Below are 72,089 nucleotides of genomic sequence, written 5' to 3' on the forward strand. Positions count from 1 at the left end.
CAATGCACCTAAAGGAACTGGAAAAAGAAGAACAAACCAAGCCCAAAATCAGCAGAAGAAGGGAAATAATAAAAATCAGAGCAGAAATAAATGAAATAGAGACCAAAAAAACAATAGAAAAAATTAATAAAACCAAGAGCTGGTTCTTTGAAAAGATCAACAAAATTGACAAACCTTTAGCTAGACTCACCAAGAAAAAAAGAGAGAAGGCACAAATAAGTAAAATCAGAAATGAAAGAGGAGAAATTACAGCAGACACCTCAGAAATACAAAAGATTATAAGAGAATACTATGAAAAGCTATATGCCAACCAATTCGACAATCTGGAAGAAATGGATAAATTCTTAGACTCATACAACCTTCCAAAACTGGATCAAGAAGTAGAGAATTTGAATAGACCAATCACCAGTAAGGAGATCGAAACAGTAATCACAAACCTCCCCAAAAATAAAAGTCCAGGACCAGACGGCTTCCCTGGTGAATCCTACCAAACATTCAAAGAAGACTTAATACCTATCCTTCTCAAACTCTTCCAAAAAATTGAGGAGGGGGGGAAGCTCCCTAACTCATTCTATGAAGCCGACATTACCCTGATACCAAAACCAGACAAGGACAACATAAAAAAAGAAAATTACAGGCCAATATCACTGATGAACATCGATGCAAAAATCCTCAACAAAATACTAGCAAATCACATACAACAATACATTAAAAAGATTATACACCATGATCAAGTGGGATTTATTCCAGGGATGCAGGGATGGTTTAACATTCGCAAATCAATCAACGTGATACACCACATTAATAAAATGAAGAATAAAAATCACATGATCATTTCAATAGATGCAGAGAAAGCATTTGACAAGATACAGCATCCATTTATGATAAAAACTCTGAATAAAATGGGTATAGAAGGAAAGTACCTCAACATAATAAAGACTATATATGAGAAACCCACAGCTAATATCATCCTCAGTGGTGAAAAACTGAAAGCTATCCCTCTAAGAACAGGAACCAGACAAGGATGCCCACTGTCACCACTCCTATTTAACCTAGTACTGGAAGACCTAGCCAGAGCAATCAGGCAAGAGAAAGAAATAAAAGGGATCCAAATCGGAAAGGAAGAAGTGAAACTGTCACTATTTGCAGATGACATGATTTTATATATAGAAAACCCTAAAGAATCCACCAGAAAACTTTTAGAAGTAATAAACGAATATGGTAAAGTTGCAGGATACAAAATCAACATACAAAAATCAGTTGCATTTCTATACACTAACAACAAAGTAGCAGAAAGAGAAATTAAGAATACCATCCCATTTACAATTGCAACAAAAAGAATAAAATACCTAGGAATAAACTTAACCAAAGAGGTGAAAGAGCTGTACACCGAAAACTACAAAACATTGCTGAAAGAAATTGAAGAAGACACAAAGAAATGGAAAGATACTCCGTGCTCTTGGATTGGAAGAATTAACATAGTTAAGATGTCCATACTTCCTAAAGCAATCTATAGATTCAATGCAATCCCTATCAAAGTTACAACAACATTTTTCACAGAAATAGAACAAAGAATCCTAAAATATATTTGGAACAACAAAAGACCCCGAATAAGTACAGGAATCCTGAGAAAAGAGAACAAAACTGGAGGTATCACACTCCCTGATTTCAAAATATACTACAAAGCTATAGTAACCAAAACAGCATGGTACTGGCACAAAAACAGACACACAGATCAATGGAATAGAATCAAAAGCCCAGAAATAAACCCACACATCTATGGACAGCTAATCTTTGACAAAGGAGCCAAGAACATACAATGGAGAAAAGAAAGTCTCTTCAACAAATGGTGTTGGGAAAACTGGACAGCCACATGCAAAAAAATGAAAGTAGACCCTTACCTTACACCATACACAAAAATTAACTCCAAATGGATTAAAGACTTGAATGTAAGACCTGAAACTATGAAACTTCTAGAAGAAAACATAGGCAGTACGCTCTTCGACATCGCTCTTAGCAACATATTTTCAAGCACCATGTCTGACAGGGCAAGAGAAACAATAGAAAAAATAAACAAATGGGACTTCATCAAACTAAAAAGCTTCGGCACAGCAAAGGAAACCATCAACAAAACGAAAAGACAACCTAACAATTGGGAGAAGATATTTGCAAACCATACATCTGATAAGGGCTTAATCTCCAAAATATACAAAGAACTGATGCATCTCAACAACAAAAAAAACTACCAATCCAATTAAAAAATGGGCAAAAGACCTGAACAGACATTTCTCCAAAGAAGATATACAGATGGCCAACAGGCACATGAAAAGATGTTCAAAATCATTAACTATCAGGGAAATGCAAATCAAAACTACAATGAGATATCACCTCACGCCCATCAAAATGGCTATAATTAACAAGACAGGAAACAACATGTGTTGGAGAGGATGTGGAGAGAAGGGAATTCTCATACACTGCTGGTGGGAGTGCAAACTGGTGCAGCCACTATGGAAAACAGTATGGAGATTCCTCAAAAAGTCAAGGATAGAACTACCATATGATCCAGCTATTCCACTGCTGGGTATTTATCCAAAGAACTTGAAAACATCAGTGCATAAAGATACATGCACCCCTGTGTTCATTGCAGCGTTATTCACAATAGCCAAGACTTGGAAGCAACTTAAGTGCCCATCAAGGGACGAATGGATAAAGAAGATGTGGTATATATACACAGTGGAATACTACTCAGCCATAAGAAATGATGAAATCCAGCCATTTGTGACAACATGGAGGGACATTGAGGGTATGATGCAAAGCGAAATAAGTCAGAGGAAGAAGGTCAAATACCGTATGATTTCCTTCATTAAGTAGTAGATAACAACAACAATAAACAAACACATAGAGACAGAGATTGGATTGGTGGTTACCAGAGGGAAAGGAGGGAGGGAGGAGGGCGAAAGGGATAATTCAGCACATGTATGTGGTGATGGGTTGTAATTAGTATATAGGTGGTGAACATGATGTAATCTATGCAGAAATAGAAGTATAATGATGTACACCTGAAATTTATACAATGTTATAAACCAATGTTACTGCAATAAACAAAAAATTAAAAAAAAATAAGATATCTAAAAAATCTCCAATTTTAGAAATTAAACATCATACTTCTGAATAACTCGTGTCAAAGAAGAAATCATAAGGAAAGTTAGAAAAAATATTTTTACCTGAATGATCATAAAAATCCAATTATTAAATTATTATTCTTAAATAATAATAATAATTAAATTATTATTCTCTCTAACACAGTGCTTAGAGAGAAATTGACAGCTTTAAATGCTTATAGTTGAAAACAGGAAAAGGATAAAATCAATTATCTAAGATTTGACCCTAAGAACCTTGAAAAAGAAGAGTAAATTGAACCCAAAGTAAATAAAAGGAAGCAAATAATTAAACTAAAAGAAACTAATGAAATAGAAAATAGTCAGACAATAGAAAATATAACAGTAAATTTTTCTGTACTCTGTGCACAAAACTTAATTTCAGATGAATTCTATATTTAAATATTTATCCAGAACCATAAAGGCTTTAGAAGAAAAAATTAGGAGAGTATATATGGGAATAAAAATCAGAAAGTAGTTGCTTCCAGGGCAGAGTGTGGTGGAGGCAGGGGTGGGATTTGACTGGAAAGGGGCAGGAAAGAACTTTCTGGGGTGAAGTAAATGTTTTATATCTTGTTTTGGATGGTGGTTACATGGGTGCCATAATTGCCAAGGTCCATTGAACTAAACACTTAAGATCTGGACATTTTAGTCCTTGTAAATTACATTTCAATTTTTTTGTGTGTGTGTGTGAGGAAGATCAGCCCTGAGCTAACATCCATGCTAATCCTCCTCTTTTTGCTGAGGAAGACCGGCTCTGAGCTAACATCTATTGCCAGTCCTCCTCCTTTTTTTCCCCAAAGCCCCAGTAGATAGTTGTATGTCATAGCTGCACATCCTTCTAGTTGCTGTATGTGGGACACGGCCTCAGCATGGCTGGAGAAGCGGTGCATCAGTGCGCGCCTAGGATCTGAACCCGGGCCACCAGTAGTGGAGCGCGTGCAGTTAACTGCTAAGCCATGGGGCCGGACCCCCTACACTTCACTTTTTAAAAGTGGAGGAAAGACAGTATCTTGAGGAGCTTATGGTGGTGGTGTTTAGGCACCTCTGGGGCATAGGCTTCAGAAGCATCCACAGCTTCTTCAGCTCAGGAGTCTGCTGAGAGTGGTTTTGCAACTAAAATGTGGGGTGAGCACAAAGGCCCATAACAAGGCTCTTGTGGCCACAACTACAGATCCCTACTCTTGTTACTCAGGCCCTAGAGCTAGGTGGTTATCATTAGATAGCCTCCCTGCAAGGAACCCAGAGTTCTCCAGAGCGAAATTGAAATTGAGGTTCTAGGTATATTGGGTGGGTAAGAAAGTCACTCCCCATAAAACTTAATGACTGGAGCTGCCACCATTGTAAATTTCTAAACTTTACAAGACGGCAGCAACATTTCAAACAACTCTGAGAGGAGACAATGGGCTAAAGTGGATTTTCTCCCCAGATGTATTTACTGCACAAGGCAAAAATTCACATTGCGGTGGGAGATTTCTCCTGGTCTAGTTTAAGTTCACAGACTGTGGATCCCAGACAGCTGGCACCAACTGCCTGGTGTCCTATTGAGGCTCAAACCAAGAGTCTTTAATCACATTGTGACCTTGAAGCTGGCTCTTTTGTCCTGTGCCTTGGAGGAATGAGAGATATAAGCTAAAGGTTACCACTCTTCTGGGAAGAGGAATGTTGGAGGAGGAGCAAGGGTGAAGGTGAGGAGGCTGAGTCAGAAGGACAGCAGCACATAAAGCTCCAGTTCTGCCTTTGGGAGATAAGGAGACCAGAACCCAGGCTCTTTCATCTGGCTTTTAACACTAGCAGGTTAGAGCTTCTACTCTGGGGCTGTGACATGCGATTTTTGCAAAACTGCAGTGAAGGGAACAAAATGGGTTTTTGTGAGCCTGTAACTACTTGACCTCTCTTTTTACTCCCTCCAGGGTCACTCTCTAACCCAACCTGCTCCCCTGTGTTTTCCGGTTCCTGGTGAGCATTTCTTGTTACTCAGCTTTGGCCATGGCTGGATGGAGCTGCCTTGTGACGGGAGCAGGAGGGTTTCTGGGTCAGAGGATCATCCGCTTGTTGGTGGAGGAGAAGGAGGTACAGGAGATCAGAGCACTGGATAAAGTCTTCAGACCAGAATTTCGGGAGGAATTTTCTAGTAAGTGAACTCAAGTCATAGGTGTGTGGCTCCATTCTAAACCCTGCTTAGGTGTGTGTGTGGGTGGGGGAGTTCTTGTCTAGCAAACTAAAGAATGTTGAAGCCAAATCAAAGTTAATCCCAAGTCCAAAGTCATCTGAAAGGAAATCACAGATCGTGGGTATAAAAGACACTGGGGGGGCGGCCCCGTGGCTTAGCGGTTAAGTGCATGCGCTCCACTGCTGGCGGCCCGGGTTCGGATCCCGGGTGTGCACCGACGCGCCGCTTCTCCGGCCATGCTGAGGCTGCGTCCCGTATACAGTGGCTAGAGGGATGTGCAACTATGACCATGCAACTATCTACTGGGGCTTTGGGGGAAAAAAATAAACAAAAATTAAAAAAAAAAAAAAAGACACTGGGTGGGTGTCTGGAGAATGGATTCTGGCCCTGATCCAGAACTAGAGAGGGTGGCCATAGGCCAGCCACTTCAGCCTCTAGGCCTCTTTTGTTCTCATCTAGAAAATCACATACAGGTCAACAACTCCCTTGTCAACAACTCTTTGATGTTCCGAAGATTTTTTTTTTTTGGTGAAGAAGATCAGCCCTGAGCTAACATCCGATGCCAATCCTCCTCTTTTTTTTGCTGAGGAAGATTGGCCCTGGGCTAACATCCGTGCCCATCTTCCTCTACTTTATATGGGACGCCACAACAGCATGGCTTGACAAGCAGTGCGTCGGTGCGCGCCGGGGATCTGAACCTGCGAACCCCGGGCCGCCAAAGCGGAGCGCATGCACTTCACCGCTGCGCCACCGGGCCAGCCCGTTCTGAAGATTTTTGACTTGGCAGTTGCTGTGCAACATTTGCAAAGGACAGCAAGCGCCATTAACCTGGAGACCCCGCCAGCAGGTCCCTGCCGCTCTTGATTGCCCTGGTCTTTTTAATGGCTTCATTTATCCTCTCCAGTGAAGGTGAAATAAAAGGAATTGAAGGTGAAACTGAGCGAATATGTGTATGTGTGTGTGTGTGAGAGAGAGAGAGAGAATTAGAGGGAGAGAGACAGAGAGAATAGGACAGAGAGAGGGGAGAGTGGAGAGAGCACATGAGTGCACAGGGTGAGAGCCAGAGACAGAGAGGCAGCAAGAGCGCAGACTTGCCTCACGTGGAGTCCTCGTACATCTCTTTTTACCATTTGTCTCTGTTCCTCATCAAGGAAGGTGACTGCAGAATTTGCTGTAGTAGCTCAGTGCTCTTTTCCCAGGTTTCTGCCCCTGGTGCAAATGCAAAAGCTGGATTTATGGTGTATTTTCCAATTTGTTTCACTCCCAGATCCTCAAAATAACCCTGCAAGGAAGGTAGGAAAGGTGTCTCACCCATCAGGACACTGAGGAAATCGGGGTCCCCATAGGTAAAGTGACTTGCCAAGGCGCTCTGATTAATGGGTAGCAGAGCTCAGACTAGAGCCCCATCACAGAGGCCCCAATCCCATGGCCCTAGGGCTGACTCTTGGCAAAGTGAAACTTCATTCTCTCCCATTTCTCCCCTGTGTGACCCCAAACCAATTCCCTGTCCCCCTCCCCAGCCCTGGTGGACGAGGGTCTACATGCAAGCCCTGGCTGCCCAGAAGACCCTTCCTCCCCATACAGAGGCCCCTCACCCACTCTCCTGGACTGTGCCCATCACTCTGCTCTTGCTTCCTCTTTTCTGACCTCTTCAAACACCCTATTTCCTCTAACCCCTGCTTCTATAGTGTCTCTGATAAACAAATTCACAAATGATCAGCATCAACTGTTTGCAATCCTTACCTCCCAGCGATATACACAATCTGATTGCTGATGCCCCGAAAGGGCAGTGCTCAACCTACAGGAACAGTTCCCCAATGTGACAAGTCAGGTGGTGTCGTGCATGGGCAGGGCTCTCTATAAGGATCATATAGAGAATCCCAGCAGCGTTCTTTCTGTGCCTAGCACTGTGCTAAGTGTTTATGTGTGTCGACTCATTTGCTCCTCATAACAACCCTACGGGATAGGTGATATTATCCTCCTTTGTTTAAAGATGAAAATAGTCTCAAAGAGGCTGTCTTAGTCCGTTCAGGCTGCTATAACAAAATACCACAGGCTAGGTAGCTGAAAAACATCGGAAATTAATTTTTCACAGTTCTGCGGTTGGAAATCCAGTCAAGGCAGGGTCATGGTCTGGTGAGAGCATTCTTCCTGGTTCATCGCCTGTGCCTTCACACTGTGTCCTCCCATGGTGGAAGGCGCGAGGGATCTACCACAGTAGAAGTTAATTAACTTGCTCAAGGTCCCAGGGCTAGAAAATGGCAAAGCTGGATTTGAACCCAGGCAGTCTAGCTCCAGCATCTGTGCTCTTAACTACTCGTTTGTCTAGAAGCTTCTCTCTGAACCTCCCTCCAACGCACGCCACATAAGCAACTGCATATTCAGCCTAGGGAAGACTCTTGCCAAGTCCACAGAGCCACTGTGGTGGCTCCACTCCCCAGCCATCCACAGTGCCCTCTGCTGGTCTCTCTTGCATCCCTGCAGACAAATGGAGTAAGTCCTCTGCTCTCTTGGCTTTGGACCTCTATCCGCTGGACATATCCATTCCTTTGAGCCAGTCTGTCTGAACTTAGCTGCAAAGGAGAGGCTGGGGTGGGGTTGGGGGGGTGGAGCAGAGGCAGGGACACAATCACAAAATTTTACTCTCAGGCTGATTCCCACCCGCTTCTCCCCTGCCTTTCTCTCACTTCAGAGCCTGCTTGCAGCTGCCTGACAGTGGGAAGGGGCTGGGGGCAGAGCAAACTGGCAGAGGCTTAGGGAGAGCAGATGGTTCTTCCAAGATGTAACCCAGGAAGAAAATTCTCTAGCCCTGAATTTTTCACTCCGAATTTCTCTCTCACTGTTCTCTGGCCTCCACTGCCAATTTCAGTTAAGTTGACTTATCCTTCCTCTGCCTCAGGAAAGAATAGTGCCAGTCCTGTGCCTTGGTGACAGGGGAGTGTGAGCAAGTTTCAAAGGCCGAGGGCAGGCCTGAGCCTTCGGTATAAGTGTGACTGAGACCTGCCTCTTAACCACTCTGAGCCTCAGTTTCCTCACCTGTAAAGTGGAAAGCAGAATACCCATCTCGTGAGAGAGCTGTGACAGGAAATCAGAAATCCGTGAAAGCAGAATACCCATCTCGTGAGAGAGCTGTGACAGGAAATCAGAAATCCGTGAAGTTTGTGTGCAAAGTAGAAAGCACAAAATAAGTGTAGGGTATTTGTCCGAAGTGCATGTAGCTCAGCATTTATTCCATGGGCTCATTTGAGGTGATGAGCTTACTGGCAGTGCCACCTCCTGTGGACTTCAAAGGAGCCAAAGACCCTGACACTGCGTCCGTTGTCCTAGGCTAGATGGCTGGAATGTTAGTCCTGTTAGTCCGTGGGTGGCTGACTCATTATCAGCACTGATAGCTGCTTTTGATGATATCTATTCAGAGCTTTTTCAGTTAAATCCATCATTTGGGCCCGTTCTAAATTCCTTGTTAATGGCTCCACTATCCTCCTGCTCACCCAAGTGGGAAAAACTCGGGCTGACTGTGACTCTTCCACAGCCGCTCAGCCCGTCTCCAGTAAGAACCAGGACCTGTCAAAGTAAGGTCTGAAACGTCAACCCTTGTGTATCTCTCCCCTTCTCTGCTCCCACTGCGGGAACCCTGTTCCGGTCAACCTTGTCTGAACTTTGGGGTACGGACATTCTGATTAATCTCCTGATGGTCTTGCTTTCTCCTATATCCCCCACACAAATCCATCTTATATACTATGGCCAGGGTTAGCTTCCTATCCCACAACTATGTTGACATTTCTTCTCTTATTCCAAACCCATACATGACTCCTCGTTCCCTACAGAATTAAATTCAAATTCTTTCCTCTTATATCCGCTCACCACAATCACCCTACTCTCCTTAATGAATTTTATGAACTTCCCATGAGTCTCTTTAGCAGTTTTGTGTTCCAGGCACACTTGACTCCTAACTGCTCAAATTCTTTTTTTGGAACGAGATGGGGTGGAAACAGATGTTTGCTCTTCCCCAATAAACGCTACACATTCCGATTTCTGTAGCTTTGTTTACTTGTTCCTTTCATGGAATGTGCCCTCCTGCCTAACCTCCCCCCAGGCTGCCTATCCTTAAAGACCTGGGTAAAACGCCACCTTTATCAGGAAACTTTCAGATCCAGAAAGCCTTCCAATGACCTGACTCATGTTTACACAGAGCTCCAGAGCAAGATCAAGCTGACCATGCTGGAAGGAGACATTCTGGATGAGCAGTGCCTGAAGAGAGCCTGCGAGGGCACCTCAGCTGTCATTCACACTGCCGGTATCATTGACATCATGAATGTCATTCACCCGGAGACCATCATGAATGTCAATGTGAAAGGTATAGTATATTGGGGAGGAGATGGAATGAAGTGGGCAAGTGAGAATGGGAACAGGATCAGGAAGGGAGAGAAGCCCGCATCACTGAACACCTGCTGAGCGCTGCACCAAGAGCTTTTGCTTAGCACCGCAAACTAAGAGACTCACGGCTGTCATCCTCAGCTTTTTAAATGAGGAGACTAGGGCTAAGAAAGGCTAAGTAACTTATTCAAGGCCCCATGGGTAGAAGGGAGAGCTAGAATCTAAACCCACACCTGTGGGACTCCAAAGGGCAAGAAAACTCTCTCTACTGCTGCTCCAATCAAGCCTTGACTCAACTCCAACCTCAAATTCCTGATATCCAACCACGTCCTGCCTCTCCTCGGTTGGAGCCAGACCTTACAGGCACCTCTTAGCCATCATTTTAGCCCTTCTGTGTGGCTCTAAGGTGGTGGTCACAAAGTAAGGCCAGGAATGAAGAGCTCTGTGATATGTGGTGCCCCCCAGTCAGTCACGAGCAATGGGTCACAGCTCTGGGATGGCTTCCTCCAGGCAGGACTCCCTACAAGGATCACCAAGGGTAATGAGAACACCTAGAGACTTCCTGCTCATCTGAAAGAAGGATTTCTCTCAAGGGAACTAGGAAAGCTGGTTCATAGTGGTCTGGCAGTACAGAATTACCCAGCACTTTCCTTCTCGTAATATTTTCTTAACAATAATAGTTTCCCATTATCCATAACAACATCTCTTCAGCTCAACACTGGGTCTACTAGTAAAGAGCAGCTCCTAGCTGGGTGCCCAGAGTGGCCCCTCCTTAGATCCTCATCCCATAAATGCCTGGTGGCTCTTTCTGAATTGAGGCTTTGCAATCTACTTTAAATTTAGACACATTTGCTCAAGGGATTAGCTTAAATCCTTTTTAGCTTGCCATGTAATCTCATCACTCTGATCCCTGGAGGCCAGTCTCCCTAGTACCACAGCACCCAACCCCCAAGCCCATCTGTCTTCCATGCCCTGCTCTACAAAGTTAGTCTACTCAGAGACTCCTTTTCTAAAGCAGCTCCTCGCTTTTGGGTTTCCAGCCTAAAATAGCACAATCTCAACAAAAGCCCTTTCTAGTGTCTACTTAGCCACACCCCTAACCAACCCCACACTGCCACGAGCGTGCTAAGATTAACCAGTTTTTAGTTTTTAGTCCCTTTCTCACAATTCTTACTCTCCACAGCTCCCAACAGAAGTGGATTTGAAAACCCTGAGAAGTGTTAGAAGCATCAGTTGACTAAAACCAATATGACTCCCAGCTTTATAAAATACTTCACAAGGATGGTCATTTGCCCCCTCCACAGGCAAATTAACTCCAAATTTTCTCTGCTTCTAGATTTAATTTTAAAAAAACAAAACAAAACAAAAAATGAGGCTGTCTCTCCCGAAAATAAAATTTCACAAAGACCTTAAAAGGAATAAAAAAAATAAAAAATAATAATGATGCTTTGCCCAGGAAACTCCTTCTTTCTTGTAGGCAAAGCACTTTGCATTACCTCCATGAGCTACAAATTTCTAGCCAGCTGAAGTTCTACAAGATCTTCCAATTATAGGTATTACCACCAGAGGGCGCACTCCTCTTTCCAGTTCTCCACTAGGCTCAACATGCAAGGCCAGGGCAGGACTCCAGAATGCTAAGTAAAAGGAAAGTTTATCACCTCTGCTTTTCACATCTGGGTAAACGGAGTCAAAGCGGGAATTAGGAGTGGTTTTTGTAGAGAACACACAATCAGGAGCAGAGCCTGGATCTCCAGCTTCTCCCCAGAACCCACTAATCATTTGCTCAGTAACTCTCAAACAAGGTCCTTGTTACAAAGTGGTTATTGGTCCTCAAAAAAGAGAAAAATACAAACAATTCAACGTATATTTAAGAGTGTATATTACCCATATACAACTGTGTGTGTGAGAGATGTGAGTACTTCAACCACCCTCTTTTACCTAAAGACTACGACTGTCCTTATTTTGAGAGTATGGCTTTCTAATTTTTTTATTTAAAATAATCTGTCTTTAATGAGGTGGTAGGAATGATAAATGATAATTTTTGTGTGTGTGTGTGAGGAAGATCAGCCCTGTGCTAACATCTGCCAATCCTCCTCTTTTTTTGCTGAGGAAGACTGGCCCTGGGCTAACATCCGTGCCCATTTTCCTCTACTTTATATGGGACACCGCCACAGCATGGCTTGCCAAGCGATGTGTTGGTGCGTGCCCGGGATCCGAACCAGCGAATCCCAGGCCACCGCAGTGGAGTGCACACACTTAACTGCTTGCACCACCGGGCCGGCCCCCCAATGATAATTTTTTAATGTCTTCACTTGGCAAGATATAAAGTGGCAATTCTATGTCCTTTTTCCAAAACTAAAAGTACACACGTGGGTCCATGATATCCAAAAACCTAGAAATTATTGCTTTTGAGAACCCAAATGCCAGTCTCTTCCCATTTTTGTGTTTTTCCTATGGCTATAGCATGGTGAGATCTCAGCCAGAGTCATAGAAGAACACACTCCTGATCTGCAATAACCACCACACTTGCTGGGGTTTGGTTGGCCCTTTGGGTTATTTCCTGATACTGACAGTGTGCTATCCTGGGCAGGTACCAAGCTCCTTTTGGAGGCCTGTGCCCAGGCTAGTGTGCCGATCTTCATCCATACCAGCTCTTTAATGGTGGCTGGGCCCAACTCCTACAGGGAGATCATCCAGAATGGCCACGAAGAGGAGCATCTTGAAACAACATGGTCCTCTCCATACCCATACAGCAAAAAGCTTGCTGAGAAGGCGGTGCTGGCAGCCAATGGGTGGACTCTTAAAAATGGTGGCACCTTATACACCTGCGCCTTAAGGCCCATGTTTATCTATGGGGAAGGAAGCCCATTCCTTTATTACCATATGAATAAGGCCCTGAAGAACAATGGCATCCTGGAACACAATAGCAGGTTCTCCACAGCCAACCCAGTCTATGTTGGCAATGTGGCCTGGGCCCACATTATGGCCTTGAGGGCCCTGCGGGACCCCAAGAAGGCCCCAAGCATCCAAGGACAATTCTACTACATCTCAGATGACACACCTCACCAAAGCTATGATGACCTCAATTACACTTTGAGCAAAAAATGGGGCTTCTGCCTTGATTCCAGAATGAGCCTTCCCCTGTTTCTGCAGTACTGGCTTGCCTTCCTGCTGGAAATAGTGAGCTTCCTGCTCAGTCCAATTTACAACTATCACCCTCCCTTCGACCGCCAGCTACTGACACTGTTAAATAGTGAGTTTACCTTCTCCTATAAGAAAGCTCAGCGAGATATGGGGTATGAGCCACTCTTCAGCTGGGAGGAAGCCAAGCAGAGAACCATGGAGTGGGTTGCCTCCGTGATAGAACCACATATGGAGACCTTGAAAACAAAGACTCACTGATCTGCGGGTGACATGGATGTAGATGTGGGTATTGCTGGGAGATGTCTGCCAAGCTCTCCCCTTCTGGCTTCATGCAGAAAGTACCACGAGCATGAGCCCAGGTCCTACTGCCTCCTTTTCACAAGACGGCCATTTTATTGTCTTCCTCCTGCCACCAGAAACCTTCCCAGTCACTGGCCCAACCAGAACCTTCTGCCCTACCCACCTTCCAGAGGACAGAGAAGGTGATTTGCTGTAGCTGCTGATACCAAAGTCTTAGTTGCTGATTCTGAGCTCTTCGGGCCTCTTTTAACTTAGAGTTTTGCCTATTAGTTCCATTTCCTTTATTAAATGCAAAAGCATTTCTCATCTTTTAAAAATTCCTATTCCTTCACACAGCTCAATGAAAAGAATAATAAATGTTTTAATGCCTAATCTGGGGGAAGCTGTGGTTTATGTGAATACATACCTTCCTTCTTTCCCCTCCATTTCCAGGTATCACCATCTCCTATTTAGAAAAGCAGCATGGAACTGGGGTGGGCAGAACTGTCCAGAACGGGGAAACTGAGATTGACTAAGCACCTACTATGTTTCAGGCATGTACTAGATAACCGACATAGATCACTTCATTTAACCCACACCAGAAACCTATGAGGTAGGGACTACTATTCCCCTTTATCAATAAGGAAACTTATTCATGGTCACCCTAACTGGTAAATGACCAGGCAATTTAACCCAGATAGACTGACTTGAAAGCCTTTCTCTTTCCACTGAATTATGCAGCCTGAACTGCCTAAAATTTACAGGAAAAGAAGGTGGGGGCAGGTGGCTGGGTTTGTCAGTGGTGCAGCAGAGCACTGGTGCTGATCCTTGGGAAAGCCCAGCTCCCTTGGGTCACCTGCTTCTTGCCCAGTCCTGTGCAGGAGACTCCCTAGAACCCAGGAGACCCCCTGAGTGGCATCTGGGAGGGTTTGCGCGCACTTGCCAGATGGCCAGGGCAGGGGAGGGAGAAGCAGAGATGCGGCCAGCCTCCACCGCCAATGCCAGTGTCTGTGAAGTCCTCTAGGACACACCTGGATACGTGTGTGTCGGCCACTCTGGCAATTCAGAAGCCTGTATTCCAACTTTTCAAATCACACGATGAAGCCACACCATTGGTTCCTGGGAAAGTAAAGGGAACAGGGGTGAATTCCCCTGAAAATTTATCTCATACTCAGTCCAAAAAGTAGAGTCCACTCCCCCACATTTCCAGACTTAACTCCTTCTCCTCCCTTCCTCCTCTTCCCCATCTCTCCCTTACACTGCATGCTTTCTTCCTTCATCCCCCTCCTCCTGAGCCTCTCCTTTTGCTCCACATTCCCCTCAATCACTGGCCTGCTTATCCTTCTCAGTTCCCCTAAGGAGAGGAGGCCCATCAAGAGACGCTTGGGGATTTAAATGATGACACAGTCATTAACTGAACGGAGGACCAACAATCAAAAGAAACACTGTCAGGGCCCACAAGGACCGTGTGACCTGAAGCAGGTGAGGCTGTGGGGTCTGAGGGTGGGGAGGCCAGAGCTGCCTCCCTCTAGACCCGGTGTCCCCTGTCTTTATGAACCACAGCCGCGACAAAGAGCCACACCCCAACATCAAGATAGCCTCTTTCCTACCCAGGGAACGGATTATGAATTCTGTTGAATTTGATTGCCACAAAGCAGATCATTTAAACATTCACTCTTAAGGAGAAAGGGAAAAAACATTCTGGACCAGATGAACAGGCTTCCATCACCTTCAAACTCCCACGGGTCAGAGGATCAGTACCCAGGCATCAGAGTGGAGTGGCCCTAGGGGTGGGGTAAGGAGAGAAAGGAAACACTCCTTTCCTTCCTTCCTCCACTGCACAGAACACAAGAGGCAGCACCTGCCCAGCTCTTGTCAGGTGCGCACACCTTCATATGTTTATGCCAAGAGCGAAGGATGGAAAAGAGGGTGGTGGAGTCTGGGAGGAGGGCCCTCAGCCGCCTTGTTTGCCTAGTGAAATCCCACACCTATAAACCCACTAGGGCACTTCTCACAGGGAAGGGAAGGGGTATTGTCGCCAAAGGGCAAGGGGGGAACGGTGAGCAGAGAAAGAGGAGAGGGATCTGACCAGCTGGCGGTCTCAACTGAATAAGCATAAAGGCCTCGGAATGTTTCGGCCAACAAAGCCGGCCATCCTTACGCTAGGCACAGAACTGACCGCGCGGGGAGGTCCGAACTGCGCACACAAGCCCAGGGTGCACCGCAAGGGAAGCACCGCACGGGGGCGGCAGAGGCTGGGAGGGAAGAAGGAAGCCGCCCGGCCCGCACCTGCCCTCCGCCGCCCCCGTGACTGCGCAGAGCGCGCGCTCAATGAGCGAATGACAGCACAGGTAAGTGCCCAGCCCCCGGGTTAAGTGCTACGGCTACGGATACAAAAGTCCAGAGAATGGAGCTGAGCTGAAGTGATTGGGAAAAGCCTCATGGAGCCGGTGGGACCTCAGCCAGGCCTTGAAGGATGGATGGGACTTGTGTAGGAGAGTGAGGTGGTCCAGGCAGGGGGGAGTCTGAGCAGTGGTGCTGAGAAGAGGGTGAAGTGTGGAGGTGGGACGGGGGGAGGGGGAGGGGGAGTGAGGAGGCTGGCCTGCCGGGTGAGAAAGATTTCCCCAGGGGAGATTGGGGAGCTTAGGGCACCCGACTTTGCTGTGGACTTGACGAGGCAGGCCTCAGAGGGCCCACACGGAGCTGGCAAGCGGATGAAGGGCCTGGTGAGGGGCCGGCAGAAAAGCCGCAGAGGGCCTGAAGCGGAGCGAGGGCGTGAGGTGGATAGGAAGGCCCGCCAGCTCAGCTGTTGTAGAAACCCGGAGATCCTGTCTTTCCCAACTATAAAATTCCCAATTGCTTCATTACCAAACAGACCAACAACAAGAACAAACGCTGACCTCACAATTTGCCCTCTCATAAGTAAGCCCAAATATCCAAGAAAGAGCCAAAGGCTGGGAAGAGGGGCAGGGCAGCTCCAGAATTGGGACTAGCCTCCTCATCCACGAGGGCCTGACTCTAGGCAGCCCCGACCACCCTGAAATATAGGAAGCTATTCAAGTCTGTGTCACACTTCATGTGAATATCCATGATTTTTTCCGTAGAAATTTCAGTGTGTTTAATCACGAGATGCTGGCCCAGATCCTACAGGGGGTGTTATGTAATATATGATATACTTACTTATTACCTTATTAAAATCCAAAAGAAATCTGAATTCCAAAACACATCTAGCCTCAAGAGTTTTAGATAAAAGAGTGTGGACCTCTAGCAACAAAATTATTTGCCAGGTATTGCTCTAAACACTTTATATAATAATCTTCAAACAGCACTCAAAAGTAGATACTCTTATTATCTTCATTTGACATATGAGGAAGTGGAGGCACAGAGAGGTAAATAACTTGCTCAAGGTTATCCAGCTAGTTAGTGGTTCAGTTCCAATAATAAAAAAGCTTTTTGACTTCAAAGAGTTTACATGAGGATGGCAAACTCACATGCCTGCAGGAGCCACAGACTCATATACAAATGAAGCAGCCTGGGGCTAAGAGACCTTAGGGAGTGGTGGGGAGTGTGGTGTGCTGGAGAGCACATATTCTGCCTCCCGGAGGTAGCAGCTATGGAACCCCTGCTGATTCATGTTGAAATGTATTCCAAGTTACCAAATCTTCTGAATCTTCTAGAAAAGCAAAACCTTCCTGATTTTTATGTGAAACCTCTTAATTTCTAAACATTGGCAACTAATTCTAAATTTTAAAAACAGTGTGAAGACCAGCTCCGGGAATGGGATGTGTGGGTTAGTGCTCAAATTGTATATGTAATATTTTATTTCTTAAAAAGTGGGTGGTGAGGGGGCTGGCCTGGTGGTGTAGCAGTTAAGTTCATGTGCTCTGCTTTGGCAGCCCAGGGTTCACCGGTTCAGATCCTGGGCACAGACCTAGGCACTGCTCATCAAGCCATGCTGTGGCAGTGTCCCACATAGAGGATCTAGAAGGACAAACAACTATGACATGCAACTATCTACTGCAGCTTTGGGGAGAAAAAAAGGAAAAAAAAGGAAGATCGGTAACAGATGTTAGCTCAGGACCAATCTTCCTCAAAAAAAAAAAAGTGGGCGGTGAATTGTTATTCTGTTCATTCTTAGTGATAGGTCCCAAGTATACATTATGTTATATTCTGTACTTTTCTGTATATTTGATATAGATCATATGTGTGCGTGAGGAAGATTACCCTGAGCTAACATCCAATGCCAATCCTCCTCTTTTTGCTGAAGAAGGATTGCATCCATGCCCATCTCCCTGCCACCGAAGCATGACTTGACAAGCGGTGCGTCAGTCCGCGCCCGGGATCCGAACCTGTCAACCCCGGGCCGCTGAAGCGGAGCACGTGAACTTAACCGCTATGCCAGCGGGCGGGCCTCTAGATCATAATTTTTTAAATAAATTAATTTTGATGGAAAAAAAAGAAAGCGCAAACTAACAAAACACGTCTGCAGGGTGGAACCAGGCCTAAGTCTTCCAGGTTTCAATCTCTACTCCTGGTCTAGTGGGGGAGAAAAAATATGAGACGTGGTAGGTACTGTACACAGTAAAATGTGCTAAGTGCCATAAAAATGTGAGTGCTTCTGGAGGATCCAGTCTGGGTAGGGCACTCAACGGAGCCCTTCCATGTGGGCTGGATATTGAGAGATGGGGAGGATTTCAACAGGCAGAAATGTCGGGGGACGTCTTCTAGGCAGAGGAAACAGAGTTTGCAAAGACAGAGGAAAGAAAAGTCATTTTCAGGCAACTATGAGACCAGTGTGGACAGACCAGAGAGCACAGGTGCAGGAGAGAATGGAAGACACACCTGAAAAGACATCATGGGAAAAGACCAGGGTCACCTTAGGTCACCTCTAGGAGATGCTCTGCCTCCTTCCTTCTTTCCCCTCAGAGCAGGAATTCCATTCCCCTTCTAAACACCATTTGACATTTAACTACTTCACATGTAATATGCCTCATCTTCTCTGGAAAATTAGACTCTTTCAGGGAAAAGAGGCTGTCTCCATGTCCCCCCTAGCAACAAATATTAACAGTTAGGCTAAAGAACTTGGAGATTATTCAATATGCAATTGGAAACCGTTGAAGGTCCTTCTTCAGCTGTCCCTGGAAGATGACTTGGACAGCAGTGTGTAGGATGGATTGGAAGAGATTAAGAGGATACTTCAAGAATCTAGGCAAGAAATAAAGGCCTGATTTATGAGCATTAACAAAATGGGATGCAGGGGGCAGCTGAGGCCAGCCTGAGGCAGAATGGACACTACTTTAGGAGATGCTTGAGTGGGGTCACAGCACCCCTATGCACCTACTTTCTCAAGCCAGAAACATGGATGTCATCCCACACACACACTCTCCCTCCAGCCTATCATTCAGTCCTACCAATTTCACCTCCAGATACCTCCTGAATGTGTCTTCTCCCTTCCTGGACACAGCCTTGTTCATCTTCCTCTTCATCATCTCCATCTTCATCATCTGTTGCCTTGCTTCCGTGCCTTGGAGAGTTGCCCATGAAATACATTCTCAGTGGTGTTTCCAGAGTTGTCCATCCAAAATAAAATCTGACTATGTCACTCCCTCCCTTAAAACCATTCAGTGGAGCCTCAGGACTCTTAAGATAACCTGGAGTGCCTTAGGACAACATACAAAGGCCTCTCAAGATCTAGCCCCTGCCTACCTCTCCAGACTGAATTCTCACCAATCCCTGCCCAATCCCCAGATGCTCCAACAATAGGCCAAGACATGGAGCTTCCTGCATGTATCATGCTTTTACATGCTCCTGTGCCAACGCATGGTGTTCCTTCTTCTGAGAGCTCACCCATCTCTCCTGCCAGCACATCCCTCTCAACTCCTTACTCACCACCCAAAGCTTTACGTTTTACCATCTCTGTGCCTTGTGCAGGGTATCTAACTGCAGGGTAATTATTTATATATTCTACCTCCCTTGCTACACTGTCATGTCCTTGAGGGCAGGAACTCACTATTTCATCTCTGTGTCCCCAGTTCCTGACACAAAGTGGAGACACAGATGGACGGATAGATAGACGGATGGATGGATGGATGGATAGCCAGACAGACAAAAATCAAACAAAATGAACTGAATTGCTGAGATGGGGAGGAGAGGGAGTCAGAGAGGCAGAAAGAATGACAAAGGGAGAAAGAATTCAAAGATAACTTCAACCTACCAATGAACCTGAAGAAGTTGGATCATCATTATAAGAATCAGGAAAAAGAAGGAATACTGGGGGTATAGGGTAGAAAAATGAATTCCTTTGCACTATATGAAGAGTGAGTGAGTGAAAGGACTATGAGAGAGAAAAGACTTTTATGAAGGCAAAACCTAGCTGCTAAAATTTTAAGGGGACTGGAAATTAGATATAAAACCTGAAACAATGTAATGCCCAGAGAGTTTTTATACTATACAAATAAGGAAATTCTATTTTTAAAAATGGGATTCAGATGAAAATCTCCCACTCCCTTAAGCAACTCAAAGTGAAGACAACTCAGTCCCTCTGGCCACAGTCAGTGCTTCTTAAAGCACCAGCAACTCAGGGAAGTTTGCAGCAGTTCTCCTTATCACGGCCCCAGATCCCACACAAGGGTCATGAGCAGGGAATGGAGTCAGTGTTTTGAGGCATGAAAGAGGCTCATTATGACAAATGGAGGGGGAAGGGAGGACTCACAAAAAGTGGATTGGCCACTCTGTCCCCAAAGGCAGGGGGCCCTGGGGTCAGTTACAAACTCTGGAACAGTCACTAGTCTGTTCTAGAAACCTGAAGCTTCCTGCACTAATTAAGAGCGCAGTCTTTCCTCAAGAAACAGAAGAACCTGCACCAGCAAACTCAGCCCTGCTTCCAAAATAGGTGCTGGCAACAAGGGTTTGGCACGAGGTGAGCTGCTGGCCCTGCCATCATCTTAGCATGGACCCTGGCCATTAAGGTAAGAAAGTCCTGCTCATGGGGCGGATCTCAATTCCTCCCTGCACCAGCTGGAATCTGTAAAGTCACTGGTATCATGATGAGCAAGGCGGCTTCACGGACATGTGACCCGTGCGGTCCCACTGGGCCCCAGGCTTGGCTTAATGCTCTGTCTCTGGGCCCCATGTTTCATTTTGCACTAAGCCTTGCAAATTATGCAGCCAGTCCTGATTATGAGAATTTCTTCCAGCAGTAGGCAAAACAAGCTCCCTTAATCATAGGGAGACAAGGGAGTTCCCTGTCTCCTCCGGGGGAGATCAAAGTGTTTGTGGAGTTCAAATTTTAGAGTTAAAAAAGGCCCTAGAGACTCCAGCTGTTAACTGTGGGCTCCTTCCCTTCCCCCATTTCATAAACGAGAAAACTGAGGCCCGAGAAGTGACGCGACTTTCCCAAGGTCACCCAACCCATCAGTAGCGGAGCTGGGCTAGAACCCAGATTTCGCCACTCGACAACACACTGGAATCCCCGTGGTGAAGAAAAGAGGAAAGTTTGCAGGAGGGGCCCCGGGGCCCTGAGACACAGATTTTGAGGAGAAACACAGCGCATACGGGGGGGATAATTGCATTATAGCTCTGGCCACATCTCTTGCCATCACCTGAATCCATTCCAGCCACATCAAGCTTCCACCATGGCCGCTCCTGCCTGCAACACTCCTGTTCCCTTGGCATCCTTCCCTCTGCCAACTCCTCATGCTTCAGGCTGCACCCCCGGCAGGAAGTCTCCAGTCTTCCAGGGAGGGGTGAAGTGTCCCTCCACTGTCACGGTCCAGGGTGGTTGCTTATTAACTTGTCTGTCTCCCCAGCTAGACTGTCAACTCTGGGAGAGCACTACGGGGACCCCATACTGACAACCTGTGCGCAGCTGTCTGGCCCAGAGTGAACACTCCATCAATACTTATGGAATGAAGGAAGGAAGAAAGACAATGTTCTTAAAGGAAGGGACTCTGGGCCAGAATAAATAGGATTTTAGGGAGTGGAGGGAAGGTTGTCCAACGAAGTTGGACTCCACAGCCACCTGTAATGGTGACCTAACATTTGCTCCCCTGAGCTTGGCCTGAGAGTGCAGTGCTGAGAAGTGGGTAGGGGAAGGCACAGCCTCCTGGAGGCTGAGAAGGCACAGAGCCAGGAGGCTGCTCTACCAGCATATTTGTGAATGAAAAAAAAGGGATAAGAGAGAACATTCGGAAAGAGGGCACACGGCAGGCTTACCCAGCACACCAGCTGCTAGAGCATTCTGTGGCTATACAGCCATACAGCCCCGACCCTCCCACTCAGCTGTGGAATGCGGGTCCTGCATGAATAGAGACAGGCAGGCGCTTCACGGAACAGGAACAAAATGGGGGGTGGTGGTGCTGAGAAAGAGGAATGGGGAGGGCAAAAGGAAAGAATATTCTCTCATTTTAGAAGAAGAACATTTCCACAAATAAGAGTGAAAACTCTGGGTTCTCTTTGAATTTTTCCCTCAAAGTTAGGCAAATCCCTTTATTTCCTGGATCTATTTTCTCACCTGCAAAATGAAGGTTGTGGCCCATCTCTAAGATTCAGTGATTGTGGCAGCTGTAAACTGGTGCATATCCTCTGGCACCTCCATACTTTTGCAGCTAGCCTTCATGTAATACAGTCCTCCCCTTGAGGATTTGTTTGTGCGAAGCCAAAGCTGAGAACGTGGTTTCCTAGCCCTTCCCCAGCTCTCTTGGCACCTGGCACCTCATCTGTAAAGGGCCATAATACCCCTCTAGTCGTGGAGCACCAAGGCCAGAGACCAAGCAGGAGCCCACCAGATATCAGTCCCCTTCCTCTTCTGAAATCTCATGAGAGCTGAGCTGCAGAACCTAATGTAGACTTAGACAAGTTCTTGTGTCATTCTTGCATTAAGCTGTGGGTGTTTCCCAAGTAGGCTTTAAGCTCTTTGACAATCACTAGACATTAGAGTGGAGAGAGTGAATAGAGATAGTGCCTCCTGAAGAGGAAACAGAGACCCAGAAAAGTCCGAGCCTTGCGTAAGATGGCAGCCAGTGAATGCCAAAGCTCTGTCCTGCATTCTCCCCAGCACAGCACACCCTCAGAGAGACGGCAGGACTGGCTCCTCCCTTCTTCCTCTGTGCCCAGGAAAGGGAAGGCCGTGGCCTCCCATCCCCTCATCCCCCTGCCCCAGGAGCTGGAAATCTGAGGATGCAGTCCACATGCAAGCAACTGCCTCTCTCCTTCTAGGCTCCTAGGACCTATGATACAACATAACTACCCTGAGACCGCCTTCCTTCCTAACACTTGCACAGCCCCTAAACCTTCCAGGAATCACATTTGTTATTTTGTTTGATCTTCTCCCCACACCTCACACTTGCCTCTCTCCACTGGACAGATGAGGCCAAGATCAAGTCTACCCGTAGTGCCCAGCCTAGGCTGCTGCAGCGTTGGACAGTGGCTCCCTCAGTCCAGCAGCCTCTGGCTGTGAAGTCATGTCCATGGCCCCTACCATGTCCATTAAGTTCAACCCAGAGAGCAGCAGAGCTACTTCAGCCAAAGTCTTGAGATGGTCCTTGTCTACCTAAGTTCCGGTTTTACTCAGACACTTCCTAACAGTAGACCTGACAAAAGAATGTCTAGCCAGATCCCTTAGCGGCCCCTGGCTTCATTAGCCTCTCCAAGGTCACATACTGCCCCTTTCCCCTACCCACCAAAGCCAAATAAAGTGGACACTGCCTGATTTGCAGCAGTGATGACCCTGACTTAAAGTCATACACGTCCTCAGCAGAGAATCTGCTTCACCCTGAACCTTCACTGAAGGTACCATCTTGTCCAAGCATAACATTTGAAGCCCTGGTATTAAGAAGTTTCTCCTTTTTCCCTCCCTACCCTCCCCCCACCAGGGGCCAAATCCCAAAAGTCATACTTAAAATTTGCAAAATAATTCACCCCAAGGAAGCTGGGTTTGATGTTAGGCAGGGGACAAAATCAGCCTTCACCTTCACCCTTCTGGAGTGTTAGAATACGTGAGCTTCTCCATCTCTTTCATGCCTGTACCCCCAGCATCAAGCACTACCCTCGCACATGGGCACTCGGCGCGTTTATGGAGTGAACTTCTCGGGGTCTCTGCTCTTAATGAGCCACAGCCTTGGGGCACGGGGCAGGCTGCCCATACACAGGAAACGTGTACAGGATGTTACGGGAACACGTCTGCAGAAGAACCACTCCAGCCCTCGTCGGTCAGGGAAGGCATCTCAGGGGAGTATCTTCTGTGAATACATGACTGCATCGAACTGCTTCCAATGAATCCCAGGTCTCCAGTAACTGCTGAGGTCTGGAACCTGTCAATCCTTTCACTCAGGATGAAACCCCTCCAAATATGTGTTTGGAAATGCCAGCTTCAGCACTGCACATACACGGATACCTTTTTTCAACCTTCCTGAGCACAGGGCAACTTGGTCCATGAAATACCTTGCGTCTCACCTCTTCAGTTTCCAAAGCTGAGCATCTCTGGCTGCTGTGACGAGGCAGATCTCTGGATAAATGCAGACAGGGCTGTGAACAGTGGCCTGGATCCCACTGGGGCAGTTAGAAATTGAAAACCATTGGAGTGTGCTTTGGGTTAGCAGAGGTGACCTTGAAAACACAGGCGGGCACCTGGGAACTGTAATCTGCAGACTTGAGGCTCTGACGGGAAAATAGAACCCCTGAGCCCATCACTAGTCTGTTTAAGCTGGAGACCTGATGGGTCTTTCCCTCCAAGGGCAAAAATTAGGAAACAACTTGACTGCCAAGAGCAGCTGAGAAAAGGAGTAATGCATGGAATTTTGCTTTAAGTGAGCCAAGACAGGGAATGAAGATCAGAAAAAAGGCAAGGAAGGCAGTCTATGATTGGCAGAGAAGGGCCAGCAGCAGCCAGCAATGCCCACCTGGCATTATCTATGAACAGTAAAGACACGCACTTTTCCTGGCCCTTACTTATTAACTCTCTGGGGAAGGCATGTGTGAAAGGCAGGCCTACCAAGAGCAGACAGGCAGCAAAGCCCGCCACATCTGACACATGCCCTCTGTACCCCTTAGCAAAGGAGAAGATTTGAGGCTTAGGGGTTTTACTTACTGTAATCCCAAGAAATAAAGAAGGTGCCTAATTGATCCTACAGACTTCTCAACCCTGGGTGCCCATTAAAATGGCCTGGGAAGCCTTTATAAAATTACAGGTACTTGACTTCACCCCAGACCAATTAATCAATCTCCGCAACATTTTTTTTGGGGTATGGGGGAAGTTTTTTGTCTTTAAAGTTCTCCAGGTAATTCTACTGTACAGTTAAGGTTAAATTAAGAAAATCTCTGTCTTAAACTAATCAAGCCTATTATCAAACTAATCAAGCCAAGAATCAAACTAATCAAGAGAATTCCAAGTTGACCAGATACGACTTCTCTAACAGGCATGTGGACAGAGGCTGCTCTAACAGCAGGTTCAGGCCCTTCCCACTGTGGCCCAGAAGACCAGGTTTACTGCTGCGTCCCCACAGGGCACTGAACAAGTACTTCAAACACTTGGTTTAATATGGTTTTCCCAGGACCAGGAGCCAGACTGGTCTGGCTCCTGACAGAAAAGTCAGGCGTGGGGAGGAACGTTGCAATCACAGAACTGCCTGCCTACTTCCAGGACCAGGACCCAGCATTCGCTGGCCCTCCAAGGCAGGGGAAGGGCTCGTGGACATTCACACAAGGTAGGTGTGATCATTTAAAGAAAATAAGGTGTTTTTCACACTTCCTCTATTTCTTGTGAATCTCTTCCTTACAAACTGCAGTCTCACTGTTTCCTGAGGCTGGGCAGAGACTAGCTAAAAGATATTTTGAGCAAAAGGCCAGTCTAGCTGATAAGTTCTGTTCAGTATTATCAGTAGCAATTACGTTACATTTCTGAGAACTAGGGGAAAGGAAATACTTTACGTGATTTGAGAATACATTTTTTTATAGATTAGAGCTGAGACTTAAGACTGCCTCCGTTCTCCATAACCACCTTCCCCCTGCCCACAGCCCAACTTCCCCACTGATTGGTTCTTACAAGGAAGGAAGACACAGCTCTTTGGAAATTAATACCAATGGTATAACATCAACACATTCCCAACATCCCATAGCCACATTAGTGCCGAAGTGCTGCACTGAATTACTGGTCAACATGGCCAGACTGTTTAGAAATCATCCAATTCCAGGATGATCTAGGATCCACCTGAACGTTCTAACACAGAAGTTAGCAAACTTTTTCTGTAAAGATCCAAACAGTAAATATCTTAGGATGGGCCACACAGCCTCTGTCACTCAACCTTGCCGTTGCAGTGCGAAGGCAGCCATAGACAAAATGTAAGCATGGCTGTATCGGTATGACTGTATTCCAATAAAATTTTATTTACAAAAAAATGCAGTCTGGATTTGGTAGTTTGCTGATCCCTTTCTACCAGAACATAGCTTCCATAGATTGAATTGAGTGACATTTAATGGGTGACAAACAAAGAAGGATGACATGGTAAAAGACTGATATGGATTTAATGACAAATATTCCATATTGGTTGCTGAACACCAGAATGCTGTCCAAGAAGCCATCATTAAATAAAACAACCTGAAAATAAGGCAATTCTCACATATACAAGCACACACTCACACAAAACCTATTACTTTTAGGATCATTAAATTATTCACTATTTTAACAAACAGCTGTAAAATAACATTACAGTGAAGGAAAATGTGCACAAACTTCAGAGACACAGTTCAGATTGTCTATGAACACAGGTTCTTAATTTGTACTTTTTCACATATGTACAGCCTCTTGATCTTGAAGAGACCACATGGCTCAAGGGGTTAACGTCGCATCTTCTCCTTCCTACTCAGAGCTCAAGGTTTAATCTATTTAAACTGCTCCAGGTTTTGCTCGGTAAAGGGCAGCCTGAACTTGACTGAACTCCCCAGGAAACAAATGATACACTTGCCTCCACCATCATTTATGAGCTGGTGGAAGGAGTCTTCAGATTAACATTTTTAAGGGTGAACCACAGTGAACAGGGTTTGCTGAAGGAATACTATTATACTAAAACTAGATACAAGAAACAACCTCCTGAATGCATTTAACCTCACTTAATGCAGATATGTTCCCTGAAGAATTGTAAGAAAAATGGAATCACATTTTAAATGCACCATGCGAGTGGGGTATTGGTGGTTGGACTGGTTTCTTCTGCTAAAAGATTTGCTCAGAGAAGGGATACTTAAGTACTAGCTGACTCTCTTATCCATGGTCATAGAAAGAACAAGAGAGGTCAATGAGATCCAGAGTTCCACTGCCACTAAATTATTGTCCATTAGCTTCAATCTCCTCTCCCCATTGAACTCTTTCTCAAAAGCTGCTGATATGTAACACGTTTGATGCAGACAAGACTGTGCAATAGCATAATGGCAGCAAAAAGCCAAATAACGCATAAAGTGGATAATCAACCCATGAATAATCAAAAGTTGGATGAGATTTCATAGGCACAGACTTGAGAGAACTTAAAACAGCTGGAAGAGGTAGATGCGCATAAAAAAACCACAAAGGAATAAGATTACCTACAAATTGGCTATATTATTTTCAGGTGAGCCTTATACACTTGGTATTCAGACTACAAGAGTCAGAATAAATAATGGACACTTGCTTTGCTCATATTACTCTCGACTAAACAAAAGTACAAAAGAATTAGTGTCTTCCCAAACTATATTTTGAAAATCTATTTGATTTGTGAATAACAATGAACTGATTAAGAGGGCAAGATCAACAGGCATTATATAAGCCCAAAATTCTCAGGATTTTTTTAAAGTGTTTTTATAACAACAAAAACATGCTTTCCTACAGTCTCCAAAGAGGTTCTTTGCTAGAATACAACTAACTGATCAAGTATAAATTACCAGCATCCACAGAAAGTTTGCTAAAACTATAAAAACAAGCTTGTCATTTTTTTTTCCTTCAAGTGTGTCCAACAGTTTGTGAGGATGCTTCCACGGAAAGTACAGGATAACAAATGGTAGAGAAGAAAACAATACTGCTTTCCACAATTCTAACTTCTAAAGGCTAACCTAAGGGAGGGATTTTCAGCATAAGTAACTGAAATCTATACAAGTCATCTAACTACAGCCCCCTACTAGAAATGGAACATATCCGGGACACTCTAATTATATGACAAAGACCAGCTTTGTCAACAAGGACATCTTTGGCCCTTCTAGACTAGCCTTAAGTTTTCCATCAAGCATAAAAATTTTCAGTGTCCTTATTTTATCATATAAGTCACGACACATAAGTCTTCCTAGCAGCTGAGCTGGAGAGCACAAAAGGTCAGACCACACCTATCCACACCGTCACCACCTCTCTTCAGAACAGCCTGCTGCAATCCTGTCCCCAGGCCTTCCTAAGACAGGGCTCATAATACTGATCTACCCCACAAAGATGTGAGAAACAACTAATAATCATTAAAAAGCATAAAGCACTTTGCAAATATAAAAGTGCTATTTTGGCATTTATATAATCACCAGAAAACATTCATTGCTTGTGCTATTTGGCAATTTTGCATTTACACCTCTTCCTGCTTATACCTTCCTTGTGTAAGCCTTGAGCTTTCTACTGTGCCTCCCCATGTAGGAAAAAGAAATTATTACTCAGACCAGAGCCCTTATCAATACGGATGGAGGTGGGGGTTCAATTATCTCCCCTATTACTACAGAGGGGGAGGGGTACACAGATGCAAAGTGAAGGCAAATGAGACAAAGGAGCTTTGCACCCCAACATGTGAACATTTGCTTTCCTGGATTTTCACATAAGGCCAGCAAAACACTGAGCTAGCTGACTTTGTAGCAGGTCACTGGGGCAACCTCTGACAGTCTGAGGTTCGCCTGAAACAAGCATCAAGCTGACCTGGGAAAGGGAACGCCACACACAGCTGGGATTGTCCCATTTCCTTGCACTTAAAAGATCACAAGTGAGACCTGAAAGAAATACAGGGCCTGGCACACACCTGACACCAGGGGCAGGGGGCTGGTCATCCACATAGACCACCCTGACCCAGCCTGAAGCTAGAGTGTTTTAAAGAAAGTAGCAAAGAACCAGGAGCAGGACCAGGATTTCCCAGGAGATCTGAGAAGCAGTTATGAATGAACTTCTAAACCTCAGAGGTTTAGAAATGTCCTAGAAATGAGGATGTGTCACTTTTCTGCCCAGTTTCCCCTGGATGCCTCAAAATAGCAGCTAACTGTGGCTCAGAGAAAGGAAAGGATGAGTATACAAAATATCCTCTCCTACAGGATTGACAAGGTGAAGGGACAGGGCAGTGGCTTAACACCTGGCGAGACCAGGATAGAATTATTCATACCGGCCTTTTATTTCACCCTATAACCCTTAACTCCAGCCACACCCTCTCCCGATTCCCACAGGCCATCGCAGCCCAACCTACTCTATTGCCTGACATCCTGTCCCCTGCCCCACCCCCTAACGCCCCTTCCTCAAGGTCCTCAAAGTGCCTGCTCCTCCACGCTCCTCACCCCTCTGGCGTGTATTTAAGAAACTCATCACGCTCAAGCACATCTCCCAAGAGCTCCCAGCACACTCTTCGTTGAGGAGGAGGCAGGCAAAATATAGCACCCTAAAAGAACACCTCTTAGCCACCCCCCCAAGACCCCCTAACACCAAAAGGCTCCCCAGCCACTCTCAGATTGTCCCTCCCGCCCCTTCCCCGTTTCTATAGGGTTTGTCCCCAGACATCTACTCCCCACATGCTCCGCGGACAGAGGGCAGGCCCCCTGGGGCCCAGCCCTAGCACAGGTGCAGCTTCTGGTGCTGCGCGAGGTGCGTTTTGTAGCGGAAGCCCTTGCCACAGCCGGCGCACTTGTGCGGCTTGTTGCCGGTGTGGATGCGGCGGTGGCGGATCAGGTGCGAGCTCTGGATGAAGCTCTTGCCGCACTCGATGCACGTGTAGGGCTTCTCGCCCGTGTGCGTGCGCTGGTGCTGCGTGAGCGTGGAGAAATCGCTGAAGCGCTTCTCGCACTGGCCGCAGCGGAAGGGCTTCTCGCCCGTGTGCACGCGCAGGTGGTTCACGAGGTGCGAGTTGCGCCCGAAGCCCTTGCCGCACTCGCGGCACACGTAGGGCCGCTCGCCCGAGTGCGTGCGCTTGTGCGTGAAGAGGTGCGAGCTGACGCTGAAGGTCTCGCCGCACTCGGAGCACATGTAGGGCTTCTCGCCCGTGTGCACGCGCTGGTGCTTCACCAGGTCCGAGCGCCAGCTGAAGCGCTTGCCGCACTCGCCGCAGCCGTGCGGCTTCTCGCCCGTGTGGATGCGCTGGTGGTTGGCCAGGTGCGAGCGGCGCACGAAGCCCTTGCCGCACTCCCCGCAGGCGAAGGGCCGCAGCGCCGCCGCCCCCCGCGCCGCTGGCCGCCGCGTGCGCGCGCCGGTGGCTCAGCAGGTGGGAGCTGAGGCTGAAGGCCTCGCCGCACTCGGGGCACGGGTAGGGCTTCTCGCCCGTGTGCAGGCGCCGGTGCTTGAGCAGGTCGGCGCGCCAGCTGAAGCTCTTGCCGCAGTCGGCGCACAAGTTGGGCCGCTCGCCCGTGTGCAGGCGCAGGTGATTGGTCAGGTAGGTGTTGCGGCTGAAGCCCTTGCCGCACTCGCCGCAGCGGAAAGGCTTCTCGCGCGGGGGCCGGGCCAGCGCGGGCCCCGCCCCGAAGCCCCCCGCCACGCCCATGCCCATCATGCCCACCACCGCGCCGCACTCGCCCGCGAAGCCGAAGGGCTCCAGGCTGGCCGCGGCGGCCGCCTCCGCCAGGCAGTGAATGCGCTGGTGCTGCAGGAAGGCGGCGCCCGGGCTGAAGCTCTCCCCGCAGTCAGGGCAGATGGTGGGCGCGTCCATGATGCTGGCCATCAGGCTGTCGAGCTCTCCGAGGTCCACGGCCATGGGGTGGTGGAGCCGGCGGAAGCGGCGGTGAGCGGGCTTGTCGCCCCGATGCCGGCCGCCCAGGGAGAGGTGCCGCCTCCAGGGAAGCACGGGAGGGGGCGGCTGCGCTTCTTCCTCCTCTAGGCGGTTCTCGCCAGCACTCTCCTCCTCCTCCTCTTCAGGGGGGCTCCGGGGTATGCTGTCGGACTCTGACAGTCCTGGGAACATTGCCATCTCAGCTACAGCGGGTTGGTCATCCTCTTCCTCGCGGAGAGCTCCCTCTTCCTCACTCAGCAGCCTCTCTGCAACAGAAAAGGCGGCAGTGGAGGTGACTATACTTGGCGCTCAGAAGGTAAACCCAGAGGAAGCCAGTCTCAGTAAGAACGTGGGCCACGGAGCAATCCCTCCTCCCAGGTACTCTCAATCTCTCTCCAAGATCCCCACGATTCCAGCCTCCTCCCCACCTCGTGCTTCCAGGGAAGGCCTGAAGGACAGCATGCTCCGTGCTCCAAAACCTGGAGGAAGCTCACTCACCTGCCCCTTGGCACTCCAGTTCTTCGGGTAGCTGTCTCTGGGCCCAGCCCCACTCGCTGTACCTGAGGCTCCACTCAGCAGAGCCATCCGAAGGCCGTCTGCTTGAGATGGTCAAATTTGGGCCAGGTGGGACTCCGTGGGATCTCCGAAGACGTTTGCTCACTCTAAGAGCTACCAATGCCTTTCAAGGCCCTAGCCTCAAAAGACAAGTCCACTCCAGCCAAACACAAGAAAAGACCACCTGGCCTACCCAGGCCCTGGACTATGATTGGTCAGGCTGGAACTGCTTAAGGTGGAACAACAAACCAAACACACCCCAACTTAAGGGCTTTACTATCTAAGGGGGAGTTGGGGATGGGGGTGTGTAGGGGAAAACGGTAAGCCAGCACAGGGCCTAGCTGGTGAGCCCAGCTTAGAGGCTGATCCAGAACACACACTCACCTGTGTGGCTGTGTATCCCCAAGCAGAGGGCACTCTAGACAGTTACTGAGATAGGAAAGACCGCGTGCTTGTGTGCACTGCAGGAGAGGGCAGCAGGGAGTCCGCCACGTGTCACAGGGGAAGGAATGTTAACCTGACAGTCCTAGCCATAAGGGATTTCAGTTCATTTCTGTCCCCAAGGCATGTATGGAACAGGATAAAGCAACGAATGCCCAAAGAGAACAAAGGTGGTGGATAGAAGCCCAGCATTTACTCTCTCCAGGTCAGGAATAGCAAGAGATTTAGCAGAGGCCTTGGGCACTTTGGGTATTAGCCACACGAAGCTAGGCAGGTCACTTACCGCTGAGTTTACTTATCCTCAGAGGGAGATGACGAGTGTGACGGTAAATATCTGGATACTGTTTGCTCAGCGCTGCGCTAAGTCAGTCTATATGCAGCAACTCATCTAACTCTCCCAACAACCGGATAAGGCAGGTTCTCCTATTACCTGTGCTCCCTCTTGTGTTGTTAGAAGTGTTCATTTATAGCAGTATTCTGTATATTGTAAAGTGCCGTGCCAGTGAGTTACCCTCTTCACCCGCGTTCACCAGCACAGCCCACCTCAGACTGCATTGAAGAAAAGGATGTTCCTCGGGCTTAAGATGGTACAGAATCTGCTTAAAAGTCTCCTCTGTAGAGCTCCTTCACAAAGAATCCTGCCTCTGGTTATACCTCGAGAGGAGCTACAAATAAATGAGTGGGTCAACATCCATGGAAACTCTAGCTTTCTCCTCACCTGTGCAGATGTCAGACACGAGTTCCCTCTCCTCTGAGTCCTCTCTTAGAGCTTCCTCCTGTGGGTGGGAGCCCATCTCCTGCTCTGGGTGGCCTTCTCTCTTGTCTGCGTCCTGTGGATTAGAGCTCATTCCTCTTTCTTCTGGGTCCCCTTCTCTGTCTTCAGAGTTCTCAAAATCGGAGCCCATCCCTTTGTTTGCTGAGTCCTGGGCTTCACACATGCCCTGTTTATCTTCTTGTTCCATCCGGGAAGAACAGGACAAGGGAGGTGACCAGGGATCCCTGCTCCAGACAAAACACAGATAAAGGTCACATCAGTCTGGCCTCATCCCCTCACCATGTCTGGCTTTGATTTCCATGAAAATTAGTGGCAAAGTCCAATAAAATGTATCGAGTTCCAAGCCCCAGATGGCAAATCTCTGCCCCATTGCACATTTTAAGGTAAAATGGACAGAGCAAAGGAGGCTGGTCTGGGTGGTGGAGGAACAGTGGCAATTCATTCTGAGGCCACATGCCAACTCTCACTGGCCTACAATTTGATTTGCTTCTGTGGATTATTCTATTAACGTGGGTTTATAGCTGTAACAGTGGTATTCCCATTTAAGACCCTGCTAGCCTAAGGCTAACTTGTAAGCAGTAAAGAGAGGATAAACCAATTGTGCTGCCTCAAAGTTGCCTGCATTCCTGACTCTTATTAAAACTTGCCCTCCTCTAAATATATACAATTTTTATTTGTCATTTATACCTCAGTAAAGCTGGGGAGTAGGTGTAGGAGGAGAAAGCTTGCTCTCCTCGAGCCCACAGCAATTTTGTGAGGATTTTAGCTAATTATGAGTGGACCTCTAAGGAGCCAGAGGAAAAGTACATTCAAGACACAAGAATAACAGAAGCATCAGTAGACTAACTTCTTATCTAAGACCGTGTCACCATCAGCAGCACCAACCTGGCTTTGTGGTGAGGATCTGCTGCTTTTCTGTGAGCAGTGAGATAATTCAAACTTTCGGAGGTCTGTTGGGCTGAGTGGAGGAGATGCAGGGACCCTCTCTATTAGAAGCCATCTCTACAGCCTTATTACATATTTTGCCTTATTACATACTTGAACTGTAGAAAGTCCTTAATAAGAGCATGCCCCTGGCATAATCAGTAACCCCTCCAACCCTAGCCAACTTGTGAATTGTAGGGAGAAAATGACATCAGAACCTTTTGTAAATATCAAGTTTACATTTCAAATTTAAAGGGCCCCCTGCCAAGACTGACCAGCTGAACCAAAAATAATTTACTTCTGCCATCCATCACTCCTACAGCTGAGCTCAAGGCAGCAAAGCAGTTTATAGGTCAAGAATCTTGGACTGAGACTTTGAAGTGTCCAGCTCTCTTTCTGCCTCCGATGCCCCCAGGAGGACTTGCAAGAATATGCCTGAGCAAGATGCCCCTTCCTTGGCTGGGAACTTTTCCTGCCTCTGTAGAGACGACTTCCTCGAGGCAGCCCTGGCTCTGCAGAGACTTTGGGGTGGAAAGCTGGAGTTACAGGCAGCAGCCATTCTGGCCGGGCCAGCCTTACTCTAGAGCCCAGGGCAAGTCAATTAACCTCTCATTGTTTCAGAGTCCTCATCAGTGCGAGGAGGATAATGCTAGTTAACCTTTCTCACAGGGAAGGTGTCAGAAGGAAACATTGAAAAGCACTTTGGAAAATACTGTGGAGAGGAATTGATACTGAGTATTACAAATGTGGAAGACACATACATATTATTTCTCTCTCTCTCTTTTTTTTTTGTGAGGAAGATCAGCCCTGAGCTAACATCCATGCCAATCCTCCTCTTTTTTTGCTGAGGAAGACTGGCCCTGAGCTAACATCCGTGCCCATCTTCCTCCACTTTATGTGGGATGCCACCACAGCATGGCCCGACAAGCGGTGCGTCGGTGCGCGCCCGGGATCTGAACCCGGGCCGTCAACAGCAGAGCGCACGCACTTAACCGCTACGCCATGGAGCTGGCTCTTATTTCTTTTTTTAATGTGGAATATATACATTATTTCTCTTTTTAAGTCCTGATGCCATTCCAGCACACTTCAGAGACACACTAGCCTCTCTGTAATTTCAGCAGACTCACCACCCTAGAGAGCATGTTAGATCCTTTCCCCAAGATGATGATGTACTCCCTAGAGTAGAGTGAAAAATCAACCCTGTCCCTTAAACGTCATAGGGAAATGGCTGTGTCTGAGGTTGGTTAGTCAACAGTGTCCTGGAATGCAGCTAAATTCCTTTAGACTGTATACTGTTTAAAATGCCAGGTTTCAAACACTCAGGATTAGGATCTAGGAGAAAAATCTCATTAAAGCCATAAACCTTTTAAGAGCTCTATCCCACAAGGGATTAAAGACGTCAAATCACTTCTACCCATCTCTCTTGCCTCCTGGAGCTCAGACGCCTTAGACAAGTACATCCCTTGAGCCTGCACATATAATAGACGCCGAAGGTCGAAGGTGGAAAGGTAAGGGTAGGGTTTTCAAACACATACCTATTGGTTTGCTAGTGGCTAAAAGCAGTGCAGTAGTGGGGGACGTTAAAGGAGACCTAATCAGTGGTTTCTGCCAATCTAAGACCAGCAAGAAGAATTTTATATCAATAAAGTAAAGGAATCAAATGTGTCACCAGAAACTCGTAAAACTGAAATGGCAGGGTATGGTGCCCAGAAGGGTATGGAAGTGACTGCAGCTCTCCACACTGAAGGGTGGGGTTTAGGGGTTCACCCTGGGAAGCAGGGAGCAGGGTTTCACCTCTAAGCCCTTGTAAAGACAAAGCATCTTTTTAGCACCTCAGACATAGCAAAAACAGAACAAGACTTTCTGATTTGTAATTTCTTGGGAACCAGGAGATAATTCATACCAGAGATATCAAACAAGGAAACATGGTTTTTCTAGCTTTCAAGAGGGGAGAGGAGGAAAGAGGCAGAGTCTGAATTCCCCACTTAGGACTGGCATATGGAAGTTTACAGTGCTGCCACACTCAGAATTGAGGTTCTGAGCTCCCAAACGGAGCATGTCCAGATCCTCATTCACACCAGGGGAGGGAGGATTAGATATGTTCTGAAAAGAGTGGGAAGCTCCTGTTACCTAGAGAGACACCATTCATGGCACAGCGTCTACTCAAGTTTGTTTAAAAATGCATTATTTTAGTGCAAAACCGGGAATCTGCATGCCCCACAATATAGACTCAGTTCCATTCGCGCCATCACATCATGGGGTTCTGGGCAGCTACCAAGTAACAGAGAAGGCTATTTTGAAGTAAGGAAAGGCAGTCACGATATATTATTAGAGGAAAACTAGCTGGTTTAAAAATAATCTTATTTTGTTAGTAGATGCACACTAGCATATGTATTTATACATATATACACAGGTTCAGAGAAGAAAAGCAGACGATTACTAAATTGTTAAACATCTCTTGGTCACTTCTAGGGGCTTTGTGTCATTTGATGTTAACAATAACCCAAAGAAGCAGGGTATTATTTTCAACTTCAGAGATGAAGAAATAGGCACAGAGGTGAAGTGACTAGCTCAAGGTCACACAAATCCGAAGTGGCCAAGCGGGGATTAAACCCCTGCAGTTAGCTCCAGTGCCCACATTCTTAACCAGAAGCTGGTGTGTTGTTTGGGAGGACTTTTCCTTTTTGTGCACATCTGTATTTTCTACCATAAAGATGTATTTTTATCAGCAAAAAAGCCAACTTTGTTTTTAATGTGATAAAATACATTAAAGGGAAACCTATGCTTATTCTAGAAGCAAGAAAAAGGAAGACAAGGGCAGGAGTTGTGATTACCTCAATCTGGAAGATAACTTTCAGAAATGTTATCTAGATGCTGTGATATAACTGGAGTGTCAGTCTATAGATATCTAGGCACATTTTGTTCCAACTCCTCTCCCACTCATTTTCAGAATAAAAACTAGCAACATGTTTTCTTAGGCAAGGCCAGGGCTGAATAACAAGTGGGCGGCAGGGGCACTGTGATAGCTTTGTGGCTAGACTGACCTGGGTTCAAATCCTCTGCTCTTTGTCAGCTACTTTCCCTCGTGCAATTTGCTTAACCTTGCTGAACCTCAGATTCCACATCCATAAAAACAAGGACCCTGCCACCTACCATATGAGACTAATGTTTGTAAAAGCAGCTGGCACGTTGTAGAGACACAATAAATGGTAGTTATAATATTATGAAACTTATGCTAACTTCTTAATTTGAAAAATACACACACACCTCCTTCAAATTGGCGGTCACCTCTTCACAGCTATATTCACTGAGAATGGCCTTTGGCAGGTACAAGCAGAGCTTCCTCTGGCCTGGTCTCTAAAGGCTCTATTAATGAATAGCCCACCATGTGGCGACAAGAACCAGGAAGGGGGTAGTGGCTTAGAGGGGCTGGGTTGAGGGGAAAAGGTTCAGTTCCAGATTGGTTTGGAGACGTTGACAACCCACCCTGTACAGAGAAAGTACAAGTCTAAAGCCAAATGAGGTGCATGGTTCAACAAACTCTGACTTACACCATCTGTAAGGGAGCTCTTCTTGCGCCAGTAAGAAGGGATAGAAGTTTAAGGGGAAAAAAACAACAAACAGAGGTAATGGTGGGAACAGTCAGGCAGATAAGATTAATTCTGCATCTAGTTCTAATCACTTAACTAGCAGTAATGGAGGAGAGTCCTGGTTTGTGGCCACCACAGACACTGTGCAATGTGACTTTGAGTAAGTATTTGCCCCCTCTGGGCTTCTGTTCAGTGAGGAGGTTGGGTTTAAATGTGCCTGAGTCCTCTTCTAGCCCATCAAGTGACAAGCAGGAGAGTTAATCCAGGGAGGCACCACTGTCAGTTTCATTAGACATTTTCAGCTCAAGCTTGTTAACTCCCACAGCAAGCTGTTAACTCCCCAAACACCCACCACCACCACTGCTACCACAAAACCTTTCTCTTGGATGCAGATTTCAGGGTGGCATCAGCCAACTTTGCCAAGACTGCTCAAATCCTAGTTTTTAGAACTTGCAATATTTTCATGTCCCTTCTCTCCTACCCATACGCCCCAACTCAAAAAAGAGTTATGTTTAATACCCTATAAAGTCACTAGGAAAATGTTCAAGTGCCTTCTAGACAAACTCAACCTCATTTGAAAGACTAATCACATCAGTTTGAAGATACTGCTACAGAGTGGCAGTAAATGTGATAAAGCATGTTGAAGGAAGGAGGGAGGGAGGGAGGGAGGGAGGGAGGTGAGGGAAGGGGAAGAGAAGGCAGAAGCAGCGCCAGGATCAGAATTTAACCTGAGTTTATTGGCACTTCTCCCAATGGCCTCCTCTGGGGCTGCCTGCAAAACCTATCCCTTTGGAACAGCAAGAGCCACACCACTTTATGGATGCAACCTAATTTCCTGAGAAGGGGTTGTGGCAGAGGAGCACACAGCTCTCCCCCACCTTCCACTGGCTCGCTTTCTCCGGGCGGCATTTTGCACAGGACCCCACACTGTCATGCCACCTTCTGGCCAGGATGGGGGTACAGTGAGGTGGCACAGGCCCCTGCTGGGACGTGGTCTCCCATCGGAACGACCAATGCCACTTACACTGCCCATGAACAGATCCCTCTCATTCGACTCCAGTAATTCCACAAGGTGAACACGGAGGCTCACCCACCCTGTTTTACATGTGAAGAAAACGGAGGCTCAGCAAGTTGAGCTCCAGGTGACATGGCTCCTAGATAGAGTCAGGCCTCAAAACAGCGTCTCTTGGCTCCCTGCCATGGCATCTCCCCCTTGGCCTGGCTCCTCGGGAAGGGGGCACACCAACTGGGGAGAGGAGTGGCCCCCTGGCAGCCCGGGGCAGGCAGGATGGCGAGGCTGAGGGCAGACCTCTCCCCACCCCCTCCCCCGGTGGGGTGGGGGAGTCATGTGCCACGGCCACTGCCAGGTGGCCCAGAGCCAGGCCAGCAGGGCTGTCATGTCAGGGGAAGGAAGCGGCCAGGCGGCCAGCCAGGAGCGGCTCCCACTCGGCCTCCTCCGGGCTGCAGCTCCTTTCCTGTCTCCTTCTCCTCTCGCAGGTCCCTTCCTTACCTCAACGGGGGCGCCGGCTCAGACCCCCGCCTGCCTCCCCGCAGCATCGAAGGCTTCCTGCCTTCACTTCCCACGCCCCCTGCGCACCAGTCTCTCCCAAGGGAGGGTTTCCATGGCTGAGTCCAGGCAGGGACGCCCGACTGGGTAGAATGCTGGAAAAACAATTTAAGTCTGCGGTTCAAAAGGCTGAACTCATGACCATAACTGGGGTCTAATCAGGGATTCCAGGGGGTTAATCATTTGTCAGTCTCCAGCACCAACTGAGTAAACAGTCAACTATCCTCTCAGGGGATCTGGCCATCAGGGTCCTGCCTCCTCACCGGTGAGCCTGTGGTCAGACAGAACCCAAAGGGCAGAGAAATCCACCTCACCGTATATGCAGGGGATGCCTCCAGTGAGCAAGGAGAAGGTGTCCGCCTCCAGAGGGTGCAGCTGACTTCGCCAGTCACACACCCAGACTGTCCAACCCCAAATGCCAGCCTCCCAAGGGGCAGACTGCTGCATGGGCTGAACATTAATTTCAGACAGAGAAAGCCAGAAGCTTACTGCAGTTAAGTATTGACCACTCTCCAGACATGAGAAGCTAAAATAATATGGTTTCCTCCTTGTGGTTACTGCTTTTTTACCTGGAGAGGGAAGCCCAAGTTGAAAAAAGAGAAAAGCTTAAAACCAAGGCAACGGAAAAATCAATTTACAACCCCATCGGCCAGAGTTAGTCTGAGACTCCTTCTAATCTCTATAGTCAAGAATAGCACAAATGTCCTTGGGGTCAGGCATTTCCTGTCTATTGGTTGGGCTGGGGCCCCTCAGTTTGGCCAGAAGGCCTCAGCTTGTCACAGCTGCCAAGACTTCACCACCACCCCACTCCTCCTGCACAAAATAAGAATTATTGCAATGCAGAGACACACTCTAAGTGCCCTCAAAGTTAGACCATCTGCCCTGAGATGAGAAGGCACAAAAGCTAAAGGTTTTCATGCAGGCATTTACTTGTCCATACTTTACATTTAACTGATTAGAATGTTCTACCTGATGCACAGAGAATCCTCAGTTCATGATTTTTTCTCTGCTGTGTCGGGCATTGTACCACCAGCACCACCTGCATACATCCTCAGCTTCTCTTCTTATCTAGCACCTGGGCAGTCCTCAGAAGAATTATCTTCAGATACCTCCTCAGCAGCTGGCTCAAACGCTCATTTGTATTTCATGGAATCATAGACTTGGAAATCCCTTAGCTCAGACTCCTTCTACAGACAGGAAACTGAGGCTCAGAGAGGGAAAGTGACCAGGTCACAGACGGAAAGGCAGTCTGCCACAAGAGTTATGGCCAGAATCTCAATTTTCTGATGGCCTTTCCAATGATCTTTCCCTCTCTTTAATATAAAACACCACTTCAAAACAGCCAGCCAGATAAATCTGGGGCATATACTTAATTGTCTGTTTTTTTTGCACACTATCTGTCAGCGTTCTCCAGAGAAACAGAACCAGTAGGATGTGTGTATAGAAAGAGAGTTATTATAAGGAATTGGCTCATGTGATTATGGGGTCCAGCAAGTCCAAAATCTGCAGGGTGGGCCAGCAGGCTGGAGACTCAGGAGAGCTGATGCTGCAGGTCCAGTCCAAAGGCTGTCTGCTGGAGAATTCCTCCTTGCTCAGGGAAATCAGTCTTTTCGTTCTATCCAGGTATCACCTGATTGGATGAGCCTACTCCCATTATGGAGGGCAATGTGCTTTACTCAAAGTTCACCAATTTAAATGTTAATCTCGTCCAAAAACGCTATCACAGAACACCCGGAATAACATTTGACCAAATATCTGTGTACCTACTGGCCCAGCCAAGCTGATACATAAAATTAACCATCATACACACTGTAGCTAAAAAACATAGTCTGCAATAATTCCATCATATGTCAAAATTTACCATAAAAACATCTTATTTTTCATAAAAACGATTACTATACAGAGATAGCTGAATGGGGTCTCAGGGTGTATGCACTGTAGAGGACAGCAAGGAAGAATCAAAATTAATCTTAAAGATCTACACAGACACGTGTGTGTGTGCAGGCACACACGCCCACAGCAGAAAGAGATGTAATTTAATCTATTTCACTGAAAGACAAAAGAGAAAAGAGACTTTGCACACAGGGCATATGTGGGATATGGGAGTTGTTAAACAGCTTTGATCTGGGAAAGTTGATGCTGGATTCCCGTGTTAAGGTTACCAGATGGGGCCAGGTGATCTCAGGAAGTTTTTTCCAACCCAGATGATTCTGTGATCATATTTCCAATGGAATGAATAGTCCTCAAGAGAATTTTCATCACAGCAAACAGGGAGAGAGGAGTGTTGGGACCAAAAGGTTTGAGGCATACATTCAGTCGCCCCAGTTTCCCACTGTAGATTCAACAGGAAAAACTGCTCTTCCAATTCTCTGCCCAAAATAACTGTTGGGCGTTCTTGATGAAGAATGGTTGGCGTGTCCCAGCCCAGTTCATTTCAGCAGTGAGTAAGTGACACCTCTGTATATAATCTGCCAAGCTGTCTTACAACAAAGAGAAAGCAAGAAGAAAAATGTAGAGACATCATCTGATGCTTCAATTTTCCTGCCTGATTAAATTTTAAACTCCATAGCTAGATTGTTTTCAGCATAAAGTAAAACATTTATATACACTTAAAAACACCTTTTTAAAAATTACGTACTTGTGTTACTCTTATTTCCTTAATATTTCCTTAAAAATAACAGATTATCAGCAAAAGCCAGATCATAGGAAACTGTAAGAGACATTATCCAGTTTCTTCAACAACAACGACAAAAATGGCAAGAAAAAAACAGAAAAGAGGGAAACTTCGAAGTCAAAAAACTTGAGATGTATCAACCAACCTCATGTATAGAGCTTACTTGAATCCCAATTCACATAAACTACAAAAATAAATTACAAGACCATTGGGCAACTGTGAATGCTTACTAGATATTTGATATTAAGGAACTGTTCATTTTTTCTTTTTTTTTTTTTTTTTGCTACAGTCTTTTTGTTTTTTGTTTTTTGCTTTTTTTTTTTGTGAGGAAGATCAGCCCTGAGCTAACATCCATGGCAATCCTCCTCTTTTTGCTGAGGAAGACCGGCCCTGAGCTAACATCCATTGCCAATCCTCCTCCTTTTTTTTTCTCTTTTTCTCCCCAAGGCCCCAGTAGATAGTTGTATGTCATAGTTGCACATCCTTCTAGTTGCTGGATGTGAGATGCCACCCCAGCATGGCCAGACAAGCTGTGCATCAGTGGGCGCCTGGGATCCGAACCCCGCGTCGCCAGCAGCAGAGTGTGCGCACTTAACCGCTAAGCCACGGGGCCGGCCCCATGGGAACTGTTCATTTTTTAAGGTGTTGGTATTGGGATTAAGTTTACAAAGAGTTCTTGTAACTTTAAGAGATACATATTGAAATATTTACAGGTGAAATGGTATGTTTGGAATTTGTTTCATTTGATATGATATGTCTGGAATTCCAGGACAAAGAGGAGTGGGCAGGGATGCAGATGAAACAAGACGGCCACATATTTGATCACTGTTGAAGCTGAGTGGTAGTATATGTGGTTTTATTACACTACTCCGTCTACTTTTGTATTTGCTAGAAAACTTACTAATAAAAAGTTTTAAAATGGAAAAAAATTATTTTTTTTCTGAAATTTAAGGTTGATTATATTCATTTAAATTCTGAGCAGACCGTAATAAAATGTCAGTGACTTCCACAGAAGGATTAGCCTGCTTTTACAAAGTATGCCATATCAGGAGTGATTACTATGCTTAATATTGAATAGAGCCCATGGGAAGTCAGGGGGCGGGAGGAGGCAGTGGGGTAAAGAGACTAAAGAAACTTAAGTTTGATGATTTTGAGTCATTTTTTTCTTTTTATGAGATAGAGAAATAGCTGTTCTATCCAAAATAGAATCAGAATCCTCTTTCCACTTTCATCTACTTTTATATTTCCAAAGAACCCAAAGAAGGCTGCTGCCACAGCCTGTGCTTTATTTCCACCATTAGTGCAATAACTCTACACTCAAGACTAAGGGGAAGTAAACCTGGCTGGGGGTCCTGGTCGTGACAACTCTGCAAGAGGAACACTTTATCCCCAGGAAAGTCAAACTGATGAAATAACGTGAGTGTCCAACAGATTAAGTACATTGATAATTGGTCATCCCCAGAATGATCTTCTAAGGGGAAGTGTGGAAAAATGTAAGTGTGTATGTACATGAAAAGGAAGATAATACACTAGCAATTTATGAAAACATGATCTCCATGAGATGAACCTTAGCAGGAACCAAATTACTTTACTAGGCAAAACTGAGAACTTTTTAATTTAGGTAGTGCGCTTCTCAGGGAAACTCTGAGGAAGCCATCCAAATTTACTCACACCACATTACAACGAGAACAGCTAGAAGATATCATGTTCCCAGTTTATGTTGGAAACCAAAAGCTCGCAGATATTTTCCATTTTAGCCAAGGGTGCACGGTAAGCCTACGGTGCACAGAACCAGTCACAGGACACAGCTTTCATCCAGGAAGTGATACATCTGCCGCAAGAGGGAGGTTGTAGCGTCCACAGCTCATTCTAGCTTGAATGCCACAGTTCCTAAGTCATTCAACAGGCCCAGGCTGTCTGGGTTCCTTACGTCCCTTTTACCTCCAGTTCCTAGCACTTCCTGGAGAGAGCAACAGTACTAGATAAGCTTGTAAATAGAATAATGGTATTTTTCTTGGGCATGTGTTCTCAGCCTGAGGGCCTTTAGAGTCCAAGAACGCCCTGAAACCTTATGTGAATGAGTCTGTGGAAACTTTCTTCTGATGAGAAGGCCCATAAGGGATTCATGGCACAACAACGAAACAAAAAAAACCCTATTATAAACCACTACACAGAGGACTCATGCTACATGCCTTATCATAGCATTTCAGAAATCATCTAGGGTGGTTTTGGGGAAGGGCAATAAGAGCAATTGCACCACTATATGCCATGAGATCTTCTGGTGGGCTGGTGGAGAAGAGAAGATACTGACAGTAAACCTCAAATCAGACAGTAGCACAGACAAAAATATCAGTAAATTTCAAATAGGGGATGGAGCAGAATGAAGGACCTGGCAAATGCCACCGGCCTGATCCTGTTTGCTGATCTCATCTAAGACTCTATTTTACAGATGAGTCAGCCAACAGAGACCCAGAAAGGTTAAGTGAATTACCCATAAACACACCAGTTAAAGGCAGACACAAGCCTAAATCACTGGCATCTCAACTTTTGTTCCCATCTCCTTTCTACTTAACCCAACACAGCCTACGGCACTTGGCTGAAACATTCACACTGGCGACTTGGGCCTCCCAGCATCATTAGTCCACCTGCTTTTCACTTCCTAATCACTTGTGTTATGTGGCAGGTGCACTAAGAGGGAGCTGAGTTGCTCTTCAAGCCTCTAACACACTGCTGCTCTGGGATGTAGCTAATGTATACAACTTTGACCCCGCCTTTATGGCTCCCATCAGCAGCTGCTTTCTTGGGCAGTGAGTCAAAGCACATTAGTCAAGACAACCTACACAGGACACAAAATGTTGTTAGTTAATCCTCTTCTCAAAGGAAAAAGAATTAAAATCTGGCCAAAGTCACCAACTCATTCCTAACAAATCTTCAAAGTGTTAGCAAAGTCATCCTGTCTGCAAATAATAACATGGAAATACCCAGGTGAAGAACGGGATTCTGAGCGTATCATAAAACTCCACAATATTAGGAGCCCCAGTTCACACTTCCCAGCCAGTAAAGAAGTGCACCACCCATGTTCATCTAATATGACCCACTACAACTAATACAGTTTCTCAGATTCACTCTTTTCTATTACATCTTTTTGCTTCTGCTTTAATAGCTCTGCATTCTCTGTGTGGGACGTGGTGCAGAAATGGGCCAGGTCGGAGGGGCAGACCAACTAAGCACGAGCTAAATTGTGCTGAAGAGACTATATCCACAGATAATGAGAGAATCTCACAATTTTTTTGTGGAAAACTTCTTCAAAGGATTCCTCATTTTACAGATAAGGAAAATGAGGACTAGAGAAGATAAGTGCCTTGTGTGAATTCACAAAGGTAGTGAGTTGGTGGCAGAATTGGGACTACCTTTCAGGTTACCCGATTCCTTTAAAATACATTCTCTCCTGCGCCAGACTCTCTTCCCAGCAGCTCGGTCATATTGATGGGTTTAGTGCTCTGGCTTTAGAGATAGCATCTCACTGGCGCTACCTTCTTTCTACTTTTTTTGTTCTCTTCCAGACTCCTCTTATTTTTTTTTCTATTGTGATTTTAATTATTTTTCCTCGAAAAACCTAGAAAATGTTCTTCAAACTTAACTTGATGCGATCCTCAGGAATGGTCTTGATTTAACAGGTTTTGGATTATCTCCTTTTTGTCTCAGAGAAAACAATCTTGTTGGCTAGAAAAAGGCAGTCGTTTGAATTAGCATTGACTTAATGGAGTGTTATGGTAAACAGAGAATAATTCCAAGTCCTTGGTACAGCATTTGGAAGAAAAGTCGTCATAAAAGCGAGACAATTAGAGAAAACAGAAAGCCCATGAAGCATCAACCTGAAGAATTAGTACTGATTATGCCATTTTAAAAGAATCTTTAAGGACATTTTTCCATTCAAACTATGAAAGTCTCTTATTAAAAGGGGAGACTTTTTCTTCTGCAGTATCATTTTTGAAATGCCTAAAACCAACTATCGAACTATCAAAGGTATTACATTTCCTTCTGCAAAACTTCTTGGCCAAAAGAGTCTTACAGGCTACTGGGAAAAGGAGGGATAGGTGTCAATGAGCCCCAGTACCTCCTAACGTCACCACCACACACAGCAGTTTCCCGGTGAACCGAGGGCCCCCAGGTGTGAGCCATGTCAGCGGACAGTATTAACTGCGAACATTTAGTAAGTCAGGCTCACATCAATATCAGCTATAATTTTCAATCTTCCAAATCCAGTGGTCTCTTCTCCTTTGATGTCACCATCAACACTCTAAAGTGCTTGGCATATAATAGATTCAGTAAACAAAATAGAGATTCAGTTCACTCCCCACCCTGTCTCCTCTTCTCAACTCCTAACCTTCGAAGTTCTTGTTTACATTTTCTTCTCCCTCTCTTCTCAACCGTTTTACCCCTTCCCCCAGTTTTAAATAAACACCTCCTCTGTCCAGAGACCTCATGAATTTGAACCTCTTGCCCCAACCCCTGACCTGCATTCCAGGTCTACATTTCTAATGATGCATCAAGCATTACCACTGAAGAGCTTTAATGCTCCTTCTGGTCCTGAAGGGCTGCCCCACATATCACATGAGACAAAGGACAGCAGGCAGCCAAAACAGGGGGAAAGCACAAGTTAAGGCATCAACAGACCTGGTTTCAAGTAGAAGTTTGCCACTCACACGCTGTATGCCCCCGGGACAGTTATTCACCTCTGAGCCATAGTTTTTTCATCTATACAATGCGAAAAGCAAGCTACCTTAAAAGGTTGTCAAAAAGACTAAATGAATTTCCATTTGTATCTGGCCCTAGTCATATTGAAAAACACTAGTTCTCTTCTCAAATCTTTGCCAGAAATCAGCTCCTCCTGACAGTGCCCATTTCTGTTAATGCCTCTCTGTTCTTACTCATCAGGCTCAAAACCCTAGAGTCAACTTTGACCCCTCCTCACCCCTTTCAATCAAATCAGTTGCTAAATCCTTCCTTTTACTTCTCTCCTCTTTTTTCCGTTGCCAGTAGACACTCCTACCAGTTACAGGCACCTACATATTGCTGCTGGATCAATCTTAAAACATAGTTGCCGTTTCATTTATTCTCTTTCTCAGACACCCCTAACTGACTCTGCGACAGTATCCAGGGGAAGCGTAAACTTCAAGTCCTCAACAATGTAGCCCAAGGCTCTCTTACCTCTCCCTGACCTCTGTCTGCTAACCCCGGGCAAAAAGGGTTGCTCTGAATCCCCCAGAAGGCATCCTATGTTTTTCCTCTCTTGCCATAGCTTCCCCCTCAAGAAACAGCATGAGGCCGCCTCTCCTTTCCTGGAGGGAAGCAATACCTATAGTGGTTAAAGAGCCAGACCACCTGTGCATCCAGTCTAGCTGTGTTGCCTTAGGCAGCGTTGCTCAACCTCTTTGAGCCTTGGTTTTTTCATCAATAAAATGGAGAAAACAACTGTATCTGCTCTAGGATTATTGTTAAGTGCTCAGAAAGAATTATTACTATTTCACTTTATATGACTCTTTAAGATACTTTTCCTTATTTTATTCTGCCTCATATTCGTTTTTAAAGTATAATCATAGTTATAATATCTTGGTATCTTACTGTTTCCTCTCTCTCCCTTCCTACCGCCTCCCAACTGTAAGCTCCTGCTGGGAACGTATTGTTTTATTCACTTTGGTGATTCCCACATAATGAGCCCTCAAATATCTCTTGAAATGGATAAAGTTAGGTGTAACTATTTCTCTCCTTCAGTCTCAAAAAGAACTAACAAGACCAGGAAATCTAGTGATCTGGCCAGGATCACATCAGGTAAGGCTAAGCCATGGAAACAACCTAGCTCTCCTAACTGGATCCAATAACTTGTCAGCACCAGGAGCCTAGCATGCTAATTATCCTGCTAAATAAGCAGACATGATGGAAAGTGGTGATTAGCTTCAAAAGTTAGACACACAGAACGTTCTCGAAAAAGAATCCTGCGTCCCTTGGCCAAATGTCAGCACCCCTTGTTTGCCTCAAATAGTCTGAGCTTTTAACACTCACTTCAGCTATGCAAAGAACAGAGGTGGTACAGAGCTGTATTTGTGTTCATGGTGGGAAAAGCTACTAGACTCTCCTAGTCTGACAGGACAACTGCTTCTCTCCCAGCCCTGGAGGAAAGACAGACTAGAACTAACAGAAATTAAATGACGAATGAAGAAAGATCAACATTCAACCTTTACAAGTAATTATGAGACTAAATAAAAAGTTGCTTGGGAGGCAAGGGAGCGGGGGAGGGGCAACAAGGAGCACAACCAAATGCAGGAGAAATTTGTATTTAACATTAAAAGTGTCTATTCAGGGACCGGCCTGGTGGCGTGGTGGTTAAGTTCACCGCTTGGCTTTGGCAGCCCGGTGTTCACGAGTTTGGATCCCGGGCACAGACCTACACACCGCTCGTCAAGCCACGCTGTGGTGGTGTCCCATATACAAAATAGAGGAAGATGGGCACAGATGTTTTAGCTCAGGGCCAATCTTCCTCAGCAAAAAAAGAGGAAGATTGGCAACAGATGTTAGCTCATGGATAATCTTCCTCACAAAAAATTAAATAAATAAAAAGTGTCTATTCAGACCCAAGTTTATTCTCTGGCAGTTTTCAAGGGTATTGTGTTTTGCTTTGTTTTTCTTACTATGACAAGAAGGGCATGCATTTCTTAATTTCTCTTCTCACTTGATACAATCATCAGCCTAGAAACCCCTTTTCCTAAAGGTCCAGAATTAAACTATGAGACAAACATAGGCTCTTAAAGAATTTTGTAAAAGGGGTACAAGCTATATAGGAAGTAGGTGACCAGAAATATTTACTAAACTACTAATTCAGTCAATACACACAAGTACCAATTAGGGAGTGGGGAAACAGAAATAAAGGAGTTCCTATAGTAACTGCCCCCAAGCTAGTTTAGGCTGTGGCCAGTCTGGTTAAATTCAATTGACATTTAACCTTATTAGAAAAAAAGTAGGGGAGTGTTTCTTCAAGTTTATTTCACACTTTGGTTTTTCATTTCTGGGGTAAACTGGTTTTATATTAAAATAGATCTGCCACACATACACTCTCCAAAAAGAAAAAGACAGGAAAAGTTCATATATATAAAAATATATCAAGAGAATGAGAAGACAAGCCACAGGCTGGGAGAAAATATTTGCAAAAGACATATCTGATACAAGTCTGTTATCCAAAATACACAAAGAACTCTTAAAATTTAACAATAAGAAAGTGAACAACCTAATTTAAAAACAGGCGAGAGATCTAAACAGATACCTCACCAAAGATATACAGATGGCAAATAAGCATATGAAAAGATGCTCAACATCATATTAGGGAACTGCAAATTAAAACAAGAATGAGACACCACTATACATATATTAGAACGGCAAAAAATCCAAAACACTGAGAACACCAAATGCTGGTGAAGAGGTAGAGGAACAGGAACTCTCCTTGCTGATAAGAATGCAAAATGATACAGCCACTTGGGAAGACAGTTTGCCAGTTTCTTACAAAACTGAACATACTCATACCATACAATCCAGCAATCTCACTCCGTGGTATTTACGCAAATGAGTTGAAAACTTATGTCCACCACACAAAAACCTGTACATGGAAGTTTATACCAGCTTTATTAATAATTGCCAAAACTTGGAAGCAACCAAGATGTCCTTCAGTAGATGAATGGATAAACTATGGTACATCCAGACAACAGAATATTAATCAGAGCTAATAAGAAATGAGCTATCAAGCCATGAAAAGACATGGAGGAACCGTAAATGTATATTACTAAGTGAAAGAAGCCAATCTGAAAAGGCTACATATTGTATGATTCCAACTATATGACATTCTGGAAAAGGCAAAACTATAGATGGTAAAAAGATCAGTGGTTGCCAGGAGTCAGACGGGAAGAAGAGATGGCTATGTGGAGCACAGACAACTTTTAGGGCAGTGACACTATTCTGCATGATGCTACAATGGTGGATACAGGTCATCACACATTTGTCAAAACTCATAGAATGTACAATAGTGATGCTAGAGTAAACTATGGACTGGGTGATAATGATGTGTCAACAAAGGCACATCAATTGTAACAAACATACCACGCTGGTGCAGGATGTTGATAGTGGGAAAGGCTGTGCATGTGTGGGGCCAGGGGCATGGGAACTTTCTGTACTTTCTGCTCAATATTGCTGTGAACCTAAAACTGTTCTAAAAACTAAAGTCTATTTTTTAAAAAATCATATATTTATATACATATAAAATAATTTTCATAGCTTATGTAACATACAAGCATACACCCTTTGCTACACCTCGCTGTAAAAAATTGGCAGTGCCATCATATTAGGAACAAATCAAAATGGAATGTTTTAAAACATAACACATTCCTTCTTTCAACAAATATTTATTGAACACTTACCATTTGCTACACATTATTCTGAGTTCTGCTTTGGGGAGATTACATTCTAATGAAATAATTTTAAAAATCCATTGCTTTCGAAATCACCTACTGCTACCAGAAATCATTGTGAATACCTGCTTGAGGGATTATTCAAAAACAAAAAGCTAGAAAAAAAAGTGATTCTTTGAAATTCACAAATGTTCCCAAGTGTGAGGGGAAAAAAGTCAACAATTGGAAATGTGTTCTTCCTGTAGTGCCCTGCCTAAGACATCAAGCATCAAAGATGTGCCAACCACGTGAATATGCACAGCACTGAGACAGACCAAAGCAACGTATTTCTTGTTAATAGAACCCAGAAAGAATGGTTCCTGTTTTCGAACTTACGGTAAGATCTTGATAAAGTTTTCAGAAGACAATATATCTAAAATGCCTCTCTGAATAAAAGTAGGCCCTTTTCCCTCATTTTAGCTAATTAGATCTGCATGCACAGCACTCAGACTTGACCCTTTGCAGGAAGGGGAACCCGAAGAATTGCATGTGGCTCTCCCGCATACCTAGCTGGAACACTGTTGCTAGCCTATGGATGCACAGGGCATGACCTGCTGAACAAATGTAGGGCTCCCAAGAACTGTCCTATTTTCCTTTAAAATGACTAATTTGCATATAACAATCCATGGCACACTGCGTTTATATAGAGGCTTCCAAAGTGCTATGTGGCCTTGAGTAAGGGAAAGGGAAGGCTCAGTCAGCCTCAGGAGATGAATTCAATCTTGTGGCGGGTAAAAGCATTTTCCATCCCAAGAGGAGAGGCCACTGATATTTCTGCCATCCCCATTAATACACGATGCAGTGAAGCCCAAATCCATACCCGACACAAACCATGCTACTCCCTGGGGTAAAACGGAAGGAATTATCTTCCTTCCTCACCCAGCCTTTCTTTCTTTCTTTTTTTTTTTTCCGTATCTGCAGAGGCAGGGAAACCCTCTGATTTTCTCACATGTAGAGTAAAGAGGCCTTTCCTAGAGGATATGGCAGAAGGTGGGCATGAGAGCAAGGGGGAAGGATGAAACAATGGCCCCACCCATGCTGCCCAAAGGAATGAACACCATAATCATTTAGCACTGATGTTAGTCGAGCCCGTGGAACTCAGCAATACACAGATCTGCTCTGGCATATTTCCAGGGTACTTCTTCTGGCAGTCACGTGAAAAGGATGAAAATTAACTAAGAAAATGATCCCTCTTATCCCTCTCCTACAAACTGTCAACATGCAAATAATGTTTCATGCCTACATTTCTGCATTTTGAGTCATTACCAATTCATCATTAACTCACAGTTCCTGAAAGCCCACCATATGCTGGGTTGTGTTCTGGACACACAGTTCCTGCCATGTGCAGGAAATATGCAGATATTCCAGCACACTCTGGGGGCTTATTCAAGTTTACTTTCATTGAGAAGACATTAAGTCTTAGGTATTTCAGACAATGCAAAAGATTAGAGGAGAGGCTGAATGTGGCCTGAAGAGTTAAGAAAGGTTACCTAGACGGGGTAAGACTTGGCCTGCAGGGAAGAACAGAAAGAATTCAGAGAGGCTGGGAAGGAAAAACGATTCCAGGCAAACAGTTCTGTGCCCAAAGGTCTTGTTAGGGATTCTGAACCTAGTCTTTCCAACTGATGGCCATAGGAGTTTAAGGGCATAAAAATAAGGAATTTATGAAAAGCCAGTGCCTCTCAGAATGAGATCCACTAGGATGAATTTAGAAACCCAGCAATGTTCCTGGTAGGAAATCTGGAAAGTGGAGGACCTCAGAGGAAGAAGGCATAGAGATCCGGCAGTTTTCTCCCAGAGAAAGCAAAGATACACCCATTCTGAACAGGCTCAGGAGGCAACAGACCTAAAGTCCAGCCTATCGTCAGTTCAGAATCTGGGACTTTAAGCAAGGTTCTTAACTTATCTCTGAGCCCCAGTTTCCTCATTTTTAGAATGGAGATAATATTCCACGGGGCCAGCCCCGTGGCTGAGTGGTTCAAGTTCTGCATGCCCCCGCTTCGGGAGCCCAGGTTCCACGGTTCGGATTCTAGGCACAGACCTATTCCACTCATCAGCCAGGGACCTACTCCACTCATCAGCCATGCTGTGGAGGCACCCCACATACAAAGTAGAGGAAGACTGGCACAGATGTTAGCTCAGGGCTAATCTTCCTCAAGCAAAAAAAGAGGAAAAAGATTGGCAATGGATATCAGCTCAGGGTGGATCTTCCTCAAACACACACAAAAAAAGTAGAATGGAGATAATAATAGGTAAATCATCAGATTGAGGCAATTCATGGAAATTATCTAGTTCAATAGTTGATATATAGATGTTTAATAAACAGTAACTGTTGTCATCATGTAAAAAGGAAGCATGAAAAACTGTTCAGTTAGAGATAAGCGAGGGACTACAAAACTGCAATGTCTTTAGGGGAAAATTTGAGAGTCTGATCTGTCTTATACTTTTATATGCTACATCTTAATCCTGCTAGATTGCTTGGGCTATAAAAATCCCAACAATCTGATGGATGTCAGTGGCTTAGTTACAAATAAGCCACTTTTTCAAGAAAGCACACTTCACCTTCATGATTGAGAGGAAACAATCACCTTCCTCAGTCCAGCAGCAAGGCAAAAGTCATGGATTATCCACTTGTGATTAATCCATTCTATACCCTGCCTATCAAGTTTGAAAACTTAGGCTGGTGAAGAACCTATGCTACAAACTTTTAATGAATGTCTTTCTACTAGACACTGTGATAGGTCCTTTTAGGGTCTCTTAATCCAGAAGCAAAAGGAAAAGCTCCAGTCTAGAAGCTTTAGATTCACAACTGCAATGAATCCTCACAGGTCTATGAGGAAGGCTTCATCCGCTTTTTTATAGAAAAGGAAAGAGATAAATTAAGATGCATGCATTCTTTCACTCATTCCTTCCTTTATGCATGTTTCTCAAATAAACATCCTTTGTGCACTTGCTAGGTATAAAGCATGGGGTAGAGAGAGCCATTGCCCTCATGGGGTTTACAGTTTGAAGGGGAGAAAGATGAACATCTAACTACCACAAGGCACACCAGAGATGTGTGTCATCCAAAGGATGTCACACAAAGTACCACGCGGATGAGATTAATTCTGACTGGGAGGTCTGAGAAGACTTCTACGAGGGTGCTACATCAGCTGGGCTAGGATTTGGAGAAAATAGTCAGGGGCAGTGGAGGGATGCCCAGAAAGCATGGAGTTCAACCTGATGGAGACACACAGGAGGAAGAATGTGTGTTGCATCCAGGAATGGGGAGCTGTTTGCTGCAAGAATGAGTAGGTAATTTGGGATGGCCCCGGTCCAGTGGAGGATAGAGGTAGGTGAGCACTAAATTGTGAAGGGTTCTGAATGCCAAACTAAGGACTTACCTTTGTTGATTACATTAACACTCCATAGTGTGTGGTACTAAGAAACCTGTTAAGGGGTAAAAAAAAAAAAAGAAGAAGTAGGATCTTAGATACAAAGAAAAGCCCAAATAGCACTGGCATGGGCTCAGGCTCCAGAATTCTTAATAGTACTGCAGCTTTTGGGGTTTTTTTTCACTCTACATGATCAGGCAATATCTTTCTTGTCTTAATTTATCATCTTTGTAACCAGCTTTTATCCTTTCTCCTTCCCTTAACTAACTGGACACCAGAAATTAGGCAAACACGTAGATTCTGAGGCAATCCAAAGAGCTTTTCTGGGTGGAGGGAGAGGAAATGTGAGGCAACGCTGTCAGCCTTAGTCACATAACCTTTGGTGAGGTCACCCTCCTCAATGCAACTGAGCCCCATCAGCTGGCTTTCCTCAGTCTATTGTTTCCATTCATGCGCTTCGTCCTCATCATTTTTGAAGGCCATCTATGTTTTCCTTTCTGTAAAATAAAGGGCAGCCTGACTTCCCATTTATGACTTTGGTTCACTCTGCTGCCATCTTATTCTCTTTGGCACCCAGCTGAACTTCTGACATCAAATTTCCCCCAACAGCAATCTCCACCTCCAACATGCATGTGTACCCATGCACGTGCACACACACACACAGCCAATATGTTCCAACTAGGAATCATCTTCCAAATTCAGAGCCTTTTCCCTTTATTTTGCCATCCTCATGCCCTCACCCTGGACAACTGGGTTTCTCCCCACTCCATTCTTATCTCACTTCTGATGCTTCATGTCTCCTAGAGAAGCCAGTGAAAATGTTCTGTTTTCCACTACAAGCCATCTATATAAGGTGCAGGGCCCTGTGTCCTACCGCATCCTTCTTACCATGAATCCTGGGTACTCCTCCCTCACCCCCAAGAGGCATTTTTAAATGTGGCTCTAAGAATGTATTCCACATTAAATAATATCCATATGTTGGCTTGTTAAGACAAGGAAGTCAGCACTTGGGTACAGTATTAAAAAAAAAAAAACAGGGGAGAGGAAAAGGGAGAAATAGAGGCCCCTAAGGCACGTGAGTTCAGTTAGAGCAGTAACACTTGGGCCCCATTCAAAGTTGCCCACTCGTCCATCACAGCCTCTCAAACACTATTAACTTGCTAGCCATTATCCAACCGCCTTTACCACACCCTTGGTCCCTCGGGAGGGGGATAATGCCATAGGGGATGCAGAGTATTCATGTCACCCTAAGGTAAAGGACAAATAGGCCCCCTATAAGGTCAAGGATACATCACCAAATTGAACGCAACCTGGCACGGCGACCCCTCTAGGGCGGCGAGCTGCTGCCGATCTCTCCACCCACCCATCTTTATTGTGCCATTTGCCCAGACTGATGGCAGCCCAAACCGCTGATCTATCGGGCTAGAACAGAGCGGAGAGGAAAAAGAAGGAACACATTTCAGAAGGACCCAAGATGATGCGCGGCCTCTCCTCGGAGTCCCCCACCCTCGCCCCTTCAGCCCCGTGTGGGGCTGGGGGCGCGGACAGACAAGGCGAGAGGAGCGCAATCGGTCCTGGTCCGCAGCTGCACACAAAGCCCTTCACCTTCTCCTTGCCTTCCAAGCTCCTCCCTGGGCTTCGTTTTTCCGAGGGTCTCGGATGCCCCCTTCGGTGGTCGGCGGGACGGTCCGACTCCCTCTCGCAGCGCTGCCTCCTCCCCAGCGTCTCAGCCTCCTCCTCCCCGCCCCTCGCCACAGACCCCGGCGGGAGCTCAGCCCGGGCTTGGGGGCCGCGAGAGCACCCCATGCGCCCGGGGCCCCTGCGCCCCCGGTGAGCGGACAACGGTCCAGTCTACGAGGCACAACTTCGCCCAGCCGTTCCGCGCCCCGCTCTCGGGCGCACACCCCATCCCTGCAGCGGTCCTGTCGGATCCCGGTCAGCCCCATCCCCAGGCGGCGGGTGAACCCAGCCGCAGCCACGCTCCTACCTGCGCGGCGGCGGGCGCCGCGAGGAGCGAGGGCACCGAGCGCCCCGGTCCGAGCCCCGCGCCGCGGCGCGTCTGCCCTTGTGCTGCGGCGGCGGCAGCTGCAGCGACCGCGGCGGGCTGGCTGGCAGACTGGCTGGCTGCCCGGCTGACTCCTCACTGGGGCTTCCTGTAGGGCTGGACAAAGGACATTTCCTGGGAGGAGCAGGGGAATGTTCCCAGCATGCCTTGATTTGTAGTTCCCGGGGACTTCCTGCCACCACAGCAGCGGGCGCCTGGGAGGCAGCTCCGGCCAGACCAGGACCCCGGGACTGGAGGAGCGGCGCTCCTTTCCTCCCTAAGCGCGCCGGGGAAGCGAGCGGCGGGGTGTCGCGCCCTGGGCCCCGCCCCGTGGCGCACGCGGGGCCTGGGGCTTCGGAGGACACTGGTCGCCGCGCCGGAATTCGCGCTCCGCGCACCGGTGGCCGCCCCCTAATTGGAGTCTGCCGCTGAGCTGTCGCAGTGTGCGGGAGGACTTTTTCTTTAGGAAAAAAAGCTGCGGTGGAAGCAAAGAAATGGGGAAGTTTGTGGGTGGGGGGGTGGTTAGCGTTGGTTTGACTTGTATTTGTAATAGATTTTCTTTTTCAAGCCGCCGGAATCCTTCTGGGGGCGGATTAAAGAACTTGACTGCTCACCAGGAATTCAGGTGCCTTAAGATATTGGCGCTTCATCCTTAAAACCATAAGAGCTGATTGTTTCCAGATCCTGACCTAGTGACATTCCTCCCTCCAATGTTGGCCTTGTCCCAGGCATCTTTTCAAGAAAAGCAATTAAATTAAGAGATTGAAAACAAATTACATGGATTAACTATAAGACACGTAAAACCGCATGTGCTGCTGAATTAGGAACGTGCTGGACTTTGTGTTTATCTTTCCCGAGTTCACCCTTAGGATTCAGTTTCCTCTGTCCTACAGAACAAACGTGATGGCCACTGTGTAGTGAGTGGGTGTGTGGGGGTTAGGGAAGGAGGACGTTGGCTACAAGAGAGGAACTCCACTTTCAGCCTATCAGGAGTCTATAACATCCTCCACAAATTCCTATCTAATTCTGGAACTACATACCCAGGACTCTCGTGGGAAAGTCAAGGAAGGGCCACATAGAGACTAAATGACTAAAAGCCTCTGTTCTGTCCTAAAGAGAGTGATCAGAATGTAATGAACAGAGCTAAGAAAGGAGAGGTTCTAGGATGCTCTAAAATGTATTTGAAAAGTAATCATATAAGTCATAATTACCTGTCGTATCCACTAGGCATCTCACATTTCAAATGTACATGAATCAGAACATTTGGGTGAGGGGTTTAGTTTACACTTAAAAAAAGTGTGTCCACTTTTTTTTGCTGTAGTTCTCTTTCCCTGGAGATCCTTAACCACAAGCATAAGATGGGCTGGATTAATTTAAGATGTTGAGTTGATGAGAAGCATGCAAATATAATCACCTACTTCCAAAGAGTGTTGCATATCACTCTGTTGACTGTCCACCTAAATGAACTGTGCTGTGATCCTTGCCTTTTCCTGACCCTACAAATTACTGCTCCTTAACGGTTTGCAGTCTAGAACATTCCAGTGAAACTGCCCTCCCCCAAGAAAAGATAATTGATAATCGTTGTTTGGCAAATCCAGTGACCTCTTCTAGTGTTCAATTTGAAAAGATGATACACTTGCCTGTAGCATTTAACATTGTCCATTACACCTGCACTAAAGCTATTTTCTGCCTTGCTTCTAATACAGTACACTCTCCTCCTCCTCCTGCATGTCTAACCTCAGCTCAAGATACCTAACATTTCTCTCATTGTCTCATCCTGTACCAAACCTGTCCCTTCTCTTTTCTTTCCAACCCAGGTTAATTAATTACTTTGACAAAGATTTATTTAACACTTGCTACATGCTAGTCACTGTGCCTGGAGCAGACATAAGATAACCCTCAACAGCAAGACACTTACGAGCTACGTCTTACCCTCAGGAAGCTCCCATTCCAGCTGACATCACACAATTACTATTACACACTATTTAAGCGCTATAACAAAGCCATATACAGAGGTTTGTGTTCTCCGAAAGTGGTGCTCTTTCCATAAACTCTTGTTCCAGTGAGAGCAGGAGGGGTCGGGAGTGCCCAGAGGAGGGAACGGAGGCGAGGAAGTGCAGATCATACACATGGACACAGTGTGTGAAATTTGGTTGCAAAGGGGTGGTAGCTGGGAAGGAGGTAGAGTCTAAAGAGGGTTTTCTGTTCGTGGGGTTTTTATTTGTTTGGTTTTTAAGATGAGAGCTCCTTGAGGATGTTTAAATGCTGTTGCGAAAGGTCTGGGAGAGAGGCAGAAGACGAAGACAGAGGAGAGAGAAAGGATAAGGGATTAGGCTTTCAACAAATACTTGTAGAATTAACTAATTCCTGCTACGTATCATTACTGAAGATGTTGAGGTTGAAATTAATAAACTGCACATTCCCAGCTAAGATCTGCAGAGTCTGAGACCAGACAGAAGTGACATTCCTTTCTCCCTCGTCATGCGCCCTCCCCGGCGCTTGGTGTCCTCAGGGGAAGGTAATAGACAAGCGGGTGAGAGGAGGGAAACAAGGGCTCCCCCGCTGTTGGAGGATGGATGTCAAGTTTTCCAACTTGACAACAGGTTCCAAAGGCACACAGCTACTTCAGAAAAGTCTAAACTTTAAGCCTGTGGGTTTGCGTTTTATTTTATTTTCAAATTAAGCAAATATTTTCCCCTTGCGTTTTTTTTTTTTTAACTTCACTTTGAGGTAGAACAGATAAGTATTCTCATTCTCACCTTTCAAAAGGGGAATTGAGCCTGGACAGATTTGCCTACATGTATTTGTTACACTTTCAAGTATAATAAGGGGGACATCTGTTGTTTCTCACACCCTAGCAAGCATCCATCTCCCCTTTTTCTGGTAACAGCACCTTTGGGGAAATAATCCCCTTCCCACCCTTAGTCCTTATGGTTTACGGAGGAGCAGAGCCAGTCTCCACTTCCACTTCAGCAGCGGGTATGTCATCAACAATGCCAATGAATCTATTCCATTGGTGTACAAGTGATAAGCTATTAGGGAGGAAGCAGAGCTGGGGCGGGGGGGTGAGTGTGTGTGTGTGAAAAAGAGAGAATACATGCATAAGCAAATCCTTTTGATATTTGATCATGACTGAAGCCAAGATACTCCTAGATTTTTAGTTACATGAGCCAAAACATTCCCTTTTTGGCTTAGGCTATTTTGAGTTAAGTTCTATCTCTTGTAGCCAAAAGAGTTCTATACAGCTGGGCGTGGGGTGTTGCAGTACAGATCCTTAAATGTACAATTGGCTAAGTTGAAGAAGAGTGAGACTAGAAAGGATCCCTCTGTACCAGGCTAGGGAACTGGAAATCCTTGTGATATGGCAGCCAAAAACCTGAATGAGAGGTCTCAGACCCCAGTATTTCAAGGGTGGAGTTTTAGCGGTCTTGATTGACAAATGTCAGGATTTTAGGAGGTTTGGCTACTTATAGTTTTTATAAATGTTCTAAAGAAAGAAACATACTGATGCTGAAACTGGCCTATGTAGAGGCAGGGAGGAAGAAATTACAGCCTGACTGAGAGATACTCTTTCTGCCTCTAGCCAACAAACTCAAATGGTCAAGAGTCAGACCTATTGAGCCATGCCTGGCTGGAAAAATGAAATTCTCTGCCCTTTCCAGAGTGACAGCAAAGGCATGAAGGTAAAAAACTGATCATGGAAAGACTGTCTCCAGGGTCTGCATCAAAATCCTCCTGCTGTGCCAGCCCCGCCTGAGGAAGGGAAGAATTAACCCCATTTTAAGTAGGGTGACCATACATTTATCATCCAAAATGGGACAGTTTGGAGTGTGAGTAGGGGTGCTATTAATAATTACACCTGAATGACAGCTCTAAAGCAGGTCACCCTAATTAAAAGAGCTATCCACTAGGACACAGTCTTGCATCAAGAGGCCAATCGGTTAGTCCTCCTCACCCTCAGTTAATTGATTCAAATTGCCCCTGGCAGAGGTCAAGATGGCAGCCATTAAACTGAAGACTGGAAAGTGACTCAGCTCTAAGTTCTTTCCTTAAAAATCAGAAAGCCCCAGATCAGAGTCTAGAGTGTGGATGAACTCCATACCTCTGAACTACAATAGCAAGTGGGTGGCTAAAGCAATTCAGTCTCGAGAAGGGAAACCCTCCCCAATTCCCATCACAGTTGTGGTTATGGAGGAAAATAATCAATAAGAATCTTTCTCCAGGGTTAAAGTGGAGATAGCTGCATTGGCCAAACAACTCAATTCTCTGTGGGACAGGTAATTCTTGCTATTTCTAATTATCAGAATTGAATGCATCCTATGGGACAGTTTTCCTGCTTATTATTTACCTTTTCCTTTGCTTTCAAGTAGGAGTTACCCTATTTTTCCCTCTGCCGTTTTACGCTGACTGTGTGCGAAGTGATCAAATTTGTAGTTCCGTCATAAGCTGTCAGAAAGAGAGAAAAAAATCATTTAAAGGTCATGGACTAGGAGCCAGACACAAAGTAAGGTTCTCTCTCTTTGGAGTGTGGCTGAATGCATTTTCATGCCTGTGTAGAATAATTGCATGCTATTAAGTGGGAGCATTTTAAAAACCATGTGTATGGAAGAAGGGAAGCCAAGAGACGAACTGCAGTGCATGTGTATGGCTATTGTTTTTTTTCATGGCTCAGCCAGCATTCCCACTTCTTGAGACAACACCCCAGTTTCCCTTCTGAGGAACCACACCCCCTCGACTTTAGTCTTGCCTGGGAGAGGCTGCCACTTTCCTCCACCTTCTGTGTCTTCATCCTCCAGCTCCAGGTCTAGGTCCCTAACCCAGGCCTGCCAGTCAGCGCTCCCTCATCCCACAGTCCAGTGATCGGTTCAGACATGGGCACATGACCCAGAAGCTAAGGTTAAAGAAGCCCTTTTTCTATCTTGGAATTACTCATGGGAAAGACAACATAAATCTGAAAATGCTGGAGGGTGTAGCCTGAATGTGGAGTCAAAGCAGAGAAAAGAAGAGCAGAGAGGAGAAATAGAGAAAGAGAAGTTTGAGGTCTTCAATTCAGCCATTCCTAATCTGTCCCTGTACTTTTTAGTTGCATAAACGATTAAATCCTCCCCACTGTAATGTTGTTTGTTTACTTATCTAATTGAATTGGATTTCTACCTATTTCAACAGAACTAGTTCTGACTAAACTCAGAGATTTTGAATGTTTTTCAGTGTTTCTCGAGGTGAAAATACTCCGGAAAGAGGGAGGGGAGAACAAGACAGGGATCCACTCACCTGGACGACAGCTGTCAGTGAAGTGCTCTTTTTCCTGTTGTTATGGGTGCCCGCTCTCACATTCCACCCTCCAGGCCGGTTCTGATGGTGTGTGTGGTAAACTGATCAGCTTCTAAGATTGAAATGACATGGAACATGCTGATGGGTCAGTGCCTGACTCTGGGAGAGCTCAGCCATGTTTCCATCCTTGTATTGGTTCTTTGGCTTAAAAAAAAAAAGATGTTCAACCTTTACAGTTACTGTTTAGCCTGATTCAATTATTAATAGGTACCCAACAGCTTAGTTTTTTGGTCTCCTGTTTTGTTTTGTTTTCTGGTGGCATTTAGCTTCTTCCTCTTACATCCAAAGCTTGTATTCCCGCCTCAGAGCCTTTCCTCCTCCTGCATCCAGAGTCAACACTGCAACTCCAGTCCCAGGCTTTCTGAGCACAGCTCCTTCCCATCCTAAACCTAAATGTCACCTCCTTATGGAGACCTTCTTTGGCCACCTGCCAAAGGTGGCCTGCCTTTTTCTCTGTTAGGCCTTTGTTTTCTTCATATTTGATGCACTTTATGCTTTCTTCTCCTGTGTTTTGTTTCTCTTCTGCAACTAGCGTGGAAACTCCCTGAGAGTAGGATCTATGTCTGTCTTATTCATAGTTTTGTCCCAAGAGTCTAGCACAGTGGGTCAGTTTTTATGGCAGGAAGTGCAGAAGATACTTATTGAATACATTTAATAAAGAAATATTTTTTAAGCAGTTGAGAGGAGTATCAGTGTTCACTTGTGGGCAACTTCTCTTGGATACACTTTTTTTAAAGTAAATTTTTTATTAAAGTATAATGTGTGAAAATAAATATTTCATTAAAGTATAATGTAATCAGATATTGAAGAATATCTAATTCACTAGAGGAGAATTTGAGGAAGGACAAAATGAGGGTATTTCCCATCTGATCAAAGGAAGCAGAGGGAGGAGAAGGGGATGTTTTCACTGGGATGAGCTCGGCTGAGGGCTGGCTCTAAAATAGTCCGCCTCCTACGATGTCCCCCTAGCATGAGCCTGAGACTCTGTTTCCTTGCTGGGCTCCGTATAGGCTGGAATCTCTTCTCCCTCAAGGATGGGGAGAGGAGAAAAATAAATTGTGAGTCACAGGAAAAATGAGGTAATACAACCCAAGGTATAGATTTCACTCACCACTGTACTCCAAAGACTAGAAACGTATTTAGCTCACTAAGCTTTTAAAATAAATCTGTTTCTGATTTAATGGATAAACTTTAGATGCCCTCTCTCTAAGATTAGAAGCAGGATAAGGATGCTGCTCTTCAACTTGTACTGGAAATCTATGCCAACCCAACAGGAGAAGAAAATCAAAGGTAGAAACATTAAAAATGAAGAAACAAAACTGTTCTTTGCAGATGATATGATCATCTACATGGAATTTCTTGTAAATCAGGAACCATCTATTTATTTAATATTCACACATCATCTCAATTTCACAAATAAGGAAAATGAGGCTCTGAGAGGCTACATTTACCCAACGTTGTTCAGAAGTGGGCCTCAGAGACTGAATTTAAGCCTGTGAGGCAAGAAGAAAGAATACGAACATTCAGAGTGAGAGTGTGAAGGGGAGAGCTGGGAAGTCCCACCCATCCATTCCCTCCTCCATCTGTCCATTCATTCAGTAGCTGGACACTTATTGTGTTAGTGTATGCCTGCTCCCTTCCGTGCACAGTGCTCGGTGCTAGGGGCACCAAAATGAAAGATGCGGGTCCTGATAGCAATCTGATAGAAGAATGATAACCACATGAGGAAATAACTCTGTGACTGAGCTTGCGTAGCAAGCAGTCGGGGCACAGAAGAAATTGGGATTGTCAGAGAGTGCTTTCCCAATGGTGACACCAGAGCTGAGTCTTGAAGAATAGAAGTAGGTTTTCTGAGTGAGGAGCTGGGCACTTCAGGTGAGGGCAAAAACCCCAGAAGCTGAAGGGTAGCGAATGGGGAAGGATGGTTGCTCAGAATGACAATGATGAGGCTAGAGAAGTAGGCAAGGGCCGAGGGCCTGAATGACATCGTGAGCCATGCTAAGGAGTGTGAACAGTGGACACAGCACTGGGGTAATGAGACAGCCTGGAAGGGAAAGTATCTATGCTGGTAGACAGGCTGAAAAGAAAATGGCTCAGTCCTTAGAGGTTGAATAAGGGAGTGGAGTTAAACTGCTTTGTTTTCTTTTACTGTGTCTACACTCAATGGTGTCAATTACCACTTCCATTGGCATGCTAATTTTCCTGTAATTTATCACTAGTCACAGCTTTTTATATGGGGTTACCAAAACTTCATCCTATTCTGACTAAGATTGCTTTAGCGTAGAGCAGACTTGACTAGTACCCCCCACCTACTCATCAACTTTTCTCTTTGAGCATTGTGGCTTCATCACTAGGTTTATCATCTCCAGTCAAGCCAGAGGGTCTCCCAATATGACTTCAGTGAAGCAGAAAAGATAAATCCATTATTCAGCAAATATTTACAGTGCTAGGATACAACAGTGAATAAAGTGTGGTTCCTACTCTTAAGGAGCGTATGGGCTTGAGTTGACCAAACAGATAATAATATTTAACACCAGAATCAGCAAATACTATATGACATAATGTGCCAAGCCTTGTTCTATACACTTCCATATATGAGTCCTTCAATCATTTAATACTCTCGACAACCCTATGAGGCAGGTTGCATGAGTCATCCCTCCAATTCACCCTGCTAGTCAGCTTGGAACCCCAGCAGTATAGCTCCAGTGTCTGTATCTTATCACCTTCACCCTAACGGCCTAATGACAATCTAGTGTGATAAATGACATGATGCAGACAGGTCGCCCTAGAAAAACATCCAGGGTGCTACTGGTGCCTAACCCAATCTTAGGAGTCAGGAAACATTTTCTGGGAAACTTTCAAGCTGAGCCTGGACGGAGGAATAGGAGCTAGTCAGGTGACAGGGGAAGGGAGCAAGGTGATTCTGGGTCAAAGGAATCTTAAGCGCAAAGACGCAGAGCCTAGAAACAGCTTGGCACTGATTGCAGAGCACCCTGGAAGGCCAAAATGAGGCCAGGTTGAGGGGTGGTGGTGAGGGTGGGTGGAGGAGAAGTATAGCTGGATGTCTCAGATCTTAATATTTTAGTGCTGGAAGAAATCACATAGACAAGGCAATGGAACTAATTTCCAGAAAATCCTGAGTTTAAATATTATATCTTTTTCAAGGTATGATGACCTTTTTTCTTCAAAGCAAAATCAGAATCACTTTTTGGATTTGTGGATTCATTTAGATAATAAGTCTTAGAAAAGTATTCCTTATTAATTACATGGAGTTATATATTGAACCATTCATCTTTGTTGAAAGGAATAAAATTGCATTAAAATAAATATAAAATTACCCCACAAATCAGTTACTACTGTGATTGAACTGCCATTCTTATATTCAACATACATTTACTGAGCACCTACTATATATCAGGCCTCGTATATGGCACCAGAGGACACCTCAGTGAAGAAGATGGGTCCTTGAGCTTGCACCATGCATATTTCAGCATAGCCTGAGTACCTTAGAAAGTCTGAAAGCATGGTTTTCATACTTATAGAACACATAAGTTTTTTTGTCCAAACGTCTAATTTTACAGATAAAGAAACTAAAGAGGTTAAGTGATTTACCCAAATTCATACATCTCAATGTAGTACAGTGCTGGGGACTTGACCTAGAGTCACACCTTCCAGGCCCTTGCTCTTTCCAGTAACACCCTACTCCTTTATGTATTCTGACCCATGAGTTCAAGAACAGTGTTCGATAAGAAGTCAAGGGGGGCTGTAAGCTGAGATTCTCATTGGAGTACTTCTTGACCAATCTAACGCTCTCCCTCCTCATAAGATAACAGCCTACATATGGCCAACGTTGTCCAATTTACAAAGATATTTTCACATTCGTTATCTCATCTGAGCTTCAAGTGACACTATGAGGTAGACTCTGTAGATATTAATATTCCCAAATAGATGAGGGAGGTGAGTTTCAGAGTTTTAGAGCAAGGACATGCACAGGTTACAAATAAGAGCCAGAAGGGCAGAGTCAGCTCCCGCAGGCTTCCATGCACAGAGCCGCTAAAAGAGCCCAGGAATTAGTCAGAGATTCAATGCCGTTGAACTCAGCTTTCTACCAACACTCCCAACACAAGTGATGAAATGTGAATTGGTTCTATTCCCACTCAAGAAGGAAGTGTTCTGGGATAAAATATAAAAACAACCCCAGGGCTGCGGATTCATCCTAGTTGACATTTTCTGTGATATATACATGCATGTTTATTGGTGTAGTCAGAGTTCTGTCTCAATCCCAAGAAGACCTCAAACTGGCAGCTGAATTCTGAAACCTAACATAGTACAGGGAATAAGAGATTTTTTTAAACATAAATTGTAATCCCTTTAATTTGCCTCCCATGAAGTCATCTGGTTGGAAATGAAAACAGAAGAGAACAAAAATTATAGAAATGTGGTAAATGTGTTATTGGCATAAAAGCAGATAAATAAATAATAGATAGGAAACTTTAAAAATACATTCGTATTATAGATTATACCAGTGATGTGTGAATACCTTCTTGCTATTAAGGAACTGAATAATAAAATATTTAGATTAAAAAGTAAAAGTCAGGGCTGGCCCCATGGATTAGTGGTTAAGTTCATGCGCTCTGCTTTGGCGGCCTTGGGTTCACAGGTTCAGGTCCCCGGTGCAGACTCATCAAGCCATGCTGTGGCTGCGTCCCGTATACAAAGTAGAGGAAGGTGGGCACAGATGTTAGCTCAGGGCCAATCTTCCTCAGCAGAAAGGGGAAGATTGGCAACAGATGTTAGCTCATGGCCAATCTCCCTCACCAAAAAAAAAAAGCAAAAGTCACTTTTCACATACACTAGTGGTCTTCCTGTAATTTAAGAAAAATATTTTTTTAGAAAACATGTCTTGGACGACCCTGTGTAACATATCCAAGTAAGTTATCTCTGTTTTTGGTGAGTGTCAGTGACTAATGCTCTCCAGTTATGAGTGCTGGGAAAACTGTGAAACGAAAGACAATTCCAAATAAGTAAAACATTCTGCTATAGTTGGTGCATACAACAAATTCCTTATTTGAGCATCAAGAAAGATTTGATTTTTATTAATGGAAATAATCATCAATTTTCCTTACCCCTCTCCGTTAGATAATATTAATTAATTAATTAATGTATTTATTTTTTAAATAACTCTTTTAAGCCTCTTTTTGTTTTTTTGAGGAAGATTGGCCCTGTGCTAACATCTGTTGCCAATCTTCCTCTTTTCCTTCTTTCTCCCCAAAGCCCCAGCACATGGTTGTGTATCATAGTTGTAGAGTTGTAGCTCTTCTATGTGGGAACCCCGCCTCAGCACGGCTTGATGAGCGGTGGGGAGGTCCGCACCCAGGATCAGAACCTGCAAATGCCAGGCTGCCAAAGCAGAGTGCGCAAACTTAACTGCTACACCTTCGGGCCAGCCCCAGAGAATATTAATTTAAAGGGACATCAAATTATCCAGGGTCTGGATCTGCCCCTTGAAGCCTCGATTCATTGGCTAAGGCTCAATTCTTTTACTCCACAGGTTTGGGTTTTTTCCTCTAAATTCTTTGCTCCTTTCACTGTCACATTTTCCCATCCCTGTGAATGCCCAGTGTTCTGATAGACCGTGCCACAAAACACTCGCATTTTATTTTCTACTCTTCCTGTTGGTTCATGAGACGTTTTGTGCAAGTTGTTGGTTCTGTCTCCTCAGCTAGATTCAGAGATTCTTGGGGCAGGAATCTCCCCTGGTGTCCATCCTCCACCGCCTCCCACACCGAGTGCCTCGCTGACTGTGCACAGAGTTGGGTCACAAATCCCTGGAGGAGTGCAGCCCTTGCCTTTCTCTTCTGCAGAACTCAGAGTAACCACTCAGCAACCACACGCTCTCATGACTCAGAGTGGATGCAGCATTCATGTTTTCCCAGCATAGAGGTACGTCTTGGCCAGCCCTTTGTGTCTGGGCTTTGTGGGCTCTCCTCCTCCATAAACTTGCTAAGCCTCTTCCTGGCCCTGCTCCCCAAAGTAGCCTTTCCTCCGTCCTGTAGTTAGTACTCCAGCTGCACTTAGTTCCTGGCTTACCTTCTTCCCATCTACTGCCAGCCAGAAATCCTTCCTGGTCCAGGACTTCAAGGGCAGTCACTCTCTTATTTCACTAACTTTGTTTCCCTTTCCTGCTCCAGGCTTCACTATATGAGCTTCTGTTTCTTCTGGCTGCTTCCAGAGGCACTTCATCCATTACCAATTGACTCTTTAATAGTTGCTTTAATCTTTAACACTTATAGGTATTTACAGAGATTACCCACACCAGCCTGTGAAATGTCTACCTCCATCCAGCCCCATGCAAAGGAAAATTCTGTCCCAGTATGGTTGTGTCTTATGTGCTTAGATTGTACCAGCATGTTCTTCTGCCTAGAACATGGTCTGTCCATCTGTAACTCTGAAGAGAAAATAATGCACATTTCTTTTTCCTGTGAGATTTTATTCATGGTCATTTTGCTTTGGCTGTTGATATAAAGAAACCAGTTTAACAGCTTCAAAAGGTCAGCTGAAAAAGGAACTAGTCAACCTCTGTACTCATTAAAAATAAATGGAAGAGTTATATCTTATGTCAAGACTTATTTTTTGGAGAGGGAGTAGAATGCAGGGCCAGGTGAGAGGTGGACAGTTAACTGGCATTATGCCCTTAGCTACATCTGTCGTGATATTTGGGTTGACTCCATGTGAGGACACTGGAAAAGCAGAACTAGGGTTTGTCCCAGGCTGGGGTCTCTAGAGATAAAGATTATATGAAGGATTTTGAAAGCACAGAGGAATAACCATTTCAAGAGTTCAGATGGCTACGAAGACTACAGTTTTAACCAGAAGCCAGGGATAAAACCTCACACTCACCAGAAAACACCACGTGTTTGCAAGGACCGTATTGAAAAATTGGCTGACCAAGTAGAAAGGGAAAGAGGCAGGAGCTGTAAAGCCAGAATTGAGTGAATTAGGCTGGAGTAAATGCTCATAGTTAATACCAGTAGCTTCTCTATCTGTATATTGCTTACATCAACCCCAATTCCTCATTCTATAATACAGTCAGTTTTTAAATCTGGAAACTCAAGTGTGTCCTGACTGATAGACAGCTGAGAAGGTACAGGGAAGAAAGGAATAGGTGGGTGGGGCTAAACTGCAGCCTGGAGGTAACAATAGAGCAAAACAGAGGTGCCAGATTCTCTTGGAGGTGACAGATGAAGGAACTGATTGTTACCAAGGAGAGTTATCTACCCAAGAGACCCTGAGGCATTGCATTAGCAGACCAGGACATGTGACTGTTTCTCAACTCTGTCTCCAGTTTGGAATCACATGTCTGCGGTAAATGATGTTTGGCGAGAAGCTGGGGAGATGAAATATCTGTCTTTCTGCTTCCCATGTCTCTACTAAAATATAGGTGCTGTGGGCAGCGTATTCATCATCAACTTTCTTGGTGACCCCTCAGATTGCAGCGGGCCACTTAGTAGTGTTGTTGGATGACATTGGCAGGAAGAATGGTTAATGCATAGCGGTGAGTGGGCAGGATCCAGTCAGTCTTAAATGTTTAGATCTGGTGCCCATCTAGGGATAGAGCTTTGGAAAAATAACAGCCAGTAATTATTAGGAGCTTCTTATGTGCCAGAGACTGTGCTAAGATCTTTAAATATATCTCCCCATTAACTCTTCAGAACAATCCAATTAGACATTACTACTTTCTCTATTGTAAATATGAGGACACTGAAGCTCAGAGAGGTTCAGTAATGTGTCCAAGGTCACAGAGCCGGTAAGTAAGAGTCAGGTTTCAAACCCAGGTCTGACTCCAGATCTCATGCTGCCAAGAACTGTGCTGTCTTAGGAAAGGCATGTGAAGGGAAATCTAATACTGCAGTCCTAGAGTTAAAAAATGAGAGTAAGATGCTTATATCATTGCACTCTTTTCCCAGTTTTCTTCATTTTATCACGTTTTACACTCCATATCCAGATGCCAGTATTGTGCTTTCAGTTACACGCTGAGTTGTGTGGAAGAGTGAGCAGGGTTTATTTCTATGGAAGAACGCTTATCAATCAAATGGACCTGCCATTGTTTAGTACCAACATGGATGACACAGTCTACCATACAGTCCTCACTCAGGAAATTTATAACCTCCTTTAGAAGATATGACATAAATAGCCAAAAGATGATCCAAGTCAGCATATGATACGTGCTAACTCAACAGGAAGGAGACCTGCTCTCCGCGTTGGAGGAGGGAGATATCACTTCTGAATGGGTGGCTAAGGCAGGATTCCTGGAGGATAGGGCAAGATCTGCGAAGTGAGGGAGGGTGTTTATTTGGAAGTAGTGGAACCGTGAAACAGAGGCATGGAGCAAGGAAGAGAAAGGAGAGTTTGGGAACAGTGATGGACCCAGGTCGACTCTAGCTAGGCTCACTAGGGGAGGAGTAGGAGTGTGGCAGGAAAGGGAAGCTGAAATTAGACTGTGCAGATCCTTGAAAACTATGCAAAGTAGTTTGAATTCACTATACTCAATGAGATCCATAATGTGAAACACCAGGCCTATGTAGGCACTTGATAAACTGGGGAGGTTGTTGTGCAGGAACAGCAGAAAGAGCAAGGGTTTTGGAAAGAAAGTCAACTTTGAGGCAAAGTCTAGCTCTGCAATTTACTAGTAGTGTGACTTTGGCCAGTTACTTAATTTTTCTGAGTTTCAGTTTATTCATCAGTAAAATGCAAATAAATTCCATTTCACATGGTTATAGAGCAGGAGTCAGCAAACTTTTTCTGTTATGAGCCAGATTGTAAATGTTTTAGACTCTGTGGGCCATACGGTCTCTGCCATTGTAAGGTGAAGGCACGTAGACAATACATAAACAAATGAGCACGGCTGTGTTCCAATAAAATTTTAGTTACAGAAACAATCAGCCATCTGAATTTGACCTTTGGGCCATAGTTTGCTAACCCCTGTTATAGAGGATTAAGTGAAATAATATCTGTAAAACACCTAGAACAAAATAGACTTTAAATAACCATTCCCACTTCTGCCAATTACTTTTGCCCCCCAAAGTGGCTTATACCCCCATTACCATAATCTAATGTAGTTGATGCTTATGCATATATTCTTTATCATTTGTTTTTCTGCAGTGCTGGCCATAATATTGTCCCCTAAAAATGGACTTCAAACCAATAGATGTCTTAGGGTATTATTTGCTAAATGCATAAAGAAAAGGGTCTCTTCCTGGTTATAATCATAAATGAGAACCATGTCCAATTTCTAGGCTGAGAGGACATGAGGCAGTACCCTCCCTTTCCTTGCCACTTAAGGCTGTGTAAAAAGCACTGGAATTCCACCTGCTGAATTTGGAATAGAACTGCACAGGACATTTGGAATGAAAGGGCGCCCCCTAATGGAGATTTACATAACTCAGTTGAATTCTGTTTCACTACTCCAGCTGAATGAATGATGAATGAATGATGAATATATATACGTTATAAGCAGTCTACTCTTTATAAGCCCCCTCACATGTGACCTCATTTGATCAACAACTGTGTTGTGGGTTGATTTTGCTCCTGAGAAAATTGAGAAGAACTGGTTAAGGACTAGGCTAAGGTCGCACTTCATGAGGTGAGACAATGGAGAGAGAGCAGGCTGGGTGCTGGGGGTGGACACAGTGAAGAAGGTTTACCTGAGCAAGTAGTGGGAGAATGCCCACCCCTGCAGCTTTACCTGCTGCCAACGCCATAACAAATTGGACTACAGTAAGAAACCATCAGCCCATCTCACTGCAAAAGACTTCTCCCACTGCAAAAGAGTTCTAATTGAGCTTCACATGCTCTAGGAAAAGCAGCCATCCAGCTGGTAAGCCAAGCTACCCAACAGGGATGACCTAATGGTTCATTATCAAAGTCACCATTTAGAGTCACAGGACACTCATTTGCAACTGGCTCATCGTCCCCTTCCCCCTCGCCAATAAGTCACTTCCTTAGTTGCTGAGTGAGGTTTGTTGACTATGGGACCAAGTCCCTGCATTGCAGAGAGTACATACAGTCACCCTGAAGCCCTCTGGTAGTCACCCAGGAACTAACTGGAAGAACATGGTCAGAAGTAACCAGGACCATGTTAAAGAAGGAGAGACCAGCTTTTGTTCCATACAGTGACATCTCAAAAAATTGAACATCTGATTCATCTTTGAACTAGTTGAATAACAGGATTTGCAAAGTAAATTAAGAGCAAAACCAAGATTGTGGTAGGAAATGTTTAACCTAAGAAAACAGGTCTGAAGCAAGCATAAGCACAAATCCTAATGAGTCTTTCTTGTTCCTTAGAGCAGTGGAAAAAGCATTCCCTTGTTTCCCAGGCTTTAGGAAATTTTACATTCTGAATCCAGAGCAAAACTACAATAAAACAAAACCGAAAGGCAGATGTAAGGGTGGCCATGAAGAAATTTTCCTTTCCCTCCTGAGCTGCGAAGACCTCTGCAGTAAGGCTCGATGATTACACCGTTTCCATGAGAGTGCACGTGGTCCCTTCAGATGTCTGGCTGCTGTAGCATGACATACAGACCTTTCATACAGTTTACCCATCCCAGAGCAGAGAAGATTATTGCTGGAGATCTGCAGCCGGTATTAGTGGGAGAACTGCAAGGCTTTTCTTGTAATTGATCTTGAAAGGGAAGACTTTTCTCATTTCTCTAAGGGCAGCTGTGTTAATTTAAATGGAAAGAATCTGTTAGGACCAAATCGCAGACAATGAAACAAATCTGTGGTAGCCTGCGGATTTCATGAATTTCTATTCTACAGAGCAATGTATAAACTGTGCGTGATTGTTTTTCTCTGTTGTCACCTTTGGCCTAGGGAGTTTGAATTCTGCACAACTATTTTTGCCTTTACATTAATCATTGACTTAGCTGTCCCCAAAGCATTAGCACAGTAGGGCTGGTGGATGAGAGCATTGAAAAGATTGGGAGGGAATGGGGCCTAAAAACAATGTTTTTTTTAAATAAACTAAAACCAGATTTATGCATTTGTGCAAAATGGGCTTCATTCCCCCAGTGCGAGTAACAAGCACAGCTAAGAAACCACAAGCAAAAGACACGACCATGTTAACGAGGAAGCACATGAAATGAAACAGGAAAGAGGTGATGTGAAAACTTTAAAGAATCATATTTTATTAGTATTTTCCTCGAAATCACTTAGATATCATAAAGCCTTGTAGGAAACTTTGGGTTTGGCTAGAAGGAGAGAAGTAGGGACGCAGCTCCCCGGTTGTTATCTGAGGGATTGCCTCTTCAGAGCTCTTAATTTCTGTCAACATCCATAGAACTGTTAACAGGTTAACTTGTTGGTTTGCAAATAGAGTGAAATCACAGACCCTTCCCATGTCTGGAGAGACACACCAGGATGGGAAGATTGATGATTGTAAAGATTTTAAACCTCCCAAACTGGGTGATAATTTTAACATAATCCTTATAGAATTTTTTTTTGTACTTAATAAAATTATTCTTAGCTTCAACTGGAAGAATAAACAGCTAAAAATCATGAAAAAATTTTAAAACAAAAAGGGAGTAAAGTGAGAGTACTTGCTTGGCCAGATATTAAATTATTCATAAAGCTATAACAATAAAAACGATAATTGTGGTTCTGGCATAAGAAAAGATAAGCCAATCAATGAAACAGATGGAATAGCTCAGAAATCGTTCTATCACACAGAGGTTAAAATATCATGAGGGAAGCATCATAAATCGATGGTGGAAGATTGAATACTGAATAAATTGTGGCTCCAAAAACCTAGCTGGACATTTAGGGGAAAAACAATTTAGAAATTCATGTGATACAGCAATATACATTTTGATAGATAAGATTTAAATATGGAGAAACATATTAAACCATTAGCAAATAAAAACAAAGCCTGGAAGAAAGTCCAATTTCCGGATAGGAAAGGATATTTTGTAATATCTTTCAGAATTTTGAAATTATCACGTCCTTTGACCTAGCAATTTAACTAAGCAAATGCAAACTTCATCTTTAGGGATCTACGACCATTGACTGTCTTGCTTATTGCTGCATCCATAGAATGGTAGGAATTCAATAAATGTTTATGGGATAAACAAAGAAATGTTGCACAACAACTTAAAGGTGTATGTGCAAGGATGTCGTTGCAGGCCTGGTTGTCTGTGTCAGCTGCCAGCGGTAATTTTATGCCTTGAGATTTAAATGAAGTTGGCTTG

At 45.1% G+C, this 72,089-nt stretch overlaps 2 protein-coding genes across 2 annotated transcripts; one reads left to right on the forward strand and one right to left on the reverse strand.

Moving 5' to 3' along the window:
- The first annotated feature begins 4,894 nt into the window (after positions 1-4,894).
- Positions 4,895-13,524, forward strand: HSD3B2 (hydroxy-delta-5-steroid dehydrogenase, 3 beta- and steroid delta-isomerase 2). Its single transcript, XM_058537251.1, has 4 exons — positions 4,895-4,955; positions 5,072-5,292; positions 9,524-9,688; positions 12,299-13,524. The coding sequence occupies exons 2-4, from the start codon at positions 5,148-5,150 to the stop codon at positions 13,108-13,110; spliced, it is 1,122 nt and encodes a 373-aa protein (XP_058393234.1). The 5' UTR covers positions 4,895-4,955; positions 5,072-5,147; the 3' UTR covers positions 13,111-13,524.
- A 15,343-nt stretch (positions 13,525-28,867) lies between these two features.
- ZNF697 (zinc finger protein 697) lies at positions 28,868-54,697 on the reverse strand. The gene is given in 4 exon segments (XM_058538921.1): positions 28,868-29,531; positions 29,533-30,343; positions 31,792-32,072; positions 54,457-54,697. Coding segments are annotated over 3 exon segments (1,656 nt in total). The 5' UTR covers positions 32,036-32,072; positions 54,457-54,697; the 3' UTR covers positions 28,868-28,930.
- Positions 54,698-72,089: the final 17,392 nt, after the last annotated feature.

The sequence above is a fragment of the Diceros bicornis genome, chromosome 4, assembly GCF_020826845.1.
Source record: "Diceros bicornis minor isolate mBicDic1 chromosome 4, mDicBic1.mat.cur, whole genome shotgun sequence".
Classification (NCBI taxonomy): domain Eukaryota; kingdom Metazoa; phylum Chordata; class Mammalia; order Perissodactyla; family Rhinocerotidae; genus Diceros; species Diceros bicornis.

Excerpts from the sequence above, each read along its gene's own strand:
- HSD3B2 (XM_058537251.1), top strand. The coding sequence starts at position 5,148 with ATGGCTGGATGGAGCTGCCTTGTGACGGGAGCAGGAGGGTTTCTGGGT. Across the intron at positions 5,293-9,523 it reads ATTTCGGGAGGAATTTTCTA|AGCTCCAGAGCAAGATCAAG; the intron begins GTAAGTGAACTC and ends ATGTTTACACAG. Across the intron at positions 9,689-12,298 it reads CATGAATGTCAATGTGAAAG|GTACCAAGCTCCTTTTGGAG; the intron begins GTATAGTATATT and ends TATCCTGGGCAG.